We start from the raw sequence: 72,089 nt of genomic DNA, 5'->3' as shown, positions 1-72,089 counted from the left end.
GTGCGTGTGTGTATCTTTGTTATTTACATTAAATTTCTGAAAAGCTGATTGGATACAAGGCCGTAACTAGGCATCTTATTTTAGTGAGGCAAAATAATTGAGCCGAGCGAAGCGAGGCGAAGCGAGGCGAAATTTTTTTTTGGAGGGTATGAAATGAATGGTGTAAAATCCTGCATTCTAGGCATTTTTAAAGAGTTTGATAATGTTTTGAATTTGGACACTTTTTATATAAATTTTTCATATTCTAAAATATTTTAAGACTTTTACTTACACCAAATTTTTAACAACTTTATTTAATTTACATGTAAGACAATCATCCAAATATCACTGATTTGAGTCTGCTGCAAGAACATAGAACAAACATCGATTCAGTCAAGAGTTTGCCAAATTTTTCTATGGCCGGTTCAGTCAAATCGTTTCAGAATCATAATTTGGTCTGCTGATATCCTTATCGCGATGAAGGGAGAATGTCAAGACCGCACAATCTCTCGCCACTCATGCATGCTCTTTTCCAAGTTTTCAATCGTTTCAGGGCAGTCTGTGTTTCTAAAGGTAACACATTATCATCACCATCATCAACACAATGATCAATGTCTTCTTCCAATTCCTTCTCCATCAGCAATTCGGTAGCAGCATCGGTAGTAACAGTTTTGTTTGCAAAAGGGAATTAAGCTTTCCTGTAAGCACCACCATACACTCGCAGTTACAAAATATTAAACTCGCTTTTACGCTGACAAAGAGTAGACAAACTAGGGATATAATGAGATAAGATATATGTATATGATTCTATCTAGAGTAAGTATATATGATATGGGTACAGGGGAATTGGAATGGAGTTTTTGACGTTAACATGTAGGTCCGTAATTTCAAATTATTTCTGGAAATAGTTGGTGGTATTTTAGTTCCAGAATCTATAAATTTAGGGTTAGGGGTTGGGGTGTTCGATTCCGAAACCCCGAATATAAAGAAACGAAATTCCGTAGTCCCGAATGAGTAAAGACAAAATCATGTGTTAAAGGTTCTACCATTCTTCAATAATATCAAATTGGAATATGGGATATTCTTTCAATTTTTAAGGTTAAAGAAATATGGATAAAAACTAATCCATGTATGTTTCATATTATTTATATTTTATTTATCTGTAAAGAGAAAGATTAAAGTTCATGAAATGAATACGCAGACAGGACTGCCACTTTGCGATGCCCAGTACTTGATTTGTCAAAAGTTGGTGAAACGGAGAAATGAACACGCAGAAAAGACTGCCCCCTTCCGAAGACAAGCTCTTGATTTGTCAGTCTACTTAATAAATCGTTTTAGGATTGTCTAATGAAGTTATATGCAATACTCAGACTCTGTTCACAAAAAAACTAGTTTACTAGAATTATTTCTTCTTTACCTTCAGTGTCACTTTTCCTTTTTCTGCAAGAGCCTGTTTTTAACTAGAGATCCATGATGATTATCGTTACTACAAATGTAGGTTAATGTAATCGAGAAACATCACCCGTTGAGATGCTGAGTTATATCCAGGAAGAATAGTTTAAAAGGAGTGATGACAAGTTATAGAAATTAAGGTTGAGACAAAACAACAAACGATTATTATATTTATATATCATATATGTTTAAAAAAATAATCATTGTCGAAACTTTAGTGAGGCAATTGCCTCACTTGCCTCAAGGGTAGTTACGGCCTTGGGATATCGTGTTCACTGAAAATTTTCAGTTTGAATTGCATTGTAGATCATGGCTGAAAGTTGGCAGATATGATTGCTTGAAAATACGACACACCAAAGCAGTGTTTGACTATATTTAAGAATATAAGTTATGAACACAAACTCAATATGCAGTATTTTGTTTAAGTGGTACAATCTGACATATATATATTTTGTTTTCAAATATTTTCTACTTTCACTATTGATTTTTGTGAAATCAATTTATTAAATTGGGAAATTCTGTATCTATATTTAGAACTGACATACACCGTATAAATATCCATTTAACTGCTATATGTTCAGTATTTCACAACAGCAGTATATATTCAACATCACACAATGGTAAGTTTTATGATTTTATTCAAAGCCTTTAAGCTGTCATTCCCAAGAAAATATATGTACTATGAATATGTGCTATTTGTCAGAATATAACGCAATATATTGGATGCAAACAAACATCGAACGAATAAAATGGTGTCAACATCACGCATATTTCTATATATTATATACTAGAACATTACCGAAATCATCGCAGGACATCGCAAGTCATCGCGGTCCGTAGTTGAATTGAGTTTGTGCCCATTTTTTAGTCTCGTTTATAAGTATTCGTATTTTCATCTGATAAAGTCGGTATTTGAAAACTGTTCTTTTGGCTTAATATGTTGGAACAGATCTAGAACTGTCATTTTCATGAAAAGTTGATGACAAACATCGTACAAGTCCTTTGACCCAAATGTGCAATAAAATGAAGAAACAAATCCATTGTTTTGCTTGCTTTTTGATAAGACAGTCATGACATTTCATTATAAAAAAAATAATTAATCAATATATCAACTTTTTTCAGGAGTTCTGTGGAAAGAGTTGTATACACGGTCATCCATGCAGGGGACTGAATGGTGAAAATGCATGTCTCCCTTGTCTGTCATGTAACAATACAAACCAAAAGCACACAGCTAACGATATGTGTATGATATGTTATACAGAACCACTGCCTTCATCACCTTGTATAAAGGTATGACAAATAAAGTGATGTAAATATTATATATTATCAAGCGTTATACAATTCTACAATGTTAAAATTGGCCCGAGACACTTTGATAAATGATTGCATTAAATGGGAGTAACACTTTATAAATAATGCGTCGGAACCATTTTTTCTGGATCTTTCTTAAACAGGAATCTCAAACTCAAACATTTGAAGAAAAAAAAAGGTACCAGGCTTATAATTTGATACGCCAGACGCGCGTTTCGTTTACATACGACTCATCAGTGACGCTCAGATCAAAATATATAAGGAAGCAAAACAAGTATAAAGTTGAAGAGCATTGAGAACCAAAATTCCAAAAAGTAATCTATGCCTGGGATTAGAAATCCTTATTATTTCGAATAATTTATACTTTTACAAAAAGTAAATTTTTAAAAAATTTCTATATAATTGATAATCATGTCAACACAGAAGTGCTGACTACTGGGCTGGTAAAAGCCAGAGATGTACAAATGTATATACATAAAAGTAGAAAAGTGATGAGCTGTAGGACTATAAAGGACATTACAATTATCAAACTCGTCTGAGCTTTATTTTTGAGTTATGAAATTGCAAAAGGATACTATAGTTTTCAATGCAAATCAAACATTGACTTCTTTTTTGTTTATTATGTTAAGGTTCAGTGTCGTTCAACTTCTAGTTAAGAGATAAAAGTTATGCTAATGTTTTGCATAATAATACGTATTCACATAAAAGATAATTGTAATGTTTTTTTGTTTATTACTTAGTTGGAATGCGAGCATATTTTCCACTACGAGTGTATACAACAGATTATGGAAAAGCGATGGATTGGACCAAGAATAACATTTGGATTCTTACTATGTCCTATTTGCAAGGTGTGTAGTATATCTGACATGGATTTTAATGAAAGGTTAAAAATCTATTCATATCAAAATTAGAACCTTAAAGACCTAAACAAGAATATCTAATAGTACATGTTTTCTGATGTATAGTTGTCTTATTGGCAATCATACTAGATTTTCTTATATTATAATTAAAAATCACTCACAGATTTTGCTTTTAGCAGCACCATATGCCCATATGCTAGTCTTGACAATTGATATCTCGTTAGTGATACTGTAGGCCAATTTATTTTGATACCCAAAGCCTCCTGAAACATCACAGAGCTGATAAAACCACCAGGATCAAAAATGAAACTAAACATGTCAAGGAATCAGGGCTACCTTTTATATGTTTGAAGAGAGAATAAATTGTACAAAGTATACCATAAATAACATTAAAAAAGTGTATATGATCATATAATGTCGCTATCATTGTATCAGAAACTTAACAGATGATACATCTAAAGATTCAGACAGACTCATTATCCTGTTGTAAAAGTTCTATATTTGATAATCTTTGAAAATAATCTGAACTCGATCAGGAATAAAAAAAAATCTCTCAATTTCAGACAAGAATCAGTCATCCCTCATTGGAAGAAGTTATACAACCTATTAACTGTTTGTTCGAAGATGTGAAGATCAAATCTTTAACAAGACTACAATATGATGGTCTATTTAAATGTGATGCTATAAACAAACCAGGTGGAATATTCTATCAGGATCCAGCAGGATATGCTATGGAAAGATATGCATATTATGAATGTTCAAAATGTGGAAAGGTATGAAATAATTAGCTGATACAAAAATTTGTGATCGAGTTTCTTCAATAATGCAGGTATTTTTGATGAGCTGATGTAAACTTAAACTGATATTTTGTGTTTACTTAAAATTGATTTTGGATTCATATATTGTTTTTGTTCTGAAATATTTGGTTTTTATTCTGAACTAAGGTTTCACAGACCTATAAGCGGAGTTTTTACTGATCAACAATTTTTTTCTACCCTACTGATTATTTGAATGAAACCTTTGCATGATGTTTCATATGTTTAGTGCAACTTACACCTTCTATCCTTTTTGTCAGAATGAGTTTTAAGTAAAATATTAACTATCATATCGATTTAAATGGGTTGTTGGTGTGTTAATTTGCTCGTCTGGAGGTTTTTGTAGCATTTTTTTTTTTATTGAAATAATGTTATAAACCAAATGCCTTTGTTGTAAATGTTTAATAGTATAGCCTCTATAAAGTTACTTACTAGCTGTAACTAAACCAACAAGACAACAAGGAAACATATTTCAATTCTTTACACATGTATCATAAGTTACTAACAGTGTCTCATTTATTCTAATACACCATACTATCAGTTCTTACATTTTCTGGTCACTTACCAATAGACATATTATTTCAGGCTTATTTTGGAGGTGAAGGTAGATGTGAACACGAGCATAACGATGATTTTAATCCTGCAGATCTTGTCTGTGGTGGTTGTGTTGATATTTCTAGAGAACAGGTACGAAAGGGTCATGAAATACGTACAACAAACATATCCATTATAAACGCTTTATGAAATATCTTAGCTATAACGAGGTATAATAAGGGATAATGTGCTCGCTTTGCTTGATCCATGGAGTCTTTTAGCAATTTAATTTGTATGTAGATCAGGCAAATGATCCAGTTGATAAAATTAACAACTTATGTATCAATGATGTCAATATGTTAAAAATGAACATATCTTTGTTTTAATCTGTAACCTAACAGAGCAAAATAACGAACATTACTGCCTCTGATATTTAAATAGTGATTCTGTAGGGAATGGCGTTTGTTTCTCTTATTAAAATATCAAATTACTTTGAGGATGAATGTGAGTAAAAGAACTGTGAAGAAAAGACAATTAAGAATGTGCAAAATAAAAAAAGTTACCTAAGGTCGTAGGTGTTACTAAAAAATCATAATGATTTTTATACCTGAATGAACCAAAATCAAAAAAATAGTTGACAAGAAAAACTGCAACATCCCCCGAACAGATGACAAGAACAACATACTTCAATCTCGAAAATACATTGACACAACAAACAAAAATACTCAATTGCAATATGACGCTAGGTGGTCATTAAATGTATTTGTGAAATAAACAGAAGCATAATGTCATATATTTTTCTATTTCAGGAATGTCCAAAACATGGAAAAGATTTCATTGAGTTCAAGTGTCGTTACTGTTGTTCATTAGCAGTTTTCTATTGTTTTGGAACTACACACTTCTGTAACACCTGTCATAACAACCACACTGTTGTCACCAACATGTCAAAACCACAATTACCACAATGCCCAGCAGGTGAGTCAAATTTAGGAGTAATGCTTCTAAAAAATGTGAACTGAACAATCAATCACTTAATGAAATGTTAAAAGCGACATTGATGAACATGGAATACCTCATAAAAATGATGAGTTTAAAAAACAATTGATCAAAGTTACTATTTCAAGGGATCTTTTACAGGGGGTATAAACATCAGTTTTTGTAATACCTAATATTGTGAAAAAATATACAATAGGTCAAGTCATAAAAAAAACATTTTGTAACTAATACAATACTTATCAATAAAGCAATAGCAGTATACCGCTGTTCAATAGTCATAAATCGATTAAAAAAATAATAAATATAAAAATGTATTTTTTTTCAGCTCCCCTTGGGAAAAAGTTAACAGGATCTGAATGCCCTCTTGGACTGCAACACCCTCCAACTGGTGATGAGTTCTCTCTTGGTTGTGCACTCTGCAAGAATCTACAATGTTTTTAATGCTGTTGTATTCCTTCATCTCACATCTAATTGGTGCTTTTATAAAGTTTAATTTCTAAAAATCATTATTTTAATAATATTTCTGTATATTTGGATGTGTAATGTATTAGTCTTAAAGAATATTGTTATTTCATATTCTCTGTTAACACAATTCAAATGATGAAGTGTAACTATGATCAACTATTGGAGAGTGTTGTCACAGTTTTTTTTAATGATAAATAGCATACAATGATGATGAAAATGTAAGATAGTATAAAATGATGATGACAATAGTGTGAAATGATGATAAAATAGCATGAAATGATGATGAGAATAGCATAAAATAATGAAAGTGCAAGTTAGCATGAAATGATGATGAAAATGCAAGTTAGCATGAAATGATGATGAAAATGTCATCGGTGATGAGCTTGAAAGGTGAAATTCCCCCTATCCATTACCAACGACATATCTAAGACTATATTTTTTTACTTTCATTTCAAACTATTGTAACGTTTGTAGTACAATGTTTATACTCTTTGAGCAATTGGTGCCATGTGTCCTTTACTTACATTTAAATTGATATCTTCTTATTTTTACTACAAAAATGTTAAAATTTAAGTAAATTTCCTTCATTTGTTTTTTTCACCATGCCACTCCTCAAGTCAATGTTAAACTACATATATAGAATGTGTGATGTATACAAGTTGATAAAAGAATTAATGTTGATGCTATTATATGAAATATGAAATGAATACGGCACTTTACAAATAATCTTAAATTTCATTTGATAGAAAAGCTGAGCTAATCAGTATTATTGACAGTTGCATATATGTATTCAATATTTATTTGTTTTCATATGCAGTTCGAATGCAGAACTTGCCAATGATTAGATAATATGAAAATTATGATTGTATTATGTTTGAAGGTAGGGTAAACAGTTAATTGTATTAAAGGTTATGTTTGTATATGGTTTATCATTATTCATGTTACAAATTATTTACAGAAAATAAAGTTGTTTTGTTTTTTGGTTTTTTTTCCAGCAAGTAATATATAAAAAACAGTGAAATACACTATAACAACTTGGGGATAATATACTCGAGACAACCCTTTGCCAGATAACACGCATACCAAACTAACAAACATTTAACTGAAATATATATCTCTATGTATTCAGCACAAATGACAAGTTTCTTAATATACTTCACGTTACAATGTGCTTAGTGAAAAACAGCAAACACAAATAATAAAATTACCTTACTTACTTGCATTCAGTGCAAAGAATTTACACAAATTTAGCGATTTGGTTGACTTGCTTTATCATTATATCCCTACCAACTAGAGTACAAGAGAAGATAAATTATGCTGACATAGTAGTTTTCAATAAGAAAAGGATTTATGGAGGAAACAAACATAAAACTAAATACAAGCAGTAAAACCTTACTTAAAAGGTCATAAGGGGCCCAAATATAATTGAATTCTAAAGCAAAATAAAGTTATTTCAAGAAAAAAGTTAAATCACAAAAATACTGAACTCCGAGGAAAATTCAAAACAGAAAGAACCTAGTCAAATTGCAAAATATTAAAATCTCAAACAAATGGATATCAACTGTCATATTCATGACTTGGAACAGGCATTTTCTTATGTACAAAATGGTGGATGGAGCCTGGTTTTATAGCTTGTAAAACCTCTCACTTGCATGACAGCCATTTTATTTCAATCTTTCCCAGTGTTTCGTTTGCATGGTAAATGATCTTATCAAAATAATTATCTAGAAACTGTTGATGACAAAATGTTGCAGCTTTATACTAAAAGGTTCAAAAATTATAAATGGCCTTCTAATTGAATATAAAATGGATCAACCATGATTGACCTAGATACTTTACTAAGCTTATTGACAAAAGATAAACATACCAAAAAGTTTACAACACTTAAATAAATCTTGTTAAAAACTTATAGGTTGTACAATTATTTAGTAAGTAAATGTTAATCAGTTTCTCTGTACACTATTAAAAAGAAAAATAACAAAACACCGAACCCCTTAATTAAATGGTAAAATCAAACGCATCAATTGTCATTTTCCTGACTTAGTACATGCATTTCCTTCTGTAGAAAATGGTGAATTAAACATGATTATTTAGCTTATTAAACCTCTCACTTGTATGATAGTGGAATAAAATTCTATTATACTCACAATGTATGTGTTAACAAAACAAAAAGACATAATAGGTAAAAATGTCAAAAATGGGGGAACAGCAGTCAAGATTATGTTATAATCTTAATCACTATTAAAACAAAATAAAGGGCTGCGCTTTAGCGTATGATACGTTCGTTGCTCTTTTAACTTGTCTTTTATGCTTTAAATGAATTTATATGATCAACTAGAAATATATATACAAATCAAAAGGGATGTTACATTAATATATTCACCAAAGTTTCATAAAATCCCCCTTTTTTTAAGTATAAAAATTCATTACTTAAGAAAACGTAAAATCTAAAATTTATAAAAATGGAAAAAGAGCTTATGTCAATAAATATAAACAATTTATCAAAGTTGCATAAAATTTTGTGAAAGTGTTAGTTATTGTCCCAAAATTGGAAAATCCTCCCTTTTTTAAGCATAAAAATTCATAACACAGAAATGTAAAATCTGAAATTTATAAAAATTGAAAGGGAGCTTACATCAATAGATATAAACAATTCACCAAAGTTTCATGGACATTGGTGAAAGCCTTTTTGAGTTATTGTCCGAAGTGTTGAAAATCTCCCTTTTTTTTATGAATAAAGCCCCATAAATCCAAAACTTAAAATCTGAAATTTATAAAAATTGAAAGGGAGCTTACATCAATAGATATAAACAATTCACCAAAGTTTCATGGACATTGGTGAAAGCCTTTTTGAGTTATTGTCCGAAGTGTTAAAAATCCCCTTTTTTTTATAAATAAAGCCCCATAAATCCAAAACTTAAAATCTGAAATTTATAAAAAAAATTGAAAGGGAGCTTACATCAATAGATATAAACAATTCACCAAAGTTTCATGGACATTGGTGAAAGCCTTTTTGAGTTATTGTCCGAAGTGTTGAAAATCCCCCCTTTTTTATGAATAAAGCCCCATAAATCCAAAACTTAAAATCTGAAATTAAAAAAAAAACGAAAGGGAGCTTACGTCAATAGATATAAACAATTCACTTAAGTTTCATGGAAATTGGTGAAAGTATTTTTGAGTTATTGTCCGAAGTGTGGACGACGGACGGACGGTATACCATAATACGTCCCGTCTAAAAGACGACGGGCGTATAAAAATACAAAATTGCATATAGACAAAGCACTTAAACAATATGAAAGACAAGAATGCAAAAAAGACCACAGCAGAACAAAACATTGGCATGATGCATATTGACCAACCACACCTAAAGGATATTAACAAAAACGGGACTTCATAATAAAGATGAATTATTTACAAAAACAAATAAAAGAACACACAGCACATTATTAAGATGATAAACAATGGCAGTAAGTAAAATGTATACTTCAAGACCATCATAAAATTGATAATGGAAATGGGGAATGTGCCAAAGAGACAACAACCCAACTATAGAGCAGACAACAGCAGAAGGTCACCAACAGGTCTTCAATACAACGAGAAATTCCCGCACCCGGAGGCGTCCTTCAGCTGGCCCCTAAACAAATATGTATACTAGTTCAGTGATAATGAACGCCATACTAAACTCTAAATTGTACACAAGAAACTAAAAGTTAAAATAATACAAGACTAACAAAGGCCAGAGGCTCCTGACTTGGGACAGGCTCAAAAATGCGGCGGGGTTAAACATGTTTGTGAGATCTCAACCCTCCCCCTATACCTCTAGCCAATGCAGAAAAGTAAACGCATAACAATACGCACATCAAAATTGAGTTAAAGAGAAGTCCGAGTCTGATGTCAGAAGATGTAAACAAAGAAAATAAACAAAATGACAATAATACATAAATAACATCAGACTACTAGCAGTTAACTGACATGCCAGCTCCAGACTTCAATTAAACTGATTGAAAAATTATGTCTTCATCATATGAATATCAGGCACAATCCTCCCCATGAGGGGTTTAGTATCATACCATCATAACATAAATGAGAAGAACATAACCCGTTTCATGCCAACAACTGGTTTTTAAATAAATGTGTTTAGTTCCGATGCAAAGACCCTATAAGTGAATCAATATTAACGCCAAAATATGCAATCTTTAATGACATGGCAACAGTATCGTAACTATATCCCTTCTTAATAAGTCTATTTAATGGTTTTGTTAGCTTCTGAGGTGAATACTGACATTTTTGTGCTTTATAAAGAATATTTCCATAAAATATTGGTTGTGAAATACCTGAACGTATAAGAAGTCTGCATGTTGAGCTATATTTACAAATGATGTCCTTATACCGATGATAAAATTTGGTAAATGTTTTGACTAGTTTGTGATATCGAAAACCCTGGTGTAATAATTTTTCAGTAGTACATAAATTTCTCTCGTTAAAATCTAAAACATTGTTACATACACGAGCAAATCGTAAAAGTTGAGATATATAAACACCGTAAGATGGTGACAAGAGAACGTCACCATCTAAAAATGGATAATTAACGATAGGAAATGAGAAATCATCTCTTTTATCATAAAGGAGTAGGTCCAGTAAGACCCCTTTTTGGCCCCAAAATATAGCAGTTTTACAAAATTGTTCAAATGTTATCTTTTAGTTATTTATTGGATAGTAGAATGATTCTGCTACATAAATATGGGCTGTTTTTGACAATACAATGCACATATATCGGTTACTAGCACCGTTAAGTCATGCTAAATTACTGAAATCTTCATAATTCTAGCATTTTTGTTAAATTTTAGACAGTTTCCGTGTAAAACGAAAGTGGCCGCATTCGTGTTCATCCAAAATATTGAAATGTAAGTTGTATTTGATGATAATACGTAACATATATAAAGGTTGAGGATGAACACGGATGCGGCCACTTTCATTTTTGACAAAAACCATCTGAAAAGTGACATTTTTTGGCAAATTTGGTAGATTTTTCATATTTGAGCTTGAATCGGATAGCGTTTTTAATGACTAAATTAGTAAGAATCTCTCACATAAATTAATTGAATCAAATGAAATAGACACTTAAGTGTTTAAAAAATGGTCAAAATCTTTCGTCAGATGAAACTGAAATTTGAGGCCAAAATCGGTCCTTACCGGACCTACTCCTTTTAGTATTAAGCTTTTCGTTAATGATATAGACATCAAGATCGAGGAAAGGGCACTGGTCATTGTTAGTATTAGCTTTATTTAAAGTAAGTTAAACAGGATAAATTTCTTTAGTATACATACTGAAGTCATAATTATTGAGAGCCAAAATATCATCCAAATATCTAAAAGTATTATTAAATTTGTGTATCAGATGTTGTTTCCATGGGTCTTTGCTGATTTTTGTCATAAATTGTAACTCATAGCAATACAAAAACAGGTCCGCAATAAGTGGTGCACAGTAAGTCCTCCCCATTTGAATTCCGATAACCTGACGATATACTGAATCTCCAAAGCGAACAAAAATGTTATCTAGTAAAAATTCAAGGGCCAATGTAGGTTGCATTTCTGTAAATATTGACAATGCAATTTCCCATAGGAACTTCTTTTACGGCTAAAACTGTACCACTTTTACTATGAAGTTTTGAAAAAAATCTTATCCTAGAATTGAAAGTTCATATGCACCACAATTTTTTTCAAAGGTCAAAATATAGGGCTGTGCGGCATATTTTCAACGTTTATATGCCCTGAACTTCTCAGAGTTTAAACTTACACTAATTTTCTTAACTACCCCTACCTCGAATGAAAGGTTACCACAGATTTCAATGTAAACAATATGCACGTGTTTATTTACTGGTAACATTCCCAAGTTCTGTCTCTGCGATATGGAACACAGAGAGCATAACTGGGAACCAGTATGTAAACAAAATGAATTTTCTATGAATATTCAATTACTCCCCAAAAGAGGCGTGTTTTGAGAAACAGCTGTACATTGTATTTACAAAGTGCAACCTATAGTATCAAAGCATGTCCAATTGACATAGTTTTTTTGTTTATTGCTACTAAAAAACGACCTAAAAGAGTTTGAACATATACATTCACATTCTGACTTTTTAAATGCCCATTTAATTAGGTGTGTGATTTTTCTTTTATTGAGAATGTGAGGCAATGTGGTATATAGGATAGAAAAATCAAAACTTTGAACAGATTCAAAATCACCAATATATGCATGCAATTTATCAAGTACTTCCAACGAGTTTTTGACACTCCAAAAGTAATTAATTCCACTATTTTGGAAGGCCTTATTTGAACAATTTATTATCAGGTTTTTGATTGTACCAAGTGTACTGGTAAGAAGAATAGATAATTTAGTAGTGGAACAATGGCTTGAAGACGAAATAAATCTATATTTGTAAGGTGTTTTGTGTAGCTTCAGAAGCCAATACATAGTTGGGACTTTCATTGTTTTTGGTTCTGCTTGTAAAGCAGTAGCTAAAAGTTTATGTTTGTTACTGATGTCTACATGTATTATTTGTGAAGTTGATAACGAATATTTATCAACAAGGTTTTGGTATCTTCAGATGAACTTTAAAAAAAAAAGAATGAGACGTTCTTAAAAATAACCCTTGGTTCATCAACCTTCTGCTCAGACCCTGCTAATGTTTTATAATCTGGGTACCAGCCCCAAGCTCTTGAATACCGAATGAGCTAAGAAACGTATATCCCATATGCAGGTGAAGTTGGTATATTGCTACTTAGGTGGACAAAATTAATAATGTCAAAATAAAAATCCTCTCATTTGTCATAGATTCTGTCTAAATTTGAGGTATAAGTAAAAAAATGACGTGGATGAAAGCGTATCTATTGTTTCTTGAAAAAATTATCATTGATCTTCTTGTTTTTGACAAGTTTCTAAAAGCAATCCAACTCATGAAAATAAGAAGAGGTCAGCAAGGAGAAGTGTAGTTTGTTTCCATAGCAATACCAACAATTGGTTGAAAAAAGTCAACTTCCAAAGAAACTCCAGCTTACTGACAACTTGTTCCTCTGTGTAGGATGTTTTACCTTTTTGATTAATAACAAAATATGATGTATGGTATTTCAAATTAATAAATTCATAGCCTATGCTACCATCTTTATATTAAAAAGTATTGGATATTTCTGTTAGATGATTTTTCAATTTCACATGGGGGATACTGGAATACAGGATTGAAAAATCAGAAGTTCTTCAGAGCTGTTTAGAATCCACATATTGTTAATACATGTACCACTATGCCAGTAAACATTTTCACAGTATTAAATAAGATCATTAAACCTGTGCCTTGGCTGATTTGCCTTCTATGCAGCCATTACATTGACCATTTAGACATTTACATTACAAGCATTACTTAGTTTGTAACTGGTCCCATAATAATATAAATTAATCTAAAATAAGGTATGACAACAAGCATTTGAATTATTTCATATCAATCCTAAGTTTGTTTGATGTTCAAAATTGTCAGTGTCCAGTAGTAGGACAGGCCAAAGATTTTCTGTGGCATAAATCAATCATATTCATTGACATATTTAAATTAAAACACCTTTGTATTAATACCATACTTTAATAACAAATTTCATGTTCTTTAAAATCAAAATTGTCTTTTTTCTTTTAATGTCGTGCCTTAGCTCTTTTCAGTAGTGAATCCCGTAAAGCAATCTGAAAAAAAACAAGTATTAAAAATCTTAAAATATATGTAATTTTTCTTTCTGGATGTATATCTTTAATTCTGACCACTGTGGATTCATTATTATTCGTGGGATACCAATTTCCATAAATTATTGGGAAAAATTAAACCATAAATTTAAATGTTCAACAACGTATAATTTTTTTATAGTCATGTCATGTTTGCAGACTTTTACAAAACCAAGAAATCAAATATCTACGAGAATACATATTTCCCCAAATCCACAAAAAATTCTTACCCACATAAAATAAAAGAATAAACAGTATCTGTATATTGAATTATAAATATTACTTCATTTGTTATCAATAGATTTATATCTCAAAAGTTCTATGTGAAAAATCCAGATTGTTTCAATCAATTGCTGAAGATTCTCTACAAAATCCACAAAAAATGAAAAAGATTTGTTTTTCTTTCATTTTTTGTACATAAATAAAGCCATTAGTTTTCTCGTTTGGATTGTTTTACATTTGTCATTTTCACCGTGTATCATCGTACAGCGGATATAGGTACTAACCAAACGGGCGTGAGCGATTTTGATCTTACACGGTAACGAAAATCTTTGTTTTGTTCACATAATATCAATGCGTACTTCAATCTAAACATAATTGCTATTTTAAGAAATGATTTGGTCGTAGGTTGATGGTTAGAGATGTCTCATTATTTTCCCGAATTAACAGGGATTACTAAAACATTGTAAGAGCATGTGCAAATACTTGTCAAAGAAGTTGGCCCTCGTCTCATCCGATATAATTCTATATTCATTGCAACTCTTTTTCTGATAGAAGGTCAATGTGTGTGTGTAATAAGTATAGCTGTTTCAATAATTGGCATTGAAATCTTTCATACATATGTTATTTTTCGATATTTTATCCCTAAAAAAGTGTTGTGTACGGTGTTTAGCTGACCACATAAATCCTTATGTACGGTGCATAGTTATGTTGTTGTACACCGTACACAAAAACATTATTTTTATACTCTTTTATTACCCAAAATGTTTCAAGGAATGAGTAATCACAGGTAGGTTTATGATTGGTGACTATTACTTTTGCCCTGTATTAGGTTTCTTTCAGATAAAACATGTAAATGCCTCAACAACTGTATCGAAATTGAAAGTTGGTGTTGACATTCACAACTATTTGCGCTTGTACAAGTTAATTGTTCTTATTAGAATATCAAATTTGTTTTATGAATAGGAAAAAATTGATGCAAAAATTATTTGGGAGCAGGAATTTCAAATGTTGAGAAATGTACATTGAATATTGATCAAGCAAAACAAAGATTTTCCTTACCGTGTAAGGTCAAAATCGATCATGCCTGCTTGCTTAGTACCTATATCCGGTGTACTGATGATACATGGTGATTTTGGGGGCTTTTAAAGCTGACTATGCAGTTTGAGCTTTGCTCATTGTTGAAGACTGTACAGTGACCTATAGTTCTTAATTTCTGTGTCATTTGGTCTCTTGTGGAGAGTTGTCTCATTGGCAATCATACCCCATCTTTTTTTATATGAAGACAATTGCTTTCAAAATTACTCTTGTACAGTAATAAGGGTTAGTTGGGAATCGATAATAAATTAGTTGCACACAGAATTATTCCTATAAATTTTGTATACCGGTAAACAATAACATACAATAGTTTTTGTGTCATTTGGTCTCTTGTGGAGAGTTGTCTCATTGGTAATCATACCACGTTTTATTTTTTATAATAACAATAATAGTTGATTTTACATCATGATCAAGATACCCCTTATGAAATATACTGATACCCTTGGAACCCATAAATGATATAAAGTTATACCTGTTTGTCTTTGAATGATCTTTTTCCTTTTTTCCTCTGTACTTTGTGTTTAACCATCAAAAAGGGCTTGTTTTTCCTCTTCTCTTTATTTGATGTACTGGCATTTGGATTCATTCTCTGTGGACCTCCAGTAAATGTCCCTCTATCTTTCCTTCCAGCCTAAAACATTTTCATATCTATCTTTAATCATATTTGAAGCATTAAAATATATTTCTTCCTGAAATAAGGTGTCATATTTTTCATTTACAACCCAAAAATATTGCTTTGCTACAATTATATACTATAGATTTAGTTTTAAACTCTGTCCAATTCATCCTAGAACTTCAATGCCATCAATTCTGATCCATTTACCAAGTGGAAGAAATCAATTTTGGCACAACATTATTTTTTATATTTTTCTGTTTGATCTAATCAGGGAAACATGTCAACAATAAAAGATGTAAGTGTTGTTGTCAATGTTGCGGAACATTGGTTTTTATAATTACTAATAGACTGTATTGTAAAAATTACACCAGATGTTTATAGAGACTAAACTGTAATAAAACAGAATCTTTGCAATTCAAAACAGCATTTGGTATGTAGATTTGTTTGTGGAAGTATCATTATCTGCTTTTTGCCTGGGTTTGAATTGTTGTACGAGGTCTATTATCCCTTTAACCTAAAAATTCTACAACTTATAAAGTAATTGTTCAAAACTGTGGAAATGCCGTCTAAAACTTGCATTACATCTATTTCTTGGCCTTTTTCAAATACAGTAATAGTATCTCTGTATTGTCAAGGTCAATTGAATCTAGGAACTGACAGTTTTTATCATCTTAATTACTTGGTCTTGTCCATTTTTGTTAATATCCTTTTTTTTATGTGTCTATATGCAAATTTGTTTATCTTTATTGACATAATGGTTTATAAATATAACTATTAAGATCACAACACTAAAGTTAGCTGCTGTACACCAATATTTGTAATTTTTACCTCTTATGTTCATGTAATCTAACGAGGGATAAAAACGAGGGATAAAAAATATCCTCAATTCAATGATTGTCCAGTTGAATCATACATTCAGGAGATGAAAAGTAATTAAAATGGCTGGTAATGAATATAAACTAGGATACTGTGAGCGGATAAATATTAGGTCATCCAATAAAAGTTCATTAGAACTATATCTTACCATAACTGTCTCCAGACGTGATGCTTTATCATGAGCTTTCTTCTTATGAACCATCTCTATAGCTGATAAGTTAACCAATTCTCCACTGCAATAAAAAGAAACCAGGTTTATAACTTAACATATGCTTTTAATAATAAAAATAATTTAAACACATAATATTTTCTGTAATTTTTCTGTTTTCCCTACCTAACCATTTTGTAATTATTCATTTGCGAAATATCTTATGCAAATTAATCTTAATCACCAGTACTAAGTTCTCAAACTGCAGCTATTAATCTTTGTATCATCTGGTTCAATTATATGGATAAAGACAGCTTTCATGTCATATTTGTAATGAGTTTTAATACTACAATATGATTGAGATTGATCATTTCAATAAATGTTTGAAATGAAAAATTACTTAAATTCATATAATTGCAAGTAATTCTAATTTTAAAGAATTAAATATTAATGAAAATAGCAGAATTATGATATGAATTTATTAAAGATTTGCTTGAAAATTATTTAATTTGACAAATTGAAAACATTAAGTTATACTTCAGTATTTAATTTTATTTAAAAATTTAGTACCAGTAAGTTAAAAATAAGATAAACTGGTAACATTTAAATATCTTTATGTCATTATGGTAAATAAAGAAATAACAATAGTTTCCAATAGCAATAAAATATAAATAAGACAAATGTAAACAAATCAACATGGATTTAGAATACATATGATACAATGATAAAGGCAAACCATATCAATCAATTTAAAAAATTTGGCTTACTTCCCTTTACATTTGTTTACTTCAATATGCAAATATCATGAAACTTGATCGTGTAAGTTGCACACAATGTTAGGTATTTATAGTGTTCAAACCTTTAACATAGTATGCCAGGTCCGGAAGAGTTGGGTTATCCAATATTGATTACTGCTATACCTACTTCCAGCTCAAAATTTGACCTAGCCCATTTTTGTTTTTTTCAGTAAATTTTGTTTTATTCTTATTAAACTTATCAAAATAGATTAATGACAACTCTTTATTATTAATGGTAGTCACATAATAACAAGAAAACTAAATTCAGTTTAAAAATATCACCAACCTCTATTTATAACGGCCAAAGAAATGGCATACTTGGAGAGTTCTTACGTTGTGTTTGTTAATTTTGATAATTAACTCATATAACTAAGTACAATGTATAAGAAAACAGAATTATGAACATATACAATTTTTCCAATAACTATATAATCATAACTATACTGATAATGAACATATACTTTTGTAACTTCATAAATAATGTAAGAGATATTCTAATAGTTTGAATTTAATCTTGTAATTTTTTTCATTTATAACTAAATTAAATTTTAGGACACGGTACATGATTGTAGCTGATATTGTTGGGTCTTTAGAGACAATGGGAAAAGTCATTCAAGAGAGAGCATTCAAAAGATGTGAATAAAAAACTGTAACAGTTCAAATGAAAGCCATTCTATTGTTGTTAATTAAAGATTTGTTATCAAGGAAAATGGAAACATTCTCAATTCCAGAGAAAAATCAAACATTGGACATATGAAGACTAATTAATCTTTAATAATAGGTTTATCAATTACCAAAAACACAATCTGATGATCTGATGTATATATATATATATATATATATATATATATCATACATGCAAAAATGAATTGCGTAACATAAGATAAACATATTGATTTTCTGATACATGCTTGCTCAAGGCAAATAGCTTATCATAGGTTAAGTATGTGTATGTTACTAAAAATAGCTTAACTTAGATAATGGTTTAACTACAAGTTACGACAACTCTTGTATACAAATATCAATAATTCTTTACAAAAATGTAAACAATCAATTAATTAAATGTAAGATTATATTGGGAATGATACCACAACATTGAAAATGTTATCTTAATTTTGATTTTTATTTAAAAATTTTAAAAGGCTTTATTGACTTTATTTAATTGCAAGTCAAATTTTTAAAATTGAAAGCAATGTACACCTTATCCAATGAAACAATCACAAAATGAGACTACAGAAGAATGACAGTTGGTTGGTATCGCTTCTCGGCCTTTTGGCTAAGATCAAAGTGTAGTATCTGTTCTTATCAGCTTAATATCTGATACGTACCCCATGTGGGTACTTCGATATTAAACTGATTTTTGGTACTCGATGAGATGTCAGGGGCTTGCTCCGCTCTCGTCACGGGTTGGCCTGGTATTGCAGTACCTCCAGGATCGGCCCACTCCCCTTAGGGGGAGAATAAATAATTCAAAGTAGTTTCCCAATTTCCTTTTGACTAAACAATACATTTAGGTTTAGACTCGTGAAGACACATTGATGTGTAATTTATTTTTCCCTACATACACTATTTATATTTTAGAAGTGTTTCTATAGATTTTAACAGAATTTGGTATGCTATGATTTATTTATCTTTTTATCAATCAATTGTCTCAGACACATGTTTTTTTATTATAAAAATTTGGACATATAATTATGTTATATGCTGTGAGAAGTAAGAAATATGACTTTTTATTGTTTTGTTTTTTTAATACATAAATGAGAGTTAAAAAAACATTTAACAGAAGCTTAGCCATGTTAGCCGTAAAAACAAAAAGTTTGATTTCAAAAAACGAATTTAATAACTGTTATTGTAAAGTATTGGGTTGGATTTCCAACATAATATAAATTGAAGATTACATAAACAAAAAAGAATTTATGAACTTTAATGCATATAAATAACAAAAAAGGTGCAAAATATAAATGAAATAAATACATTTGACTCTACATGGAACAATCAACTTTAGTCACCTTTTTCCTAGTTATATATAGTGAACAAAATATGACAGAACAACTTTTTGTTCGAAAAACCCTCTATGAAAAGTTAATTTCATTTATAAATTTGATTATAAGCATACAAAGTTGCTAAAATGAAAAGTTATTGTTGTTTTGGCTTAAATCCACTTGCTATAGATACAATTCACTTGATAAGAAATATCATTTCATAAACATTGCTGTGAATACTGTGGAAAAAAGGTCAAATGTATAATGTAAGTGAGTAGGGACACATACTAAAATATAATTGAAAAAGACCAGAAAATGAAATCATAATGTAAAAATCTTTTTCAATGGATCCCTTTATGGTCAGGATCCAGCTTGAATAAGGAAAATGAAATTGCACATTGGAATACTATTAGTCCATAATTTTCTGCTATGTTTTTATTACATCGTACTTTGAAAATGTGGCTTAATAGGTTTTTGGAAACATAAGAAACAGCTGTGCCATGAGCGCATGATATGCCCATTGTTTTTTCGAAGAAAAAGTTTAATAATAATTTCTCAATGTCATATCGGAAACTCATGAAAAACTAAAAGGAGGTTATCTTAATAGATATGAACCAGTCACCAAAGTTCTATGATAACTGCTCAGAGCGTTTACAGAAAACTGGAAAATCCATCCTTTTTTATGATCAGAATCACATAACTAAGAAACGTTAAATCTAAAATTTATATAAGTTGAAAGGGAGCTTACGTCAAAGTTTCATGCAAATAACACAGAAACGTAAAATTAATTTTTTTTAAAAACTTGAAAGGGAGCTCATGTCAATATAGATGTAAACAATTCACCAAAGTTTTCTGCAAACTGATGAAAATGTTTTTGAATTATTGTCCAAAAATTGAAAAAATCCCCCCTTTTTTTTATGAATAAAACCCGGTAACTCATAAACATAAAATCTAAAATCTATAAAAATTGAAAGGGAGCTCTTGTCAATAGATATAAACTGTTTTATCAATTCATGCAAATTAATGAAAGTGTTTTTGAGTTATTGTTCGAAAACTGGAAAAAAAAAAAAATAGATATTAACCAAATTCACCAATGTTTAATGCCAATTAGCCTAAGCTTTTTGATTTATTGTCGGACATCTTGACAAGGGATCATAATACTTTTGTAAACAGTCGTATAACCAGGTGCTCCGCAGGGCGCAGCTTTATACGACCGCAGAGGTCGAACCCTGAACAGTTGTGGCAAGTATGGACAAAACATTCAAGCGTGATACAGCTCTGAATTTGGATTGTGATCAAATTTTTGACATTACATGTTTTTTTTTTACACAAAACAAATGTCAAGATTTTACAAATCAATTAAAGATTTCTTCTTCAAACTTATTTAAATCTAAAATTAAATAGTTGACACAGCAAAGGTTTCTGACACAGAATGAATGTGGTCTAATGAACTTAAAAAATTGTTTTTGCCTTTGAACAATTCACTATGCTGTTGAATATTAATCCTCTAAAAAAAATGTTTGAAGAAATTTTCTTTTTATTTATGAAATCTGAAATGAGAAAAATTTACCCCCCACCCCCATTTTTTTTTTCACATCCCCGTTTCCCTTTTTCCAAAACTGATATCAATTCAAATTTCTAATGGAGTTTGCAACAATAACTACTCTTTTAAATACATCATAAAATATTAAAATGTAAAATAAAGTGCTTGTTATCACTGAATGGTAAAGATTGGTTGGTAGTAAAAGTGAATATACATTGTTTATTGTATAAAACAATAAAAAACAACTTCATCAGCAACATTTAATAGTGGTAAATTTCCAATGAAGTTATTTACATAAGTTATTGGCAAATAAAAATAGAAAATGACATCATAGTCATGTCTGGCAAATGTCCAACATACATTATCTAAAAACATTTTAGATAAGATAAGGAAAAAAAGCTTCATCAGCAACATTTTATATTGGCAAATTTCCAATGAAGTTATTTACATAAAGTTATTGGCAAATAAAAATAGAAAATGACATCATAGTCATGTCTGGCAAATTTCCAACATATATTATCAACTACTATTCTATACAAAGAAAGATAACTCCAATTGAAAATTAATTGCTATTGCACAATATTGTGCAATTAGATATTTCTTGCTATTGTGCAATACTGTGCAATTGAAAATTTCTTGCTATTGCACAATACTTGATATGGAATCCTGATTTGGACCAACTTGAAAACTGGGCCCATAATCAAAAATCAAAGTACATGTTTAGATAAAGCATATCAAATAAGGCCAACTAAAATTAATTAGTAGATTTTCATCCAAATTTTTGAAAAAAATGGGGCGGGTGGGAGGATTTTATTTTTTATTTTTTATTTCTTATGAAATCCTCTTGTGACGTGTTCTTCATATACCTAAGTGTAATAATAAGCTTATACCATATATATACATGTATTTATAAGGAATCGTACATAATTTTTCAAATCTTAAATAAAAATCTAGTGTTGACAACCACTCACGGTTCTACATGTAATTGCTGCTTTAGCAACCTATTTTTAGTAAACGGCATAAACATACGAGAAATGCTCTCTTCAGTTGGACTTCCTTCGCCAAATTTATGTTTTTTTGTCTCCATAAAATGGAACAAATATGCATTGGTATGCAACACAAGAATTATGAGTACAGAATAAAATGAAAACTCAAACAGTTTTGAAAATAATAGGGTTGGTGCTTTTATGATTCTTCTTATAGATGCAAATATAATTAATATGTAAAACATGAACTAAACAAAAAAGAAGTTGTTTAATGACTCTATTGAGGGTATTGGGACAGAAGGTGTTTGCTTTTTGTCAACAAAAAAACAAAAGCCATGGGTAAATCTAAGTGTATGTTTGCCGACTTTTTGAACTCAATATACTGTCGTAAATCTAACAAGTTCGTGCTTGTGTCAATTGGTTTAATCCAGTTATATTTGTACCAATGTGTTCCACGATTCTTGCTCTTTGGATATAATTCATAGTCAAAAATTCCTGACACAAAGTCATTTTATCAATAAAATAATCAACGGTTCTAATCACAGGGACTCGGTTAGCAGATTAACATTTTGTACATCAATGTTTTTTATTTTTTTTATTATTTCCTGTCTATTTGCATTACTATATAAACGTATTTAACGTTGCCTTCACTATTTCTTTGTTTTCTGGCAATGTGCAGTTTACTATCCATATACTGAAAAAACCTAGTTCACTATTTCTTTGTTTTCTGGCAATGTGCAGTTTACTATCCATATCCATATACTGAAAAAACCTAGGTCTATTTCTTTGTTTTCTGGCAATGTGCAGTTTACTATCCATATCCATATACTGAAAAAACCAGGTTTTTTCAGTATATGGATAGTAAACTGCACATTGCCAGAAAACAAAGAAATAGTGAAGGCAACGTTAAATACGTTAATATAGTAATGCAAATAGACAGGAAATAATAAAAAATAAATTAAAAACATTGATTTACAAAATGTTAATCTGCTAACCGAGTCCCTGTGGTTCTAATCACAGAAATGTGTGTCATGCCGCAATTTGCGTTCTTGGACACAGCGTATTACTTGAATCCCGAGTATTTCATGCCCTTCTCGTAATCAATCTCTATTCTCGGTAGATGATTTGTCACCATAGAGCTGCAAAATCATTTTAAATTACTCGGAAGAAATACGAAAACCGAAATTTGAAACAGGAAGTTTTGAATGAAACGAAATGTTTGACGTTTACCGGAAACGAAATGAACAAAATCCGGAAATCGTAAATTTTTAAAAATAAAAAAAATCGGGGCGGGGCGATTTCAGAGGGGCGGGCGGGGATGAAAATCTATCAATTAATTTTAATTGGCCTAAGCCCAAGAATTTAATTTTTGTTAAAATCAAACTTAGTTTAATTTTGGACCCTTTGGACCTTAATGTAGACCAATTTGAAAACTGGACCAAAAATTAAGAATCTACATACACAGTTAGATTTGGCATATCAAAGAACCCATTTATTCAATTTTTGATGAAATCAAACAAAGTTTAATCTTGGACCCCCATTTGGACCAACTTGAAAACTAGGCCAATAATTAAAAATCTAATTCAGCATATCAAAGAACCCCAAAGATTCAATTTTTGTTAAAATCAAACTAAGTTTAATTTTGGACCCTTTGGACCTTAATGTAGACCAATTTGAAAACGGGACCAAAAATTAAGAATATACATACATAGTTAGATTCGGCATATCAAAGAACCCCAATTATTCAATTTTTGATGAAATCACACAAAGTTCAATTTTGGACCCTTTGGGCCCCTTATTCCTAAACTGTTGGGACCAAAACTCCCAAAATCAAACCCAACCTTCCTTTTATGGTCATAAACCTTGTGTTTAAATTTCATAGATTTATATTTACTTATACTAAAGTTATGGTGCAAAAACCAAAAATAATGCTTATTTGGGCCCCTTTTTGGCCCCTAATTCATAAACTGTTGTGACCTAAACTCCAAAAATCAATCCCAACCTTCCTTTTGTGGTCATAAACCTTGTGTTTAAATTTCATTGATTTCTATTTACTTATACTAAAGTTATTGTGCGAAAACCAAGAATAATGCTTATTTGGGCCCTTTTTTGGCCCTTAATTCCTAAACTGTTGGAACCAAAACTCCCAAAATCAATCCCAACCTTCCTTTTGTGGTCATAAACCTTGTGTCAAAATTTCATAGATTTCTATTTACTTAAACTAAAGTTATAGTGCGAAAACCAAGAAAATGCTTATTTGGGCCCTTTTTGGCCCCTAATTCCTAAAATATTGGGACAAAAACTCCCAAAATCAATCCCAACCTTCCTTTTGTGGTCATAAACCTTTTGTTAAAATTTCATTGATTTCTATTCACTTTTACTAAAGTTAGAGTGCGAAAACTAAAAGTATTCGGACGACGCAGACGACGCCAACGTGATAGCAATATACGACCAAAAAATTAAAATTTTTGCGGTCGTATAAAAACAAGCATTATAAATTTGAAAGCATTATCATTACAATTGTTAGCAGCATTTTGTGAAATAGCAATATCTATTTTCACCTACTCTTTCACAGACTGTGTTCCAGCTAGGACGTTTTCAGAGGGCGCAACGCCCGCCCTTTCCCAAGTACCAATTGCAATAACAAGTGAACACATTTTTTTTAATTTACAGTATTTTGGAACTGCGCAAGGTATCTATATAACTTTTTTTGTTTAATTATTAAAGAAAGTGAAATAATGAAATAATAATAATAGCAGCCAGTTTGGTTCAATTTAGTCAATATAAGCTAAGAACAATAGCTGATAAATTGTTCACTTTCCAAAGGGAATAATTCAACATCATGTATATATTCATGTGACCTTCAATTTAACCCCTGAACTAGAGATGGTTAATGCATAAACTAGGCTAGTTAAGCTATTAAAAGAAAAAGAATGTCAACATTAATAAAATGCTCTGCTAGATGCAGCTTGATATGACCCCAGAGGTTGAACCCAGGGCAGTTGGGGCAAGTGTGGACACAATATTTCATCTTAACAGCTCTGAATTGGGATTGAGATTAAATATTTGACACAGTAAATACTGGAAGTTCAAGGACCTTCCACACTCCATACTGAAAGGATCACAACCTAAATACCAGGTCATAGTTTTACATTAAATATTTCATAAATCATTTTAGTTTTCGATACAAAATTAGTTCTTTTGGCATAAGGTTAACTTGTTTTATCCTATTTGAACTGTATGTAATGGTTTTTTTTTCCAAGTTTACAAATATATTGCCAGGCAATCATATAGAATTAAACTGTTAGTGTCACTGTGGTTTAGAATGTATAATAATAAACATGAATGTCTTGTATATTTATGAGTCCAATATTTTATTTTTTTTTGGTATTTGGGAGGGCGTAGCTGTTGGTGTGTGTGTTGTCTCAATTATACCATAATCACTGTTATGTCTTTTAATCAAAGATACACAATTTCCTGCTCAATCACAGCCTTATCAGTATTGCCATCTGACAAGAAACTTAAAAAGCATGCTCTCAAGATGTCAGATATCATCTTGTTTCTCATATAATGAGCTATCAAGAGAATAAACAGTTTACAATCCAGGGAATAAACAGTTTACAACCATCAATATTCAAGTACTGCCTAATACCAATCTCATCACCACTTTTGATTGGATTTTAAGAATAAATTCATTGGCACTCACAGGTTTCCCTTTTTTGCAACACTGTATGTAGCACTGACATAGATGACAACCCCCTTCAATCTTTCAGTAATTTTGAAAACTTTTCAGTAATCATTAAAAAACATGCATTTACCAAAAAAATGTTCCGTCAAACATGTTATCTGTAGTATGCATTCCATTCATTGATTGTTCAGACAGCCTCGACTCAAACATTTTTGTTTTGTCAAGGAGTAGTGGAGAAAGCTACTTCATAAAATGCAAGTTTGCCTCCTCGCCTTTGGAAGTAGATGATAGGTCCATAACTCCTAAGAAACTTGAAGCATAACATTGGCGTTTTCTAAATACCGGACCGGGCCAGAAAAGCAATGATAAAAATCCGAGTTTTACAAAATTAAACGGCGGCGACTGGGAATCTGTAACTATTCGATTTTGATCGTAATAGCTTAGTTTTGATCACAAAATCGTAAAAATTACAGAAAAATCGTAATGGTTGGCATCTATGCAATGAAAAGAAATTTAAATCTATTAAACTGATGCTGCTTGAGAATATATTGTCTAAGTTTATTGTCTGACAATAAATCTTTAGACTAAATATTTGGATCCCTTTCATGGATTCACTGCTTGAAACAAGATAAATGCTGGAGTGTGCCTTAGTGTACAATTGTTGGGTCCATTTAATATTTGTGTTCCCCTTACAAATGCACTTTCTTTTTCTGAATGAGTGGGGAACTTCTGGCACTATGTACACGACATTAGACCAGTTGATTCATCAAAATACAGCCACTGTCAATTGATCTTGTAGTGGGGCCTACATTTCCGTTCCTGTTTTTTACAATTGTTTTTTTTTTGTCTTAAGTGAGATCTTCATTTAATTTCTTAAATGTTGTTTCCAATTACAAGGAAGACGTGATACCAAAGCCACACAGACTCATTTTGTTCTGCAATGTCTAAATGATTTGTCATGTGACTTATCCCAACTATTTATAACCTTGTATTTCCAAGAAATACATTGGAAATACAAGGCTAAAAACAAGAATGTGTCCCCAGTACACGAATGCCCCACTCGCACTATCATTTTCTATGTTCAGTGGACCGTGAAATTGGGATAAATACTATAATTCGACATCAAAAACTACCTTGACCAAAAACTTTAACCTGAAGCGGGACAGAAGGACGGACAGACGAACGAAGGGATGGACGAACAGATGCACAGACCAGAAAACATAATGCCCCTCTACTTTCGTAGGTGGGGCATAACAAACGTTTATCACTCATCATGAAGGTCAAGGATGAAAGCTCAGGAGGATTTGTTGACTACAAAAATGAGATAATGACTGAACATGCAATATAACAGAATGTGATATCCATATCTAACATCAAATATGCAAAGGGCGGAGGGAGAGGGGCACAATAAGACCCTTTCAGAATGCCATATCATTAGAACACTAAAGTTAGTGATTCCTTTACCTTTGTTGCTCATCGTCCTCATCTGGTACATTTTTTCGCTTCTTTCCTCTGGCTCTAGAAGCTGCTTGTACTTCTTTCGTTGCTTGTCTTTTCTGTATCTGCTGGAATTCTTCCTGAGAAAGAATACGACTTGAGGATACAGCTTGAGCTTTCTTCTTTTCTTCTTCAGGATCCATGTTCAAACTAGTTTCCTGTGTAAATGTAAGCAATAGGAAACAAAATGAGATTATGAGATAAAATTCTTTAAATGTACCTATGCTGCTTTACTCAAGAAATAATAATTTATTATGGGACATCAATTCTTACAGTTTATAACTGGCAGGTTCAAAATGCATATCATGTCCACCTATTTGATAATAAGTTGAAATATTATTTTAACATTTAGAAAATCTGAATCAATAAAAATTGCAAAGCTGAAAATTGAACCTAATTTTTAATGGTTGCTTTTTTATACATGAAGTTACATGTGATGTCGTGCAAAGTATATTCCTAATTATTATAAAACATGAAAGAATAAACAGAATTCAAATCGAAAGGGAGCTTTGAAGACCATACTTTGACCTTTAATGGTTTTCTTTTATAAATTGTGATTTGGATGGAGAGTTGTCTCATTGGCACTCATACCACATGTTCTTATATCTATTTACATCAATAGATATAAATAATTCACCAAAGTTTCATGAGAAATTTTTGTCTGAAAACTGGAAAATCTCCCCTTTTTTGATGAATAAAACCCCATAACTCGGAAAGGTAAAATCTTAAATTTATGAATATGAGAGGGAGCTCAAGTCAATAGATATAAACAATTCACCAAAGTTTTATGTAAATATGTATAAGCATTTTTGAGTTAATGTCCGGCATGTTGATGACGGATGGACAGACAGAGGTATACCACAATATGTGACGTCCCTTAAACAGACGTATAAATATTCAGTAATCAATGGAAAAAAAAAAACAATATCTAGAGAGAAACCTAGCTTTTAACAGTAGAAAAGTGGTGAATGAATCAAACAGAAACAATCAAAAGTCTGTCATTAACAAAAATTCTCCACATAACAAAGAAAAGAATGGGTTTGGTAAGGTCCTAAAATGGACCCCTTTAGTAGCGTAAATTTCAAATTAGGATTTATTGACCAATATCACAATAAATTACAGCTAATACAGTGACTAGATAGGAAATACACCTTTTTGTTGAAAATTTGTTCCTGTGATTTATTATGGCGTCATAAGTTGTACTCATGTTGATTTTCTACAAAATCATTGAAAATGGGTAAATTTCCATAGATTATTGGACAGGAAACATAGAGCGCATATGTCGACAACAAAGGTTTTTTAAAATAATGTTTGTGAAGACATTTCACATGTCACATTTGAATATTTAGTTTGTCGACGTCTGTGCTCTATGTTTCCTGGTTCTAAATTTGGTTGAAATCCAACCGATTTTGTGAAATTTCATCTAATTCTTAACTTGACCTTTTTGGGATCTAAAAATCAACGTGTTAGAATCAAACTTTGACAAAAATAGTTCTATTTAACTTTCTCACATGTCTTTAAGTCAACTTAAAACATCACTTTTTGTCTTGAAACATTGAACTTTTCAATCGGGCAAAACGTGGGCCTTACCGAACTTACTCCTTTAGATATGATATTAGAATAAACTGATGGGGTTCCTTACTTGAGACAGCCACAGAGAACCGTTAATGAGTCACTTTTAATTTTAAAGGAATAATATTTGAATGCTTCCACCAATATTTAATAAAAAGACAACTATGCAGTACAGTTAACAACATGAGACAATATTAATGAAAAACAAAAACTTACCATATCTTCTTCATCTGAAGAATGATGAATATCTATCCATTCATCGTCATCATCACCATCGCTAGCCTCCTCTTCACTACCGGAATCCCAATCATCTAAAAAATAAAGTTACACCATAAAAAAAACTTTAATGTTCATCATTTAACTAAAGGCAACTAATATCATACACCCTACAATTATACATCTTACTGCTATTTGTCCTCCATTAATGGACATTACTAAGGTTCCCATAAACTACCCTTCTTTCAGAGTAGTCTAGTCCTACAAACAGATAGATTGGTTATCTGTTGGACAAGTCTACTCTGAAAGGAGTGAAGTTAACCTAACCTAATATTGACTTGGAAGTTTTATTTTCATATTATAGTTTTCTGCAACAGAATAAATGCAGTCAAAAAACTTGAAACTGGTTATATGATATGAATTTATATTCTATTAAAGATTTCTGGCTTTTGTGCAATTCACTGTGCTGTTGCACAATACTTAGGAAATCCATTGTAAGATTATAGATTAGACAGAGAATAAGATTTAAAATAAATTGTGACCCCTAATTTTTCTTTGAAATTTCTTAAATCTGGAGGGAAATAATATAACCTGCCCAAAAAATATTTTTTGTTATTTAACAAGATAATAACAGGTGTGCATTTATAGCAGATCAGTCAGTTATAATTGCACAATAAACAAATTATATACTGACCCTCTTTTTTCTCTTCCCCTAATACTTCAGCCCCTGGTATATAATCCTTTGTGTCAGGCTCTGCATATTTTAGTGTTCTGTGTTCTTTCATAGACTCTGTGGGTTTACCCTGTAAATTCATTTTTACTTGATAAAAACAATACACAACAGACTAAAGGTTTAAATCTTTGCCCTTTAATGACTTGAATCTGGAACATTGTAAGTTTGTAGAAAGTACTTTTGGTGGGTCTAACAACAGACTCTTAGGAACATTTGACGCTCACCTGCATCTTCAATAATGGCCACTGTTTAGTACAAAATTGTCATTATTACAAGGCAATAAATAGTAGACTGAAGAATTTTACTATTTTGGCTTATTTGTAAATCATGTCTTGCTGATCATTTTTGCTTATTGAAGTTAATTTTTACCTGTATAGCCTTTTTTTTAGATTACAGTCAAAAGGTAAAAATTGAGAAAATCATCATTTAAGGGCAACAACTTCATTCAGCAGTCAACTAATGATTTCAATAATGTTGACACATATATTATAGATCTTGTCCCTTGTCTTATAAAATTGAGAATGGAAATAGGGAATGTGTCAAAGAGATAACAACCCGAACATAGAAAAAACAACAGAAGGTCACCAACAGGTCTTCAATAATGCGAGAAATTCCCGCACCCAGAGGCATCCTTCAGCTGGCCCCTAAACAATTATATACTAGTTCAGTGATAATGAATGCCATACTAAACTCCAAATTGTACACAAGAAACTAAAATTAAAATAATACAAGACTAACAAAGGCCAGAGGCTCCTGACTTGGGACAGGCGCAAAAATGTGGCGGGGTTAAACATGTTTATGAGATCTTAACCCTCCCCCTTTACCTCTAGCCAATGTAGAAAAGTAAACGCATAACAATACGCACATTAAAATTCAGTTCAAGAGAAGCCCAAGTCTGATGTCAGAAGATGTAACCAAAGAAAATAAACAAAATGACAATAATACATAAATAACAACAGACTACTAGCAGTTAACTGACATGCCAGCTCCAGACTTCAATTAAACTGATTGAAAGATTATGATTTCAAAAATTTTTAATCATATGAATATCAGACACAATCCTTCCCGTAAGGGGTTTAGTATCATACCATCATAACATTGTTTTTTAATAAATGTGTTTAGTTCCAATGCAAAGACCCTATAAGTGAATCAATATTAACGCCTAAATATGCAATCTTTAATGACTTGACAACAGTATCGTAAATATATATCCCTTCTTAATAAGTCTATTTAAAGGTTTTGTTAGTTTCTGAGGTGAATACTGACATTTTTGTGCTTAATATAGAATTTCCATAAAAAATTGGATGTGAAATACCTGAACGTATAAGAAGTCTGCATGTTGAGCTATATTTACGAATGATGTCCTTATACCAATGATAAAATTTAGTAAATGTTTTGACTAGTTTATGATATGGAAAACCCTGGTGTAATAATTATACAGTAATACATAAATTTCTCTCGTTAAAATCTATAACATTGTTACATACACGAGCAAATCATACAAGTTGAGATCAGGGCTTCCAAAAAGTATTTGAGCCAGCCGGACATTTCATATCTGATCCCGATTTTAATTCCTTATAAGACTTAGTCACTAAAGGCAATTATGGTAATCAGATGTCAGGTCATTCCAATGATTGACATAACATTAAAAGAAACGATTTTAAACTTTACTTTGATATGATATGAATTTGATGTTCGGATGTAACTGTTAAATTGGCAGTGCATCATTCAAAGTGTGCACATCAGAGTGCTCATATCTGACTTTTTATTTGTGCAAAATGACATTGTCAAAAACTTTACTTTCGTTTTCAACCGGATGTTGACTTGACAATGGTAAAACATGGACCATAAACGGATACGTAAATTCCGTGTACGTTTTCAAAGCAGGACTGAGTGAAGAAGCTCTTTCCACGTTATTTCTTCAACAAAATACTTGAAATGAACGTTAGATACAGGTATCAATGATAATTTTAGCATTTTTGAAGAAATGTAGGATGCATAATTAAATTTCCCACCTGTGCACATGCGCACACGTGTTCTAGTTCATACGACGTAGTTCTGACGATTTTTCATTTAAAACCTTTTTAAATTTATCATCAAATCATGTTTATAAACTAATTTCTAATAATTTTAATCTTTTGGACTAAATCAATTAGAACAAACCGCTGAAAAGTAAGAAAAAAAACCGATCAATTTATACGATGTCCGGTACTGAACATAGTTCACCTGTCACCTAAACAGGTAGATTTCAGCTGTCCAACTACTAATTAGCCTTGATTAAAATTAGAAAGTATTGAAGTAGGTGTTGTTTTGATAGTAATTAATCATCATGTCACATTTATGACCGGAAATGTGTTGATTTTAAAGGCAAAAGGTTGGGTCAAAAAGATCGTGAATTATGTAAAAAGACCGAAAAAGCCTTGAAAACTAAAAAGTATATGACCGTTTCATGCTTTGCCCAGCCGGACTTTTACCGGACATTATACAAATGACCGGAATATATGACCATTTTGGAAGCCCTGGTTGAGATATATAAACACCGTAAGATGGTGACAAGGGAACGTCACCATCAAAAAATGGATAATTAACGATAGGAAATGAAAAATCATCTCTTTTATCATAAATTTTAGTATTAAGCTTTCCATTAGTGATATAAATATCAAGATCGAGGAAAGGGCAGTGGTCATTGTTAGTATTAGCTTTATTTAAAGTAAGCTTGCTGATCATTTTGACTTTTAAAAGTTTATATCTATCTACTGTGGAATTATTAATATTCGTTGGATACCAATTTTCATGGATTTCGTGGGTACAGGGAGATCCACAAATTTAAATGTTCGACAAATCACTATTTTTTTGAAACGAATGTATGCAGACTTTGCCAAAACCACGAAATTTAATTTCCACGAATATGCAAGTTTTCCTCAATCCACGAAAATTGGTACCCAAGAAAATAAATGAATCCACAGTATTTAAATAAAAATATTAAAATATTAAACAATATGTATTGGTACAACTTGATAGCCTATCTGCAGCAAATAAGATGCGAAAAAAAATATCTATTTTTTTTTACCTTATCCTTTTTACGCAGCAACTCTGGATTAGCTTTTCTATACAATGTAATTAATGATCTGGCTGCAACCATAACAGCTGAAATATAAACAAGTTTGCTATAAATAGTTAGTTTTGTTGTACAATTGAAAATTACTGCGTACATAAAAGTTGAACAAAAGCCTGAAATTTCCAATTTATTAGTAATTACTATGTTTTTGAAGATTAGGAATGTACTTTGCAAGAAGAGGAAATAACTTATTCTCAATGTATTTTCTTAAAAAATAAATGTCTGTCAACACATGCAATTTTTGTGGGAATATCTCTTCTGAAAATTCACATGGAAACAATTTGCAATTTCTTAATCTAATTCATTCTGAGTAATATTTTTAAAAGCCTACAAAAAATTATTGTGATTGGCTAGAATGCCCTAAGCAATGAAAATTGGACCAAAGAGACAATTCGTTTGTTATTATGGACAAGGAACAATGAAATTACCATTATTATATATTTTAATGTATCTTACTTACTTTTTATTGTATTTTCATTTCCTTTACTCTTTTTATTTTTAGTCATTTCTCATACTTAGGCTTAAATCAAAATATTGTTTGTTTGCCCTTTACCGACCGACCCTATAAATTCGTTCCGCCTGAAAATCTTTTATTTGTATTTACCAGCAAGATTTTTTTCTATTTTATTTTTTCGTTCCTACCGAAAATCTTATATTTGTATTTCCCGCTCAAAACTTTTTTACCGGAATCCTCAGGTTTTATCTTTATCGTATAAGGTCTAGTCCGTTTGGTATCAAGTGAGCGTTTGACATGAACACTTGCATTTAGAGTTTCAAAGCATTTGTTTGAAATCGATGTTGAATGCTTTGAAATCATGATATGAAGTACGTTAACTCTGTATCTTTATACTTGAAGAGCAGGGTTCATTAACAAAAAAGTTTGTTTAATACAAAATTATCAACGTGTGTACAAACTATTTTGTGTAAACGGACGTTGTATTCTATGTACGGATGGCCTTTTGTGATCCGTAGATCAGGATGATTATGTTAACGATGCCTTCGACCAGCATTGCTATATTATTTATATCTGACATGACCCAAAGGTGAAAAAGGCTGTAAAGTGGAGAATATTTGGCAGTAAAATCGCCCATGTTTTCCATACAGATTATTTATAAATGCGATGTAAAATACGTGACAATTGAGTTTAAGTCTTGTAGCATTTTTATTGGAAACATAGGCACACAAGGAAATTAAAACACTCTAGGGACTTTTTCTACTAGTAATGTATGTCTGCCCGGACATATTTTACAAGGACAAAGTTATTTCTTACAGAAAACCTTTAGGTAGAGGTAAGCGTACAAGGTACGTAGTACAGAATATTAGTGCAAGTTAAAACTCTTCAAAGTTCCAGGCATATATAAATGTTGAAACTATATGTGGCACAGCTCTATATTTTGATATTTGAAAACAAAATAGTAGTGCATATGAATTAACTTCACATTCTACATGATATTTTTTTTCAAAACGTAGTCCCAGAAACTTATTAGCAAAAGCAAAACAGACAAAAATGACATTATGCAGATATTGTATCTATAAAATAAAATATTATACCTACCTGCCTACTCATGAAAAAAAATATACCGAGCCAAGTTATTTTTTTGGGGAAAAAAATAAAAAATTTTACCTACCTACCTACCCTGTTTCAAAACATAGGGTCGGAAAAGGGCAAACAAACAATATTTTAATTTAGGCCTTACTTATTTTGATTGCTTTTTTATTTCCTTGAAATTGAAGAACTTCTGTTGATTTTCTTTTGAAATTTGTGAAAATTTATCTATATTTTAAAATTGGTTTTGATGAATAATTTTTAATTTTCATAAATTGAGTTGTATTTTTACGGTCTCTATTTTGATTCTATTGAACCATTGACACATATATAAATATTTTTTTAAATTGTGTTTATTTATATATATGTACTTGTATCATTGTTTTTTTTTATGCACTGTAAAGCACTTAGAGTAAATTTTTATTTAGATTAGCGGTATATAAGCACTGTAAATAATAATAATAGTATAAAGATACTGAAATGGTGAAATATCAATTGTATAGAAGTTCCATCTTGGCATATAGTTGTGAACTGATTTAGTTAACAAATCACCCATTTTCAAAGAATATATCAGTTTCCCAGTATCATTTCCATTAAGCTGGTTTTTAGTCTTCATCAAATAGTAATTGATTTCTAACATCTTATTAATTTCACTTTAATAATGTGTTTTTTCTGTCATTTGTTCCACTGATCATGGTGATTGGGGGGATAATTGTGCAGTCATAAAACTTTATATAACATACTTACAGATTAACTATTTGGATTTGAGTGATTCAACAGTATATAAAGACAATCTGATTAAAATATAGATGCTGTGTCAACCCTTCACCTTCAAGGATCTGAAAACTCCCCTTTCTACTTTCTGTTTTAAAGACCTTTCAGCATCCTTAGGTTTGTTGTAATGATACACACTTTAAAAATTTGAAGGACAAATTCTATAGGTTATTTGAAGGACAAATTTTATAGGTTATTTGAAGGACAAATTTTGTATGTTGATGTTAATCTATATGAACAGAAAGTGAGGACAGAGTGTTGTCAGATTCTTATAAGTGAAGCCTGGATACAGGAACTGTATTTCACATTGAGTGTAAGATACTGTGGATTCATTAATTTTCGTTGGATACCAATTTTTGTGGATTTTGTGGGTACAAGTTAACCACGAATTTAAATGTTCAACGAAATGCAAATTTTCTATTGGCTTGTATACGCACTTTTGGCAAAACCACGAAATTAAATATCAACGAACGTGTAAGTTTTCCTAAATCCACGAAAATTGTACCAACGAAAATAAATGTATCCACAGTAAAGCATTTAAAGGAACTTACTTTTATTTTTATGTGTCTTGTATTCTGTTAAATCTTTAAGTAAAGTTTCTGACAGCGATAATGGACATCTATTACTTATTTCCCTCACAGCATTTAATCTAAAATTAAAACAAATAATTATTAAGAATACATGTTTTCTGGCAAATGAAAATGTTACTTTAGATTTTAAATAGGTTTAATCTAATTTTCTTGTTAGTTTATATTAAATGAGTTAATTATATAACTGTGAAAATTTCATCCATTTCAACAATAGTTATTATTTTGATGATAATCATAATTCTATAAAACTTATAAAGTTATATGAATACAGGTGTTGGGGTTTTAAATAATTCGCATGGAATCATTTTAGATAATTTTCATCCTTGTGTGTTTAAAACAAATTATCAACCATTGCTTTAAGAGTATACAATGTGTGTGCTGTAACCTAATTTATAATAAATTTTACATGTCTAATATATCAATCCTTACCCTACTCCCATGACATCACTAGAATTTCTGTCACTTATAAAGTTGTTTGCTATTGTTAATAATACACTTTCCAATACCTAAAATTTGAAAATCAAGATTTTTACAATCAGTAAATAATTGTTTTCATTGCTTTATATTCAAAGTACTAATACGCTTCTGTTGTATGTCATATATACTTTGTGTTTTTGATTGACTAATAGTATGCCATTCATTACTTCTACCAGTTTTTATATTGGAAGAAAAGGGTAACATTTTCATGGATACATAAGAAACAAACATAGACATGAGAAGTACTTTGAACAACATTTTAGTGCATAGATTTAGTGGTTAAATTAACAATAGTTCCATCTATCCAAAAAGAATGTATATGTCAAATAAAACTAAATTACACTAAAAACTAAATTCCCAATTGCATTTTCTGCCATTCTTTCTTTAAATTTTTAGTCTATGGTTGATATTATTTCTTCCATACTAAAACTGGTATTATTTGAATTTTCTATTTGTTTTTATTGTCCTTAATATGAAGTGGTATTATTTTTATTGTTTGTATGATTTTGTGATGTTAATTTATATTATTTACTAATATCTTTAATTTTATATTGCAGGTAAGGGACTCTTTTCAGTGAGTAGTGTTCACACTGTTGGATGCTGTTTCATTTCATATGAGATATTGTTTCTTGTATGGAGAAATGTTTATGTTCAGGGTTGATATTGTTTCTTGTATGGATTTAAGTTTATGTTCAGGAGTGATATTATTTCTTGTATGGAGAAAAGTTTATGTTCAGGGTTGATACTGTTTCTTGTATGGATTTAAGTTTATGTTCAGGATTGATATTATTTCTTGTATGGAGAAATGTTTATGTTCAGGGTTGATACTGTTTCTTGTATGGAGATAAGTTTATGTTCAGGGTTGACATTGTTTCTTGTATGGAGAAAAGTTTATGTTCAGGGTTGATATTGTTTCTTGCTTGCTTGTTTTATTTATTTAATTTTTCCTTGATGTTATTTCTTGCATGCTAGATTTACGAGCCAATATTGTTTAAATTTTTTTTTTTTTATTAATTTGTTGAAAAAAGCTTTGTTCAGTACAGTTGTTAGTTTTTTTGGCAGTGGTTGGCTTGGCAGTTAGCTAAAATGTATATTCGATCGGTTTGGCTTATAATATTTAATTATTTTTGATGTCTTGTCACTAATTTGCTTATAAACAATATTTGTGACTGTAAGGTTATAGTCTATTCTTTATACTGGGCTGTGCAATATATTTGTCTGTCTTGTTTATATATTGTGACGTAATAAACTTTGATTTCTTTTGTGTCAGACCTGGTAATTTTCTTGGATGTATATTTTGTGAATATTTAGTTTCAACAAGTTCTTCAATATATTATTAAGCTCTTTGAAATTTTCATTAAATTTTTTGTATTCTATTTTCATATTTCTAGTTCACCCATACACAGGAAATCCACAAAAACAACTATCCCAGGAATAATCATAAATATACAGTATCTACTATCAAAATCCAACTTTAATGCCCTTTATAAGAGTTTTCAAGTTGAAAGGATGTTAGGTTTTAAACAGATTAATGGACACATTCGAAGCAAGAAATATGTAAGCAGATTTTGCTAAAAGATTTTGTTTCTCAAGAGGAACTGGCATAGTATTTAACAATCAATAAATCATAGAACTTGTAATAAGCAAATGCAGTTATTTATTTTCTTCCTAAATATTGACTTATCCTAAACTTACATCCGGAGGTACTAATTCATGACTAGATTGTGCTGCAAACAACAGTAACTTTGTTACCTCTGAAAAAGTTAAACAATCACTATGTTTATAAATTCAAACAGATACTAATGCTAGGACTCAAGACTTTTCTATGTTAAAGGGTAATTAATGATAATTGAAACTTCGAAAAGTTATACAAAATATAATGTCATTCTGTAACTTTTATATCAAAGATCAATGTAATTATCTGAAAGTATGGAAAACATGGTAGAAATAGGCAAAAGAAATTGTTTTATTTTATGATGAAAATTTCTAGACAACTGGATATTAACTTTTTTAATTTGGCAAACAGACAGACATGCAAACAAAATACTAAAAGACAACTAGTCAAGTCAACATTTGTATGAAAAGCAAATCAAATATGGCAGTCTGATTTCAAATATTGTTTAAGTTCTGAAGGTGTTAACAAGGTCAATCTTCACAAATAAAAATTTGACAAAAGGCAACTTTCACATTCCTACACTTTCCACTATATTTCCGATGCCACACTAAGAGCTGATTGTTAAATAACATCGTTTAAACCTTTTGACATCTTGCATGTCTTGTTTAACCAGCTTATGCACACAGCAGTAATGGTTTTGAAGAGTTATACCTACCTCTTTGATGAGGTTGTAAAAACCTCTGAATATAAGGATAAAAGTTTAACAGGAATAACTGGTGAACACCAATCAGTCTAGATATTAGATCCATCATCATTATCTTTACTTCAAATCTCTCTGTCGTACTTTCTAGTTGTCGGAATAACTTCTCAGAAAAATCTGAAATCACATGTAATATATTTCTTTTAGACTGCAAAGTAGCACTGGTACTTATTTATATATTCAAGACTAATAGCATGTTCATTTGAAAACACATTTAATGACATAAATAATAAATGTTTGTTAATTTGTTTCACACCACTTTTCGCCACCATGGTTTTATCATTACAGGCCAGTTAATATTGGTTGAGATGGTACGAGTATCTGTTGTCCACTTCATTACACCAGGGGAACTGACAATCCTTGTCAATTATAAAGATCTAAGACAAAATCCTTAGAGTTGACAGGCTAGTGATCTCTGTTTTTTTCTATCAGACCATCAAAGCTCCCCTCAATGTTGATCAGAAAACCCAGGTAAAAATATTACAAATATTGAAATTCAAAATGTCTCTCCAACCATATGAAAATATCTTTTAATAATCAAGTTTCAGTACCGGTATCTAAAAGTCTGAAATAATTTTAAAACTTTTCAGTTAAGTTTTTCAATGAATCTTAGTGAGCAAAACAAGATTAAATTGATATTTTTTATATAACAAAACAACGTACAGTTATTCTTGGCAACCAATAAAAGAGGTGATTTTATAAGTAATACCGTAAATTGGGAAATCTTGGCGTCTGGATATTTTGGCGGTTTTCACTCAAAAGGCATGTGTTTTATTTTGGTGTGTGTAATTTTGGTGTTTCGCCCAATTGATGTGTTTAATTTTGGAACAATAGAAGCCCTTATTTACCCGTTTATGTTTATTGACAAAATATCAATGACCTACACAAACTAGAAACACGAAAAAGTTAACTAATTGAAGGAATATTATACAAATGCAATGCCAAATAATTCCGTATCTCGGTGTTGAACGCTAAAAGAAAGTGATTTTTTATAAATAGATTATTTATTTTTTACAAAAATCATATGAAATAAATTTTAATCATTATCTCTATTGCATCTACATGTTAATGATTAAATATTAGGGTTTCAAATTTTAATCCTTAGCCTCTGGCAGTACATGGTAATTAATAGAAAATAAAGGATTACAATGATTTTTTATATTCTAATTCCCCATTAACAGTGTATAATCAGCAATAGCCTGGCATATATTTATGACATATGAGAATACAAATTTAATATTGTGTTTTCTTAACGATTTCAGAAAATTGAAAATTAAATAAAAATTATATAGTGTTGTTGTCAAATTATACTTCGTATTTATTTGCAGATTTGGCTATGTATAGAATAAAAAGAAATATACAGAAGACATAATAACTTAAGCTATTCCCCCAATAATTAACATTACAATATCGTCGTCCCTGTCCTCGATATTGGCGGCACCAAATATACCAAAATAAAACAAAAACAAAAATAACCCAATTAACGGTATTCTTGAAAATAAACATACCTTGGGGATCATGTATAAGATGTAATGCTGAGAAATTGAACACTTCCCCTGTCTTCTTTTTCTTCTTGTTTTTCTGCAAAAAAAACCCAATGTTAGCTATTTACAACAGGAACGTAGTATGTCAGTATCAGAAAATAAATCTGACATTTTTATGATTAAGCTTTACAGGAACTAACACTTAATATTTGAACTAAGCTTTGTAGGTTCTCATTACTTGACATAAAAAGAATATAATACTAAAAAAAATAGGAATGAAATTAAAGTCAGTGATGAGTAAAAATTAAATACCAGATGCTCCGCAGGGCGTAGCTTTATACGACCGCAGAGGTTGAACCCTGAACGGTTGGGGCAAGTATGGACACAACATTCAAGCTGGATTCAGCTCTAAATTTGGATTGTGATTAAATAGTTGACACAGCATAGGTTTCTGACACAGAATGAATGTGTTCTAATGAATTTAAAATTTTTGTTTTCTCTTAGAGCAATTCACTATGCTGTTGAATATTAATCCTCTCAAAAAAATGTTTGAAGAAATTTTCTTTTTTATTCATGAAATTTCAAATGAGAAAAATTGAACCCAATTTTTTTAATCACATCCCCCTTTCCCTTATTCCAAAACTAATCTCAATTAAAATTTCTAATGGAGTTTGAAACAATAACTACTCATTTAAATACATCATAAAATATTAAGATGTAAAAAAACTGCTTGTTATCACTGAATGGTAAAGATTATTTTAATTTATCAGTTGGTAGTAAAAAGTGAATATACATTGTATATTGTATGTAACAAAGATTTAAGTTGATTCTGGACAAAGAAAGATAACTCCAATTAAAAAAAAATCTTGCTATTGCACAATATTTTGCAATTAGATATTTCTTGCTTACTATTCTGGACAAAGAAAGATAACTCTAATTAAAAAATTTTTTGCTATTTCACAATATTGTGCAATTAGATATTTCTTGCCATTGCGCAATACTGTGCAATTGAAAAGACTTGCTATTGCACAATACTTAATATAATAATTTTAGATCCTGATTTGGACCAACTTGAAAACTGGGCCCATAATAAACAAGAGGCTGTCACAACGACAGCAAACCGGATTTATTAACATTTATTTGTGTCCTGGCAATATCACAAGAACCATTACTGATGAATGGTGAAAGTGAAAATCGTCAATATCAAATTTGACCTCCATTTTGTCATTAGTATCAACATATTAAAATTTGAAAAGCTTAAGATTGAATGGTTCATGAGTAAATGCAACAACCTGAATGGAAACGCCATTTTACGATCTTTCAAGAACCATAACTCCTGAACGGTATAAGTAAAAATCGTCATTATTGAACTTGACCTCTATTTTGTCATCCGTAACAACATATTAAAATTTCAAAAGCTTTGGTTGAATGGTTTATGAGAAAATGCATGGACACGACGGGAAACACCATTTTTCAATCTTTCAAGAACCATAACTCCTGAACGGTAAAAGTCAAAATCATCATTATTGAACTTGACCTCCATTTTGTCATCAGTAACAGCATATTAAAATTTCGGAAGCTTTGGTAGAACAGTTCATGCATAAATGCACGGACACGACTGGAAACTCCATTTTTCAATCTTTCAAGAACCATAACTCCTGAACGGTAAAAGTCAAATTCGTCATTATTGAACTTGACCTCCATTCTTTCATAAGTAACAACATATTAAAATTTGGGAAGCTTTGGTAGAACAGTTCATGCGTAAATGCACGGACAACTCCATTTTTCAATCTTTCAAGAACCATAACTCCTGAACGGTAAAAGTCAAAATCGCCATTATTGAACTTGACCTTCGAATAGTTGTCAGTAATAACATATTAAAATTTTAAAAGCTTTGGTTGAACGGTTCATGAGTTAATGCACGGACAACATTTGATTGCCGCCCGCCCGACTGCCCGACCGCCCGCCCGACGTACATCCCCAAATCAATAACCGACATTTTTGTCACAAAAATCCGGTTAAAAATCTAAGTACATTTTTGGATTCAGCATATCAAAGAACCCCAAGATTTCAATTTTTGTTAAAATCAGACTAAGTTTAATTTTGGACCCTTTGGACTTTAGTGTAGACCAATTTGAAAACAGGACCAAAAATGAAGAATCTACATACACAGTTAGATTTGGTATATCAAAGAACCCCATTTGTTCAATTTTTGATGAAATATTCAAATTTTAAAGTAAATTTGGATTTTATTAGATAAATACTTACCATCATAAATTCTGAGTGTAACCCCAATTGCGTCATAGGTCAGATGGAAAATCCCTACTAAAAATAAACGTACTCTCACTGGTCCGGACATATACCCCTGTTTGCCCATATTCTTCCATTCAATTTCCTCAAGACAGAAACATAAGGAAAGGGGATGAAGGGGAGGTGGGTGGGACCTATAATTTATGATGGTAAGTATTTATCTAATAAAATCCAAATTTACTTTAAAATTTGAATATTTTATAGCTATAAATACGTTACCATCATAAATTCTGAGTAACAGAATCTAACGTAAAGCTGAATCCCCTGTAACAGAAGAAACAGGAGGAAAGTTCAATCTTTGTGCTGAAACTATAGGTCCAAGAGAGTATAAACTCTCGGCAAAAGTAGCCATAGATTGGAGGTAGTGAGATATAAAAGAGTTCTCATTTCTCCAGAAACCTGCAGACAGTACCTCTTCTAAAGATGCACTGTTAAACAGAGCCCAGGATGTAGAGATACCCCTAACATCATGGGCTTTAACATTAAAACTATTTAAAAGTTCTGCCTTAGAAGAACCATAAGCTAAAGATATGCATTTGCATATCCAAGTAGAAATAGTTTTAACAGAAAGATCTGAGATTCCTTTTTTAATAGGAATAAAGAGTCTTGAGTTAGAAACAGAACGTAAACTACACGTTCTTTCCAGATAAATAGAAAGGATTCTTACTGGACATAAAAGTACAGAAATAGAATCGCTAGGGAGTGCAGGAATCACAACTGGTTCTGCACCCTTATCTGGAATCTGATTCTTTGCCAAAAAAGCAGGATCCGTTAAAAGAGTAACAGAAGATTTATCCCTGTTAAATCGAAGGCAAGCATCAGAAATAGAGAAGGCATGGATTTCACTCCTTCTCCGTCCAGAAGCCAAAGCTAAAAGAAAACAGCATTTATAGGAAAGAAACCTTAAATCTATTGTTTCTGCTGGTTCAAAAGGAGGAAGTTTTAAAAAGGATAAAACTAGTCCAAGGTCCCACTTAGGAACTAAAGTTTTTTGTCTTGGTCTTTCAAGACTAAAACTACGAACCAAAAGAGAAATATGCTCATTGATTCCAAAATCTGGGCCACCAGAAATATGAATAGTTCTTGAGATAGCTGATCTATATCCCTTAATAGTAGAGGGACATAATCCTTTGGATTCAAAAAGAAAAACTAGAAAGTCTGCTAATTGTTGTACAGTGACTTGGAAAGGATCAATTTCCCGCTCACTACACCAATCTGAGAAGATTGACCATTTTGCATCATAGACAATGCTAGTGGAGTCTCTGACAGACTTTGTGAGATGCTTGGTTGCTCCTTCAGAAAAACCTCTCTTTCTGAGGCTAACCCTGAGAGAAGCCAGGCGTGTAGATGAAGTTTTTCTGGATTTTGATAAAGAACCTTGCCCTTGATTTGAGACAGAAGGTCTGGTCTCAGAGGTAGAACTAGAGGACAAGCACATGAAAGGCGCAGAAGGTCTGGAAACCAAGACTGTTTTGGCCATGCTGGAGCAATAACTATGATCTTGCAATTTTCCCCTGCTATTTTCTGAAGTACTGGGGAGAGAAACCTGAAAGGAGGGAAGGCGTACCCGAACATTCCTTTCCAAGATAGGCTCATTGCGTCTACCGCAAAAGATTTTGGATCCGGAACCGGAGACACAAATGTTAGAAGTTTGTGATTGAGACTGGTCGCAAACAGATCTATCTGAGGTGACCCCCAATGAAGAGTCACAGCTTTGAAAACTACTTGAAGTAGTTCCCACTCCGTGTTTACTGGAGCAAGGGATCTGGATAGAGTGTCGGCTAGAATATTGAGGTGTCCCGCAATATGTCTCACCACTAGATGAACCTGGAGTTGAAAACACAGAAGGAGAATGTCTCTGGCTATCTGATAAAGAGAAGGTGAATGAGTTCCTCCCTGATTCTTGAGATAAGCTACAACTGTTGTGTTGTCCGTGGCCAGAATGACAGACTGATTCTTTAGAGACATTTGGAAATGATTCAGTGCAAACAGAACTGCTTTCATTTCCAATACATTGATGTGCTCTTCCAAAAGATCTGGACTCCAGACTCCCGAGATTGTAAGCCCCTCCAGATATGCTCCCCAACCGAGGGTGGAGGCATCTGTGAATAATGTTAGACTGGGAACTTGAGGGAACAGACATAGGCCCCTCATTACATTTTCCCGTACTAACCACCATTGAAGGTGTGGAAATAAAGGCTGAGTGATTGGAATCAATGCTTCCCATTCTTGTGAAGCTGCAATCCATAACTTGTGCAGATAAAACTGAAGAGGAAGAATGTGAAGTCGTCCCAATGGAATTACATCTGCCAGAGAGTTCAATAGACCCAGAAGTTGCAAGAATTGACGTGCTGTGACTGATTGAACCGTCAGGAATAAATGTATTTTCTGACATAGTTTTGTAAATTTCTCCTCTGGTGGGAGGACTAGGCCTACACTGGTTAGGAAATGTTCTCCCAGGAAAACAAAGTCTTGAGACGGAATTATCTCTGACTTTTTCCAAGAGATAAGGAAACCTCGGGACAGAAAACAATTGATGACCAAATCTGTCTGAACCCTCAATTTGATTGGGCAAAATTCCTTGAGAAGGGAATCGTCCAGGTAGGAATGAATCTGAATAGACAGGGAATGTAGGTGAGCTATAGCTGCCTGCATGATTTTTGTAAAAGCCAAAGGGGCTGTAGACAGGCCAAAAGGGAGAGCCTTGAACTGGAAAACTTTGTTGTTCCAAACGAAGCGAAGGTATTTCCTGTAAGTTTGGGAAATGGGAATGTGGAAATACGCGTCTGAAAGATCCAGAGAAGTAGTCCACATTCCTGGAAGGATTGAAGCCCTGATGGATCTGTTTGTTTCCATTTTGAAGTGGGGAACAATAAGAAATTTGTTCAGAATAGATAGGTCTATGACCGGCCTCATTCCTCCAGTCTTCTTTGGAACCAGAAAAAGACGGGAATAAAATCCCGGAGACAGAGTTAAGATCGACACCTCCTCTATTGCAGCTTTTTGTAACATTGTGTCCACTTCTACTGATAGAAGTTGACACTTTACTGGGTCTTGAGTATGAGACAAACTTATTGGAACTGCAGACAGAGGAGGTGGGTTCTTGAACTGAAGTGTTAATCCCCCTCGAATTATTGACAGCACATAACAGTCTGAGGTAATTTTCTTCCACTGATTTAGGAAAAAACTTAACCTCCCCCCTACTGGTATTGATTTTTGAGGAACTTGTTGTAAATTTTCCCCTGGGGAAGCTGTCAATAACGTACGAGGGGGCAAGAACCTAGGTACTAGACCCAGGTTTCTTGGAACCCTTAAAACCACCAGAAGGCTTACCTGAGCTTTTTCCTGAGTTATTGGGTTTGTTCTGCGGTTTGCCGTAGTTATTCTTCCTTTTCTTAGCAGAAGAAGGAGGACCACCTGAAGCAGAAGTACTAGTAGAACTAGATGTAGCATTAACCGACCTCTTGCCATTAGTAACTTGTTCACTAACTTTGACTGGAGGAGGGTTTTTGCTGAGTTCCTCTTGAACCCGCTGTAAGGGTAAACCAAACATCTTGTCAGAGAGTGGAGATTTCAGTAAAGAATCTTTCAAAGGCTCAGCGATAGAAATGTTTTCAAGAAACTCTGCTCTTTTAGATAGGGTGCAATTAGCAATAGAACCCATTAAAAGCAACTGAGATGAACCTAAAGCTTTATCCAGTTGAAGTAAGAAAGATCGTACTTCTGCTGGAACAACCGAATCTTCGCTGTTAAGCAAATGTCCGGTTGCAGCTAGAAAATGTTCGGCTGTGCCAAGAACTTGAGAAGCACTACGAAGGAGATTCTCAGTCTTTGACCAAACAGGTTGAGTGAGACGAAGACCATCTACTGGCTTTTTTCCCAATAAAGATGACATAGATTTGTCACAATTGGGAACAAGTCTACCCAGTGAAGAATCAAAGATATCAAAATCCTTGTACTTAACCTGATCAGAAAAGGATGACATTCCAAATCCTGAGATATTGTTATTAGCAACCTTTTCACTAGCAGAATTAGCGATACCTTCATTAATAAATTGTAAAGCAAAAGCCATATGGCCAGATTCAGGAAAAGAATTGTGAGAAGTTACAGTATCCTGAGAAATACCACAGGAAGCTTCAAAAGTTGAAGAAGGTTTCTTCGGCTTGGAAGGAGAGGCAAAAGGGATATGTGCTTCATCCCTCATCAAGGTATACACCTTATCCCTAAGATCCTTCAAGGAAGGAGGATCCTCAGTCTCCTTGGTGGGAGGTTGTTGAGCTGACTTAGAAGAAGGCTCAGGGGCCGTCTTCGATACCTTGGGAGAAGAAGAACTTTCAACATCCTCATCAGTGAGGAAAGCCCTTTCATGACTCCCAGGGGAAACAGAAAGCTCGTCATCCTCCCTCTCATCACATTCTACAGACTTAGCTGGAGAAGGTTGATGAGAAGAAACTCTATTCTCCAGTAGAGTCATACGACTGGATAGAGTGTTAAATTCAGCCTTGAAAGACTCACCAAAGTCCAAAAGTAACTTCTGTAACCCATCCAAAGGTGATGCATGATCAGAAACCTGAGTACCATGAGAAGAACTAGAAGCTTGAGAGTCAGGTACGGTGGTAGAAGGAGCTACTGCAGAAGTCAAAGATACTGCTACGGGTAGAGCAGGAGCTAAAGGTGGTGCAGTAGCTACCCCAGAAGGGGGACCATAGAAATTGTCCCTATAAGGCCAAAAACCAGGTTGGTTTGGCATAAACCCACCATAAGGGTAAGACTGTGGCCAAGGTGGCTGAGACCATGAGGGTAAAGGTTGTGTGCCCGTGTTGGGAAGCATATACCCACAATAGGATAATGGGGGTCTAGAACCTGGCAAGTTCAAGCCCATAGCTGTACCTGGGACAGAACTAATAGTACCCGCTGAATTAACAGGCCTAGATAAAGTATGAGTCACCGAAGTTGACGTAGGTACCCCCCAAAATGCATGGCCGAACCTTGTGAAAGGGTCGGATAGGTAGCATTACCAGACACCGTTGTCGAAACTCCGGTCAATGTACTGGTAGTTTGGGGGGGACTTAAAGGTAGTGACCCATCTAAGAGATAGTCCGAACCAGGAATACTTACATACGGACTATTCAAATTAAAGTCCATAATAAATTTTACTTTAGTAAAAAAAACACAAATAATTTGTTTAGAAATTTAAACAAAACAAGGGAATATATTTCCAATAAAATACACAATATATATGAAAAGCAATTAAGCTATTCAAAACAAACTAAACACTTCTCTGTTGAATCTGTAAAACTTGATGTGCACGTGTGACCGATGTCGCAGATGGAAATTGAATGGAAGAATATGGGCAAACAGGGGTATATGTCCGGACCAGTGAGAGTACGTTTATTTTTAGTAGGGATTTTCCATCTGACCTATGACGCAATTGGGGTTACACTCAGAATTTATGATGGTAACGTATTTATAGCTATAAAATCAAACAAAGTTTAATTTTGGACCCCGATTTGGACCAACTTGAAAACTGGGCCAATAATCAAGAATCTAAGTACATTTTTAAATTCAGCATATCAAAGAACCTAACTGATTCATTTTTTGTCAAAATCAAATTAAGTTTAATTTTGGACCCTTTGGACCTTAATGTAGACCAATTTGAAAACGGGACCAAAAGTTAAGAATCTACATACACAGTCATGACAGTTAGATTCGGCATATCAAAGAACCCCAATTATTCAATTTTGATGAAATCAAACAAAGTTTAATTTTGGACCCTTTGGGCCCCTTATTCTGTTGGGACCAAAACTCCCAAAATCAATACCAACCTTCCTTTTATGGTCATAAACCTTGTGTTTAAATTTCATAGATTTCTATTTACTTATACTAACGTTATGGTGCGAAAACCAAGAAAAATGCTTATTTGGGTCCCTTTTTGGCCCCTAATTCCTAAACTGTTGGGACCTAAACTCCCAAAATCAATACCAACCTTCCTTTTGTAGTCATTAACATTGTGTTTAAATTTCATTGATTTCTATTTACTTAAACTAAAGTTATTGTGCGAAAACCAAGAATAATGCTTATTTGGGCCCTTTTTTGGCCCCTAATTCCTAAACTGTTGAAACCAAAACTCCCAAAATCAATCCCAACCGTTCTTTTGTGGTCATAAACCTTGTGTCAAAATTTCATAGATTTCTATTAACTTAAACTAAAGTTATAGTGCGAAAACCAAGAAAATGCTTATTTGGGCCCTTTTTGGCCCCTTATTCCTAAAATGTTGGGACCAAAACTCCCAAAATCAATACCAACCTTCCTTTTGTGGTCATAAACCTTGTGTTAAAATTTCATAGATTTCCATTCACTTTTACTAAAGTTAGAGTGCGAAAACTAAAAGTATTCGGACGACGACGACGACGCAGACGACGACGCCAACGTGATAGCAATATACGACGAAAAATTTTTCAAATTTTGCGGTCGTATAATAATATAATAAATAAAGCTATTCTGTTTAAAGAGAGTATGTTGTAGACACTATCTACAGAATCGACAATAATTCACAGCCTACTGCTCAACATTCCATGGACTTTACTTTTATAAATCTTCCTAATGATTATAATAAAAAATCAAAGGATATGGGGTATCCATCCAGTCATAAAAACAGTATATGCACAGCAACAGCAACAGCACTTTTAAAGTGGTTTTTTTTCTCGTTTGAAAGAACATTTTATATATTACTAGTGACCTTTAAGACACCAAGAGCTCTGTCCAGTTTCTTCTGTCTTTTCTTGGTCTTTTTAGCAACTCGATGACCCAACAGTAAGTTCTGTGTATCTTTTTTCTTGATATACTGTTATAAAATAAAAATTATGATTTTATATGTACAAAAAGAAATAATTAGATATCTTTGTTATATATTGATGTTCTTCAACGATGAGCTTGAGCATGTTGAGTGTTTAAAAATCAATATCTGTAAAATTTGTTCAGGTACGGTTTTGTGTTGAGATAACTTTACTTATATTATCACACTTCAAATCTTAATGTTTCATCAAAGTTTTGACTACCATCAGTTATATCATATGCTTACACAAAAATAATAGTATCTCTCACTGATATGTATACATTTGTTCATAACATTTCAATGAGAAAGGGGTTTTAAATGCTGTCCTCTATTTAGTCTGATGCTAAAGATGGTTTTTAATGATGAACTAAATCCTTACATCTTACATCAAAATCAAATTCTAATGAAAAAACGTTTGTAACGTTCATTTTGATTGGATAACGTCACTTACCGTATATTCCCGAATTTAAAGCGCATCGTTTTATAAGCCGCACGGCCGTTTTTAGGGGGGAAGATTGTTTTTGTCCTTACATAAAACGCACCTGAATATTAAGCGCACCCTGAAGAAAACGTACATTTATTCTACTGACCTTATAGTGTCATGAATATTTCCTCCTTTTGCAACTCACACCGTAATTTGTTTCATTTCTATTTTCAGATTGGTGAGAAAGTTGAGAGTATTTTTGAATATATTTATTTGTGTCATATTAAAATATAAAATCTTAATAAAATAATTATACTTTTCTCATTGTTTTAATTATGCCAGTTTCGTTTGTTGTTTTTTGTCAACAATGGCCATGTGTTGACAGCTTGGGTGTCCATTGAACCTTGTTGTTTTGATTAAAATTAGTATGGTATTGATTGCTTCTTTATTGTTTGAATTGGCATTATGGATTTTAATTAATCTTAAAAATGTATGCATGAAAGGTCACCAAAGCCATAAAACTGCCATTGTTTACCTTGATTATGACCTACTTACCTGTACCCACGTGTGAAAACTGTTCACCGATAAGTCAGAAAAAAATTAATTAAATCAATCTTAAGAATTTTATTGTTGTCTATAAAATAAAAGTTGAAGTTCTGAAAGTAACAAACATATTTCAATTTTAATTTGGATAAATACCACATACAAAACCATTTACTTTTTGCAAGTCATTGTCTATTTTTAAATGAAAGTGATATGAGCCATGAAAAGGGGAATTCAAAAAAGATGGCAATAAATAAATGTCTTAACAGATTAAATTATAAAAATTAGTATTCTTTTTTTTTTATTTAAACATCCAATAATATTTCGTAAAGATATTTCATTTTGAAACACAATAAAACGACAAACAGTTACTCCTCAATATTATATCCTGTATGGTACCTCTTTTCAAACACGATTATCTCTCTTTGTTTATGAAACACTTTAAAGTGTCGATTTAAGCACATGCATCGTCATTAAAAGAAACTTGGAATATTGTCAAGACACACAATCACTTTCTTTATTATTTCATTAGAAAATTTTATATTAAAACACATTAAATCAACTAACAACTACGTATTTATGATAAATACACAATTAATATCCTGTATGGACACAGTTATCTTTCTTTGTTTATGAAATGAACACTAACACATGGTTATCAACTTCCTGTAAACCAACAATGATTGAATGAAATAAAAAACAAACGATAAAGTAAATATATTTATTTATTCATAACAAAATATGCCACATTAACAATTTATCAAGTCACTGCAAGCACTTGACAATCTGACTGTCTCCAGAAAACAAATCCAGATATTTTTTTTTTCACGGTCGTCCTGAAAACAGAAAATAATACATACATAACACGCACCCGAGTATAACACGCAGGGACAAAGACAGAGAAAAAAACCTGCGGCTTATTTAACGATTTTTACGGTATTTACATAGCATCAATTGACAATTGATGCTATGGGACGTACGCGCAAGCGCAGACGGCATATGACATATTTTGAATACAGGTTTTAACGTTGTTTTCTGTCAGTTTCATTAGAATGGAGATAACAATATTGTATTTTAAGCTCCGATGGCATGAATTGGGGATTTGATGGTCGCAAATACCCGTTTACTGTCTTCGCTAACGCGTCGCCAGTAAACTTTATTTGCGACCATCAAATCCCCAATTGATGCCATCGGAGCTTAAAATACAATACAGTTATATCCTAAATGGCCTTAAGTAAATCTTAAGTAGTACTCTTTAACTATGACTGATAAACCCAACATGTATTTAAGAAACATACACAGGTGTCACAAACCATAAAGACTTCATCAATATAAGATGTCATATTGTTTTGGTTTTCCACTTTCATTCTTCCTTTCTAATCACATTCAGAAACAATGTGTAGCATATTAATCTATTGCAATAAAAAATCATAATATCTAATAAAATTTGTAGATTTAGCTAACAAAGTCCTTATATTTGTATAAAGTAACATTCGTTTATAGTGGAAAATTGTTTTAACGTTGAATAAGCTACAATTAAAAATTGCTTGCTGGTCCCTCTCTGTGATTACCATTATATTACGCTGGTTCATTACCCAATCAATCTGTCACCAAGGGAAGATAAATAAGTCGATTTTCGTTCATAGTCTTTTTCAAAAATGATGAACGGTTCTTTATATTGGTATGTAATCATTTTAAACGTTTCAAATTTATGAAATTATATTCGTACATCAATGTTTTTGATACACCAATAACAAACACTGAAATATATTGAATTGATACATTTTGTAATTATTCAAAATTATATCAGAAACCTAAACTTAATTATAAAATAATGAACCTGTTAAGGGGAGAGAATACTCGCATAACTTTTTCGAATTGGCACATAATACAACGAAATGTCACTCTTGCATACAAATGGCACATCAATATAATTAATTATCTGCGAAATCGTCCCCCACCTTCAATGATGATTCTAAATTATAAATCTAACCAAAAGTTGTTAATCTATAGATAGTTAAGACTAATGAAAGCTAACCCAATGTAAAAATATTTCTTTGCAATTTTTTAAAACTTCCTCAGAAAAATACTCGAGCCACTTGACTTTCATAGCTCAAAATTAACGTTTTTACACAATATTTGAATAAAGTAGTTGAAGATTATTCGCTTCTCAAAGTGTAAGACGCAATAAAAATTGTATGCTTGCACCATCCTACCGAAATACGGATTTAATTAAGTCCTGAACATTTTGACATTTCTTCGTATATTTTGAACAAAACCGGTTTTAACCAAATCACAAGTACGTGTTAAGATCCGACTAAATACCTATTTTCCTATATGGTCAGGTAAAGTTGCTACAATGTGTATACAATTACCGGTTTAAATGGTTAATCAGACCATGTTCTAAACCCTGTTATATACAATACAATATACTAACCTCATCTTCACTTTCACTTTCCTCATCATCAGGTTTTTCATTATCATGTCCTATGAAAAACTTCAGGGCAGCTACCAGCATCTATGAATATTTAAAACAAAAAATTGATATAAATAAGATTTTAAAGTATTTCACCTTTCTGTAATAACTATATAGTCAACACCTTGTGCGTAAATTCTATACATTTATAGATCTATTTCATTCATCTTTATTTGAATGTATCACTGGTACAATAAATGCTATTTAATTATTTTTTTCTTATTTTTAGATGCAGTTCAACGAGTTGTAAACGCATATAAAATTTTAAGTACATTTATTTAATATTAAACATATTTAATATTTGATGGAAAATCATTGAGACAATAAAGGGCTTTTAAGACATTAAGGCTTTTTTTTTGTTGATTTATTGCTGTATTTCATTTTTTTCCCTTTATTATTTCATAATAAGGTTGCTAGTTTTCTTGTTTAAATTGTTTTACATTTTGTAATTTCTGGGACTTTATAGCTAACCTTGGGGTATGGGTTTTGCTCATTGTTGAAGGCTGTACAGTGACCTATAGTTGTAAACTTCTACATCATTACGTCTCTCAGGGAGATCTGCCTCATTGTCAATCATACCACATCTTCTTATTTGTTTAGTGCCAAACTTTACACTTCAATTAACTTAGAAAAATTGGTTAAACTAGTTATCATAACTGTAATATACACAAACGTGTATTTACCTTTGTAACTTTGGAGAAACAAGCTGTGGTTATAACATTAACAGTTTTGGCATCTCGCCAAATATTCCTTCTGTACAGTTCTATCATTACATCCTGTAGAAAAAAATATCAAAGACCTGAAAATGGATTTTTTTTATTTCTTTTATTCTTCCGGTTAAAGAATCCATTAAAAATTAATATGTATTTGGTTCCAGGTAATAACTTTATTCCTTTGATAAAATACAGAAAGTTTGCTCTCTACTTTTAAAACATTTTGCAATACCAATTTGCAATTAAAGCTATCTTGAATTGATACTTTTAAAACATTTCACAATAATAGTTTACAATCAAAGCTATGTAAGCTTAATATTTGATACTAATGTCAGCTTCTTGATCTAAAACAATCATTATACTTAATAACACAAAAAAAATAGTGTGACCTATTTAAAATAGGGCATAATGCATCTCCGCTATACATTATTTATTACACAAAAAAAGTCACAGACAGGCTTAATGGAAATTTCATTTAAGTCTATATCTGCTTTAATTTTTTTTTTATCAAAATGTAAATGTTTTAGAACTGTTTCTCACCAATGACATCTTAGCTGCTATAGGGTTACTGTCTTTTAACATGGTATACATAAAATTCTGTAATGTCTGAAATTAAAAATACTCATCAAATGTATGCAAGATTTTAATTGATTACAGTAGCTTAAAATGCATTGTTTACAGTGGTATATACTTTAAGTTAATTCTAAATGTTTATGAAAATAAAGGTAAACATGAAGCGAAACTTCACATTTCAAGTAAAATTAACACATCTTGTTCATATTGTTCAATCTTTATGCAGTGTCTCATCTTTTCTTTTAGCCATAGTGTTGTCTGATTTTTCTGTCTTTCTTATAAGTATGATATGTATAATTAACTACTACATCACTTGTTTTGTGGATTGTTTGCTTTTTGGTGGGTTTTTTTTTTTGCCTTTGTGGTATTTGTCCTCCTCAACATATGACTTTTACTGACCCTTTGACATCTTCTTATTTTTCTTATAAATTTATTCAACAATTGGTAACTCACTATTTAGTCATGTAAGTGTATGCATATATGCTTATTCATATGGGGATCTGTGACTGTTCATTATTGGTTGTAATACATTGTCAGGTTGCTGTCTTTTACCCAATTACCAATTAATCAATAATACTTACCGAGTTTAATTTCATATTCTTATGTTTAGAGTTGACGTTTTTAATATCAGTGACAATATATGAGTATAATGTCTTCCTTAGAACTTTATCTTGACAACGAAATAGTCCAAAAAACAGTTCCAGAAGCTTAGTTGCTTGGATTGTACCTTTATTTCTCAGTAGAATAAGAGCTCTGCAAAATGACTGAAAGAAGATAAAAATCAATAAAATTCACATTAATATTTTCCTTTTCTAGATTATAATTATATCTTCTGTGAAAGAATTTTTACTTAATTCCAAGGTACCACTTTACCTAGCTTTCATATGAGTTATTTAGTTCTTCGGGGTCCTGGGTTATCTAAAAGTACTTTATGCTCAATATAATTCAACATCAATTTAAATTTGTACTCTAGAAATTATTCAAGACGGCTACCAAAAATGTCATGTTTTAATTAGCCCAGGTGGTCGTGTGGTCTAGCGGGACGGCTGCAGTGCAGGCAATTTGGTGTCACGATATCACAGTAGCATGGGTTCGAATCCCGGCGAGGGAAGAACCAAAAATTTGCGAAAGCAAATTTACAGATCTAACATTGTTGGGTTGATGTTTAGACGAGTTGTATATATATATATATATACACAACTCGTCTAAACATCATATATATATATATGTTCCAGACCGTATGAGTATTTGGACCGTACGCGGTCTGGACCCTATGCATACTTTTTCAAAATACTCATACGGTCGCACTGGTCTGACTAATATTTAGAAGTTGGCAAAGTTAATTAGATGCATATAATAGATCAATATATCTTAACTCTCAAATTGATATAAAAAAGTTTAATTGTAATTGAAAACAAGAATGTGTCCTCAGTACACGAATGCCCCACTCGCACTATCATTTTCTATGTTCAGTGGACCGTGAAATTGGGGTAAAATCTCTAATTTGGCATTAAAATTAGAAAGATCATATCATAGGGAACATGTGTATCAAGTTTGAAGTCGATTGGACTTCAACTTCATAAAAACTACCTCGACCAAAAACTTTAACCTGAAGCGGGACAGACGGACGAACGAACGGACGAACGAACGAATGGACGGACGAACGGACAGACGCACAGACCAGAAAACATAATGCCCCTCTACTATCGTAGGTGGGGCATAAAAACACTTTATACTTTAATAATTTAAAAAATTCACACTAATTGAATCTGTTAATCTCTTGTATTTAGCATGTCGATCACTCAGTAAAATAATTGAATTATGATCACTAAAATTGAAAATATCGGAAGTAAATAAATGTGGGAGGACAATTGTTTTAGAATATTTAGCAACTTTACAAAAAATGCAAATGCCAAGGAACATACACGAACTGCAAAAATGTAAATGTAAAAAATTTTAGTACGTTACTTGTGGTAGCAAGTGTAACATTGGTTGAGAGTACCAAAATTAGGATCAAGATATACAATTCAACAAATATTTGATTTCAATTGTTCATTTTATCCGTGTAATTATAATAATATTAATTAGTAAAACTAAAATAAAGATTGTGAATAATGTTAATTTGTTAAAATTTACATGATTTAACCCATATGATCTAAAATATGTATGGTCAGCTCGTACTGGACCATACGGGTATACTCATACGGTCCGACCGTATGCGTATGGTTTTGACTGTACAAGTATACGTATACGGTCCGGACCATATGTGTACGGTCCAAATACTCATATGGTCTGGAACATCATTGTCTTATATCAGTCTATCAAAGGTAGATATATATTTTATAGCATATTGTAAGCTGTAAGTCTAAATTGAAAACTACGTTCAAACCTATGATTGCGTTGGATAAAAACCTCAATTTTTATACGTGTGCATGTAAAACAAATTTCGTTGTAGAATATATATATATACAAAACATCAATAATTTGAGTGTTTATTATGGAATTACTTTACAAAAATGTATTTTCTAATAACTTTTTTCTGAATTTGGCTGAAGTATATGCTTTACCAATCATTCTTCACTTACCATTCTCATATTCCTGTCCAGAACTGTTGAATGTACTTTCAGGACATCCCATAACTGTTGTGGAAAATCTGATGAGTCTTCTGGAAATAATCCTGAAACCTACAAAATATATATCTCAAATGTAATTTTTTCAATCTTTGCAAGCAATATTCTGGAAGTAAGAAAATTTATATATCAATAAATAATTCAATTTGACAGAGGACTTTTGAAGTTCTTGTATGTCTTACATTTGGTATATCATTACAATACAGACCATTTGTTTTTCTATAACAAGTTTGCAACATGTCTTAAATATATCATAAATTACTTACTTATGATCATGATGATACTAATTATTAACGTGTAATATTAGTTATCTTGGTGTAATCAGGGGTGTACAGAATTCATACACCCTGAGGGGCAGCCCAATGGGTGTATGAATTTTCAACAAACGGTGTAAAATTCCGTACACCCCTGATTACACCAAGATAACGAATTTATTTCTTAGGAAAAATTCCTTTACTCATTTTTAAATCACGATGTAAAATTGAAAATTGGTAATGAAAAATTTCCAGTGTAACATTTTTTTTAACTTCGATGTTGCTGTCCATTGTCAAATTTATACTTTTTTTCTTTATTCTGGGGAAAATTCAGAAATTTTTTGTGTTCTTTTGAATTTTCTGGTTAAAAATTAAAAAAAAATTTTTTTTAGCAAAATTTTATTTATCCCATGGGGGTGAACAAGGGTGGGGTGTTATTTACACCGGGGTAATTAACCAATCAGATTGCAGGATGTTTGCTGCATAAGAAATAATTATACTTTATTACTGTTTACATGAAACTTGTATTCTAAAAGGACATAATTATACAAAATAGTTTTCTTTTCACATAATCTTTCGCATCAAACAACATAATGACAACATTTCTGAAATTCAGCAACTTTGAAGTCAAAAGCTATATAGATATAATGATATGACAATACAGTCGATTCCACTTAATTGCATACCGCTTAATAGCATAATTCGGTTAATTGCATACTTTTCTCCTGCACAAAACCATTTCCCATTCATCTAATGTTAAATTGTACGGTTATATGCATAGCCCCACAAGTGGCATTTCGGTTAATTGCATAGAAAATAATCGCCAGCTAGATATGCTTAAAAGTTAAAACTGACGAGATATTTGACCGGAAACAGCAATTTGGTAAGTATATTTTTCTTGAATGCATCATAATTTTTTATATTATTTCAGATTTACTTCTGTGTTATTTAAATAAAGTTTTAACACAGTTTCTTTCCTGTTTATATCATTATAAAAAAGGCCTCGATGTGTACACAGGTAAACTTTCCCATATTCTATTTTAAGCCTCGAGGTCATAAAAATGTCAATCAGCTGATTGTTGTAAAAACATAACCATTTTATGATCTTCTATCTCAAAAGGTGTTTTAATTATTGATTGCATTTCAAACATTGTTCATAGATGACCTTTTGGGTGTCTTTTTAAAACAATAACGCCTGCTAATTATCGATCATTATTCAATGTGCAATCTCGTAATTTGGCTTTGGGTGATCTACATTTATGTTAAATATTACAGGGCATCTATATATGGTTGAAGAATTTCATACATCAATCTTTTATTTTTAATATTTTTTGAAAAGAACATTAACTTAAAATTATTATATTTTCTCACTTTCAACACTTGTGTCCAGCAAATAACCCTTGCAGGGCCCCATTACCTGTTTTAAAACTGCTTTGCATATAAGAAACTAACGAGGTTAAAGTAACAGTGTTACATCACTGTGCAATCCGTAAATACTGCATATTAAAGGCAGTTCATTACACATTTATTGTATCAAATGATTATAAACTGTGTAGCATTGTTTAACAGTTTGTTTTAATCAAAGAGTAACAATATAATTTGTACATCCGGGTCATCGGGTCATAGAAACAAATCTATTTTTAGAACAATTTCATTTTCGTATCTCAGGTAAAGGAAAAGTCAGTACATAAATAAACTAAAACTAAATGTGTTTATAAACTTTATTGAAATAATAAACAATGAAATAAAATGCATGACACTAGACAAATAACTTTTATTAGAATAAATAATCATTCAATATGTTGTAAGTGGATTATGGACGTTCATCTTTCTTTAGGATTTCCTTTACTGATGTTATTTGACTCCGTATTTTGGCATTTCAGATATAAGCATACTCCGGTTTATTGCATAATTTCGTCTGACAAATAGGCTATGCAAATAACCGGAATGTACTGTAATAACAAGTAAATTCGTCCCATAAAAAATTTATGTGAAGTACATGTATAAACCATTTTTCATACACATGTTCATATTGTACATATAACATACCTAAATTAATAAATTAAATTTATAATATGAATTAACTAATGTATAACTTACTTGAGACAAAAACAAAACTAGTTCTTCTAAAGTTTTGGAATATTCTGATGGTTTCAACTGGAAGATTTGTAAATTTGACTGAAAGTGACGATATTGTTGCAGAAACTAAAAAAGAAGAGAAAATCATTATTCACATGTTATTCATGTTATTTATTATCTTATAAATACACTTTTAAGAAATCTAAAACATTCAAGACAATTTAGTTATAAACTAACTACAGGTTGATGCACTCTTCCATTTTAATGTAATACAATTCTATAAATTATCCCAATAAAATATCACAAATTAAACTTTACCCATGCTGAAAACAAGAATGTGTCCTCAGTACACGAATGCCCCACTCGCACTTTCATTTTCTATGTTCAGTGGACCGTGACATTGGGATAAAAACTCTAATTTGGCATTAAAATTAGAAAGATCATATCATAGGGAACATGTGTACTAAGTTTGAAGTTGATTGGACTTCAACTTCATCAAAAACTACCTTGACCAAAAACTTTAACCTGAAGCGGGACAGACAAATGAATGGAAAAACATCGTAGGTTTTTAATTTTAATGCCAAATTAAATTTTTGACCCTAAATTAACGGTCCACTGAACATAGAAAATGATAGTGGGAGTTTCAGGTTAAAATTTTGGGTTGAAGTTTTTGGTCAAGGTAGTTTTTCCATTCTCAATTTTATTTGAAGTTGAAGTCAAATCAACTTGAACTAAGTACAACTTTAGATTCCCTATGATACTATCTTTTTAATTTAAATGCCAAATTAGATTTTTTTACCCCAATTTCACAGTCCACTGAACATAGGAAATGATAGTGTGAGTGGAGCATTCCTGTACTATGGACACATTCTTGTTTTAGTTTATTTTCTTAATATTTTAACACCTCATTTATCTCAATTTATTAATCTCATTATCACCTATTACATTGATTATGTGTTTTCTTTGATCTTCAAATGCTAATTTCATTGATTTACCAAATTTTCATAAACTTTTCTATAATTTTCCTACATAAATCAATTATCCCTTTTCTTTGTATATTAATTTCACCAGTGCACTTGGGAAGTAAGTTAGTGCTCTAAGGCTTTTAAAAGTACCCTTGAGAATTTTTCTGTAATCAAATATTCATTAACTACTCTTACTATCAGACAAACATGAAAAAGGTCAAGCAATATTAGGTAACCAGATTGGTTTTCTTTAGAGTTAGAATGATCTACTTCAAGGTTATGACCTGATCTACAAATTATTCCAGTTTTTGCATATTTTAACTAAACTGTAAAAATGAAAAGCTTATCAATCAAGCAAAAGACAATTTCTGCAAGTACATAGTTGTTTTTTGAATGGATTTTTTTTTGTCTTTTTACCAATAAAAAAGCTTGCGACTAGCATATTATATATTTCTGCCCCAAAACATCTATGCTACAGGTCCCTGTGAGTTTATCATGTGATGACACTGATGTACACACAGACACTTGTTTCTATCCATTGGAAGTTCAACTATTTTTGTATATTTAGTGGACTTTGTCCCCTACAACATGTGAAAAATCAATAAAAAAAATGTATATATATATCATCGTGTAATGTGTTTTCGTACTAATAACAATTTTCACTGCTTACGGTTTTCACTGTTGAGTTTTTATTCAGGTGTTTACTCAAATTTAAAAAGCATGTCCTGTAGATTGATTTTATGTATCTAGTTTTTTTTGTCAAGGCTAACTACGATTTTTTTACTGTTTCCGATTACTTTGCGATTTTGTATGTAAAAAAACAGTGTCACATGTTTTCGTATGGTATATAAATTGGATCAGTACACAGACTGGAAATGACTTTAAAATCCGGAAATTAATATTTTCTAAAGTCATCAGGTCATGGTTCTGGTGATCGCTTGAATCATAAAAAAAGTTATTTTATTCTTTTCAGTACTAAAAATTACTAGTGAATAGTTTTAGGTTGGTGTTTCATGTGCTGAAATTGTTAGATTTTGATTAATTTCAGATTGGCACCTGGTTTGTACAAAATACATTATTTTTTTCTAAAATAAAACGCAGTTTTCAAAATTTAGGATTAAATATAAAAAGTTAAGACTATTTTCATCTTCATGTACAGTACCCTTCAAGAGTACCAACTCTCCCACACCCTACACCGAGGAAAATGTCGGAGCCACTCCGAAAAACTCCGATATTCCTCCCAAAATGTTGGGAGGAATTTGGGAGTAATCTCTCCCAAAATCAGGTAAATGTTTATTGTGATAACGAGCTCACTCTCTACACCGAGGAATTAATTGCCCTTATCCTACTTTGATCTATACCGGCACAAGACTGAATGGGTAATTGGATTACCTGACAGGTAAAGGTTGAAGTAATAAAGAATTATATTTCCGGTCTACTGTACCAGTTTAAGTGTCAAACAGGTGTATAATTTTAAATGTCTTTAATACTAATTAAATTTCATTTGTGGTAATAAAAACTAAAGTTAAAATATTTTCGTATTTTTTGTTAGCCCATCTAAAAATATCTTAACCTTAATGTACTTGTTTTAAAAAAAAAAACGATTATAAAATATAGCGGAATATGTGAAAAACAAAATATTCTACTTCAAAGTTAAAGTCTTTATTTAAAAATTATAAGTCTAAAAGTTTTATATATGCAAGTAAAAAGGAAAATTTATTCACCATTCATTAGACAAAATAATTGCCCCGTAATAATTGTGTAAATCTACGGCATTTTCTTTTTACGATTATCTAATTGCTGGAATGAATAAAAGATTTAAAAGCAAAATGTTGTTGTTAATTCTTTCAATTGTATTCAAGTTTTATAAAAAATGAAAACTACTTAATTTTGACCTCGATGTCTTCACCAGTAATTTAATATTTTATTGACGAAATGAGCATACTTGAGTAAAAATAACCGGAAACTTTCGCTAAAATAATTCGAGCAGTTAAATAAAATTACGTGTTTGAAAGTTTTGTATATTCAAGTAAAAAGGAAAATATTATTCACCATTCGTTATGCTTAAAAATTACGGCATTTTCGTTTAACGATTTGTTGGCAGTACAGCAGAATAATAATACATTTCCGTTACAACAGGAATACTTCCAGCTGCATTAATTCAACTTTGTTTAATATTAACTTTCGCACAATGAATGTAAATTTGTGTATTTTCAACAAAAGATTTTAAAAACAATTATTTGCCGTGCGAAGACAATTCCACGATACACATCTCAGTTATCAACAGGTTGGGTTGAACTTGAACTTGACTTACTTAACAATGTTAAATGCTAAAAATAGTTAACATCAATGTTATCCACAGCACGAGTTTTTTAAAGGGCGGGAAAAAATATCGCGTACTAGTAAACTCAGGTGACCTTTCTGGCCGACCGTGGGAAAGTCCATTCAAGGTTTCTAAAGTTGCAGAACGACATTTTTGTGCAATCGTATTGAGGCTCCAGAAGGTCCTTTTACAATTGATTTATCGGGAAAATATAATTCTTATCCGAATAAACGTGAACACATTTTAACTATTTGAATTTTAATGTTTTATCTTTCAAAAAAGAAAGTACATTTATAGTTATATGTCCATGGTCAATAATATAGATTTACAGTTGGTGATGTATTAATTGAAATTATGATGGAAATTGTCCGGGGTGATTGATTGTATTCAAATGACAATAATCATGATAATACGATAAAGAAATGCCAATTGTAGGCGGTTGGGAAATTTTGAAAATAAAATGATGACTGATTTAACTGGAATAGAATATTATGATGGGCAATTATGAGGTTTGATAAATTTTATTAATAATTAAAGGATTAGTGACCTATCGGATAGCGATAAGCGGATTACTTATCATCACAACTTTTAACATCTTTTGTAAACGTAAAATGATTGAGCGTCATAAACTTGTCAAACACCGGTAGAATTATAGTACATTTATTATATAATTAATGTGAAAATATTTTTCACTTTCCAAATTCAAATGACGAAATTGATATAAATACTTTCGTCAATTTGAAAACCGTTCCGTAAAATGCAAAATGACGAGCACTATCAATATCACTTGAAATTATTTTCTTTGTCAACAGAGTTGTCATTTAACAGTTTCTGTTCGTAATTTGAATTATTCAAGTCTGTATAAATGTACCGAGGTGGTGAAACATCATATTTTACATTGCTCAATAAATTAAGTTTACTTGATGATCCGATGAATCGGGTTACCGAAAAAACAACATGATTTCATTAGCCAGTTGATTTTTTAATAATGAACAATTAATGCGCTGATATTGCTTATTGAATAAGTTATAAAAGAAACTAATTGTGGCAAAATCGTCCTTGCTGAAAGAACACAGTTACACAATGTATGACCTGACCGGACTGTAATAGAAACACAAAATAACAATTTTCTTCATACTTTTTCGTATGTACGTTCTATTTTAAAGATAACGGCATAAGACACAAATATAAAGGATAATAATTATCTTATTCTAAATGATATTGTCACATCTTTATCTGTCAAAGAAAGGAAAACATTTGTTCAATTTATAATACCGTGATTTTAAAGCACACCTGTGCAACCAAGATCGATTAAATGTTCAAAGGTAAATTATCTGGGTAATCCAATTATGTTGTCACGCGTCGTTAATTTAAAGTACATCCGATGGGCAATAAACCAATTTACAGTCACGCGGTGTTGGGAGAGATTCTTTGGAGGATTTTAGGAGTGAAATCCGCGGTACTCGGTGTGATTCCGAGAAACACGGAAATCGGAGAAAAAAGTTATCGAATCGATATTTTTGAAGAGTACTGTATCAAGGATGTGTAAGAAGAATTGTCAATAAAATATTGAATATTAGATTTTGAACAACCATTTTATATAAGAACCCTGTTCATTTTAGCTCGCTGGGTTGTAATTAAAACGGCCAAAAAAAAACATGACAGTCACATGCCTTGAAGATCCGGTGTCTGACAGGCAATAAACATATCTGGACTTTATTTTAAACCTTCTGATTTTTTTTCTACAACTATTCTAGTGATACATATTTTTGACATTAAATAAAAAAGGCTAAATAGGTCAGTTTTATTAAATTTGTTCTAACGTCTTTAAAAAGCGACGTTGAATATGTTTTAAATTTGTCAAGTTGTAGTGGTGTTGTTGTTATAAATGTAGAAACCGAAAATCACACCACAATGTGCGCGTATGAAGTTGAAACCGACGAAATGTGGTTGATACGAAAACATATGACACAACGATATATAATTTCCAATATACTAAATGAACTTAAAATCATTAACTTTGTTTCTTCCGGTTTCGTTTGTTTGTCGGAAATCGGAAACATTACGCTTTTTTCCGTTTCTTTTTAATATTAAAAAAATTGATGATATGGACTTCGTTCCCTTTCACAGGAAGGCGTCAAAGCAAAAATTTAAAAAAGCCTTCCAAGATGTCATAATTAATTGGACTAAGGTAAATGCCTGCCTAATGTTAGAAGCTATGAATAGTCGACCTTCCCATATGGATAGAAACACGTGCCTATGGCTGTGGATGCACTTTTACACTTTAATGATGTCAAAAATGTAGCTGACAGGTTGAAATAGTCAATACAAAGGTAGATGATAAAATGTTGTAAATAGATTTAACAATGTAAAATAACCTCTTCTCTGTATGAATTTGGATCACGTTTTATCAAGTTTTGTAGCTGAGGGAGATTGTTTGGCAGTTTGTTGTGATTTCTGTCAGACATTCTGTTCTGTTTACATCAACCACGTGTGTCTCTTTAAACCGGAAGTATCAAAGACTGCACCAACTAAGAACCATTAATGAAGTTTTAAGAACACTACACAGGAATGAAATATTCATATTCTCCATTTCCATTCTCAATTTTAAATTTTCGTCATAACGTATTTGTATAGATTTTGTGATTGAGACAAAAACATAGTATTGATTTTATTTATACAATGTGATTTACAATTCCCAAAAAATGATATTGAAATTTTTTTTTAAGACCGTTTTGCTTTATATTTTTGTGGATTTCAGATTTTAAAAGTCTGGATCACAAAAGTGCTTCAGATAACGAACAATTTGTTTTAAATTACAAGTTTTTTTTCTACCCTGAATTAAATGTTTACAAATTGAATTTGTAAATTATTTATACAAAACTGTGCTAGTACTCAGATACTGGTAGTATGTCATCGTTTTTCCCTTCACTTGTACCAAGTGCTTCAGATCCTTTGTGGTTTACCGTTGATAAACCATGCGATGACGAAGAAGAAATTTCAAAACTGGAAGAAGAACACACTTCATGGGTAAATTTGCATTTATATTTTTTTTTGCTAACCAAAAAATGCAACAGTTAATTGTTTTCAATTTGTATTGGATTTATTGTAAAAGTAAGTAAGATGTTTAAGATACCTAACAGCCAAATAATGACAGACAAACTGGGAAAACATCAATCTATGAAACACAATATAAAAAAAATAGATGTCACTAAGCAACACAAACCCCTATAGAAAAAAACAGGGGTGTGCTTAGCAGGGCTGTTATCTACATCTACATCGTACAACGATTCATCAGCACATTGATGACTATACGTCGGCGCATTGCAAACAGATACTTAATAAAATATAATAACTAATGAGTGCAATAATTCAGAAATAGTTTTGTGCAAAAACAAAACAAAAATTAACACATTTGTACAAACAGGTTGGATATCTAAATATACTGACTCTGGATCAGTATTTTAAACTGATCCAGGGAGTTGAGTTAACACTGATGATGCTTTGTGAAAGTGAGTTCCACAGTACGTAACAACTATGAATGGAAAAAAGCTGTACTTGAAGTAATCTGTTCTGGTGCTAAATGTTTGGTATTGTAATAATTAGTGAATCTGGTGTTTTTGACTGGCTGTGGTAAAAGGTAAAGGTTAGGGTCTGCTGCAATGAGATGGTGTGAGATTTTGTACAGCATAGTAACTCGATTGATGTTTCTGTGAGTTTCAATTGACTTCCATTGAAGATGGTCAATCATGGAAGTGACACTACTGGTGTTGTGGTACCTGTTGGTGACGTAGCGTGCTGCCCTTCTTTGTATTTTTTCAATGTTGTTTTTTTATTTTTGGTGTGAGGTGACCAAACTGAAGAGTAGTATTCTAAATTCGAACGTACCATGGATTTGTATGCCAATTTTTTGTTTCTTCCTGGTTTATTTTTAAGTTTCTTTTAAGAATGCCTAAGATCTTATTTGCTTTTGCAGTAATGTTGTTGATATGTGTATCCCAAGACATGTTGTGAGAAAGGGTGATACCGAGATATTTTGCAGCATGTGCAGTGCTGACAGATTCTAAAATGTGGCCTTTTAATACATACATTTGTACATGTAGTCATGTTTGAATGGTGACTGTGATCTTGTCACAGTGAGAGATTTGCAAGTTTGTTCCCATTTGGCAAGGTAGTTTGGGTCATTTTGTAGTATGGTACAATCTTGGTGATTTGTTATGTTTCTGTATACATGGTATAAGATACAATCATCTGCAAACAAGCGTGTTTTTGATGTTACTGCTGCAGGTAGGTCATTAATGAAGATGAGAAAAAGTAGTGGACCCAAGACTGAGCCTTGGGCACCCAACTTACCACAGGCATTTGACTAGATACCTCTCCGTCAAGGGCAACCTGTTGCATTCTGTTATTAAGGAAGGCTGATACCCAATTCCAGGTATTTCCCCTTATGCCATAGTAATCCATCTTCCTTAATAATTTTTTGTGAGGTACCTTGTCAAATGCCTTGGAAAAGTCTAAAATAATAAGATCAGTTTGTACGCCATTATGGAGGTAACTAAGTAGTTCGTGACTTAAAGTAAATAGCTGTGTTTCACAGATGTGTTTAGATCTGAAGCCATGCTGATTATCCACAAGGATGTTATGTGTGTCCAGATGTTTCAGTATGTTACTTACAACAATGTGTTCAAGTAGTCAAGTTTTCATGAAGCAAATGTGTGAGATTTGGCAAAAATTGTAAAGATCAAAAAGAAAAAAAATAGATCAAAGGAAAATGCCGCCAAATACGCATGAAAAAGCATGAGTCTCATGTGAAATGCGTGAGACTTGGTTGTACTGACTTTCATTGTAAGCTTAGTCCAAATAATTATGACATTTTGGGATGCTATTTTTATGTTTTGCTTTGATCCCTTCCTGCGTTGATGTAAGGCGTCAAAGAAATAAATTTATAATAGCCTTTCAAGACTTCATAATTATTTGGACTAGGGTGAACTCAGATGCACCACATGTGACTCATGTAAGAACAAGTTATGGAATAATTCTACAACTCAGCGATGACAGTGATTAAACATTCCAGGAAAAGTGGTCGAGTTTGTGACAATAACAATATTTGAACACATTAACTGTTGTTATCTCTGAAACTGATATTTCATAACGGTCAACTAACACATGATGGCACCAATAAAACCTAGAACCTGTGGTCAAATAGATCCTTATAAGCATAAACCCTCTATCAAGAAATCAACTGAGTTAAATGTACATGTGTAATCTTAATGCAGGCACAGCTAGCATGTTCCTAGCCAGATAGAGATGAAAAGTTCACTAATTGAAAGCTGAAATCATCTCTTCTGTTGTACATTTTGTTCTCAACAGATCCTCTGTGTCAATTCTAGATGTAAGTCCAGGGATTGAAGTTAAGATTTTGGCAATGGTAGCCCACAGCTTAAAATTTGTAGCCAATATTTGTTCCGTATGCACTTATTCTTAATCACAACAGTCAGGGGACTTACTGAAATAAGTGATTTTTAAATCACTTATTTGAGTAGCAAATTCGAGGTTTTGTCACAAATTGGGATTTTGTAGTTTTTTCAAAATTTTAAACACATAGGTTTAAATAACATCTTTTAATTAGTAAAATTAAAAAATATGAACTTTTTGCTTCTTTTAAGTAGCAAGTTTTATACCTTTGATGCTATCATTTACCTGAAAATTCTATTTTAGTTGAAAAAATGCTATAATAAAGGCTTTACATAATGAACTGATACTTTCTTAAAAGATTTTTCACAGCAGTGGGAGTATTTTTCCTGTGAAGTTCAAGGTTTCATCTTTCAGATTATGTAATAAAATCCTACTGTTCGTGATAAAAATTTTACTGTTCAGGGGTGTTGAAATTAGTGGGGGTTATTAAAAGAATAATACTTGAAGAAGTGATTATTGGGAAGGAAATTGAGGTCTGATACTTAAACAAGTGATTTTTATGTCATTATCCTAGATTCAGTACAAGGTCATCACCTGAAATGACCTGGTCATCCAAGACAACACAGATGTTGGTTCTGATAAGTTTAGAAACATAATTAGTCCCTGGATCATTAGTATTCTATATTTAAAGCTACACTAATATTAAATCACTTCTTCTAGTGATTAATTTGTACTACTTAAATAGGTGATTATTAAAGAAAGACAACTCTAACTTCCAACCTTTATGGAAATAATGTTACTTGAATCAGTGATTTAGAAAATCACTTGTTTAAGTAAGTCCCCTGACTGCACAAGTTCGTCATGATGGCAGTGCTGAAATCCATGATAAAGAGTTTAATTTGCAGAAAAATTCATGCAATAATTTTGACTTTGCTATAAATATTTTTTTTAGATGGAAAGCATTGCAAAGAAAGACAGTAATATTGTTCCTATTGGAAAAACAGCATCAGAGGTATGTTTGCTTTTCTTAAGTCATTGATATAGATTACAATATTAATGTAAAAAATTATGAAATTGATCATATTAATCTTTTAAATCACCAGTCAAGGGTAAAGGGAAGTGCTGTTTTCATTTTAGTGATAATAATTAAATACAGCTCTAGGCTAACAGGTACATTATAATTGTGTTTGACTTGTCTAAGGTTATATCTCTTACACATCTTTGACTGATTGAGAACTGTGTTGAATTAGGTAATTTATTGTAAAAATGAAAAAAATCAAATAGAAATGTGACTTTTATCACAAATGTTATTTTTTTTCTGTGACATGTTTAACTCTTACACTATATATTAATCTTTTTCCTTCATCATGTACATGTTACAAATTTGAGACTTTTTTCTGCAATTTTTTTGCATTTATTGCAAATATTGGTTTACAAAGTTGTTTTTACATTGGGTAAATGCAATGAATCTTCTTCCTAATGAAAACAATTAAATTGCTCAAGTTACCATAATAAATAGCAGTGAAAGCACACTCTCCTACCTGTCCTCACAGTACCAAATGTATTTCTGACATCTGATTCATAGTTTAGTTAAGACCTGCTTTGATACACAAATAAATTGGTACACAAAATGTAGGCAAGCATCATTAAACTATTTGTAACACAGTTTTCTACTAACATACAGGGTAATACGATGAATAACAGGCATTGCTTTCAAAAATAATAAACAACCACGAACCATGTCAACACAATACTGACTACATTTATAATTTAAGTGAGTACCAATTTTGGAAAACTTGAATTTTATGGATATATGATTTCATAAAATTTGTATCCCAACTTATATTGAAGGATATAGGAGCAGTCACAATATTCATGATATTGATAAATTTATATGTTAAGTATATGAAAAAAGAAGCTTATGTAAACAAACATTGTTAAAAGAATCACTTATGAAATATGTTCTGAAAGTTAATTTAATTTTTTCAGCACATGGAGGATGAAGAAGAAGACGAGGAAGATGATGATGGAGATGATGATGATGAAAGTGACACAAACGATGATGAATTAGATACAGACATGTTAGATGACAGGGAATCAGGGGATGAAGCAGGTGATTATCTCCCTTGTAAATCAGTTTTAATCCATGAGTTTTTTTGTTTGTTTTTTTGAAGTGTTGTTTGCTTGGAAGTTGCTATCCCATTGATACATGACAAAAAAAAAGAAATTCTGTGATGTAAAAATTTGAATTCCCTTATTAGTGAGACCCTCATCTTCAGGTGAACTATATCATACCTGTCAACCTGTGAAAATGAAAATGCAGGTCATAACCTGCATTGAAGAATGAAATCTTAGGTCATAACAGGTACAAACTTTTTCAAGCTGAATTGAGTATTTAGGGGACAATACCAATACTCTGTCACTGCCGTATTCCTATAATATTGGAAGACAGTTCTTGAACATCTGGATCATTATGGACATTTCGGGGCCTTTTATAGCTGACTATGCGATATGGGCTTTGCTCATTGTTGAAAGCCATTCGGAGACCTATAGCTAGTAATGTTTGTGTCATTTTGTCTCTTGTGGAGAGTTGTCTCATTGGCAATTAACCAAATCTCTTATTGTATATGCAGTTCATTCATAGTCATATATATATTCTAAGTATAATTTTGCATATATAAGTGTGTGAACATTAGCTTTTTTGAAGATTTTTTTTTCCAATATGGCATAAATTTTCAAAAGACTTGAAATTATATGATTTTACAATTCAACAAATATGCTTTTGGCTTTATAATAAAAAAAATGTAATCTTCAGTAAACTTATTATTGTCAAGAATTATATGTACATTTATTTTGATAGGTTTGATTGCCATTTATACACATATTGGTATACATGTATATTGTTTTCCTGTTATTATATATAGTGCATGTTTACACTATACAATATATAGAAATGATGTAAGTCTGAATTTTTTTTATTCTTTTACTTAGGTTGAAAAATGATGAGCTTAGATAGAACTTTTATTTTAACTGATGGAAGATGCTTGTTGAGAAATGCTGTTCCTTCCAGATCAAGTGACCATTGACATTTTACTACTTGTTTGCAATTGTTGTTGTACTGATAAATGAATGGTTCCATGAGACTATACATATTATAATAAAGAGTATATTAAATGTTTTTTTAAATGATTGCACACTTTTGAACTTGTCAAACAGATAAAGCCTCAGTGTCCTTCATAGGCTTTTGTGTATCAGGTAGGACCTTAGTGACTGAGTGGTCAAAATAGTCCATCTAGTCACTCCTATCTAAATTGACTTATCCTGATCCTGATCCTAAGGTCAATATCATTTGACACAACTGGTCTCTTTGTGCTGTATTTTTTCATCCTGGTACTTAAAAACACTAACAATTAATTAATTGATTTTAACATCAGGTAGCTCCGATACTCTTATTTTATTTTATGATCATATATTTCGGGTTTGAGTATAGTATTTTACTTTCCCTTATGCATGTTATGCAATAAACATAGTAACAAGATTCAATTTGAAAAAATTCTTATGCCAGTAATAAAACACATGATGTCATTGGTCGGCATTTAATGCAAAGAAGTGAATCAGAACGCTATTTTCAACTGATAAAAGATATAATATCTAGATATTTTTAGAATAGTGCATTTTTGTTTGTCGTGCCTATTTTTGCTTTGACCTTATTTTACACTTTTATGTGGTTTATTGAAAGTAGCATGATATCCATTCTGTCACATAATGCTGGCTTGACATTATTACATTCTCTAGTTAGTGCTTGGTGGAAATTTTAGGGTTATGTCCAAGCATGAGCAACTAAAAATAACAAGTTAACTGTATTTTGACACTATTTGGATTCATTGTAAGTCGCATCCTGTTACTCCATGAAGGATTTTTTAATCTTTTTGTTCCTCCTTTTCTATCAACAAGGGACAATAATATGTTGTGTATGTGTTGTGTAAAAATCCCACGTGTCCCACTATGTATTGGCTTCCTAAATCACACAAGAAACATGAAAAGAC

The 72,089-nt window shown here is 31.6% G+C and overlaps 3 protein-coding genes and 1 non-coding gene across 4 annotated transcripts; 3 read left to right on the top strand and 1 right to left on the bottom strand.

Annotated features, from left to right (window-relative positions):
- The first annotated feature begins 1,921 nt into the window (after nucleotides 1-1,921).
- LOC143041898 (E3 ubiquitin-protein ligase MYCBP2-like) lies at nucleotides 1,922-6,923 on the top strand. Its single transcript, XM_076214031.1, has 7 exons — nucleotides 1,922-2,051; nucleotides 2,554-2,721; nucleotides 3,483-3,590; nucleotides 4,166-4,375; nucleotides 5,003-5,104; nucleotides 5,761-5,926; nucleotides 6,273-6,923. Exons 1-7 carry the CDS (start codon nucleotides 2,049-2,051, stop codon nucleotides 6,386-6,388), a joined length of 873 nt encoding a protein of 290 aa, XP_076070146.1. The 5' UTR covers nucleotides 1,922-2,048; the 3' UTR covers nucleotides 6,389-6,923.
- Nucleotides 6,924-14,017: 7,094 nt separating this feature from the next.
- Nucleotides 14,018-65,165, bottom strand: LOC143041896 (protein SDA1 homolog). The gene is made up of 20 exons (XM_076214029.1): nucleotides 65,007-65,165; nucleotides 59,362-59,466; nucleotides 56,963-57,061; nucleotides 54,959-55,141; nucleotides 54,345-54,410; nucleotides 53,775-53,867; nucleotides 53,053-53,133; nucleotides 49,553-49,657; nucleotides 40,528-40,600; nucleotides 38,975-39,136; nucleotides 38,340-38,398; nucleotides 36,597-36,673; nucleotides 36,129-36,226; nucleotides 33,210-33,286; nucleotides 30,101-30,209; nucleotides 29,407-29,501; nucleotides 27,586-27,776; nucleotides 17,126-17,210; nucleotides 15,958-16,116; nucleotides 14,018-14,132 (listed from the first exon to the last, which is right to left on the bottom strand). Exons 1-20 carry the CDS (start codon nucleotides 65,094-65,096, stop codon nucleotides 14,085-14,087), a joined length of 2,055 nt encoding a protein of 684 aa, XP_076070144.1. The 5' UTR covers nucleotides 65,097-65,165; the 3' UTR covers nucleotides 14,018-14,084.
- Nucleotides 19,179-19,371, top strand: LOC143043888 (U2 spliceosomal RNA). Its single transcript, XR_012968588.1, has one exon. It is a non-coding gene; the product is annotated as a U2 spliceosomal RNA (small nuclear RNA).
- A 328-nt stretch (nucleotides 65,166-65,493) lies between the features above and the next one.
- Nucleotides 65,494-71,232, top strand: LOC143041897 (anaphase-promoting complex subunit 15-like). Its single transcript, XM_076214030.1, has 4 exons — nucleotides 65,494-65,658; nucleotides 68,996-69,055; nucleotides 70,033-70,156; nucleotides 71,035-71,232. Exons 1-4 carry the CDS (start codon nucleotides 65,539-65,541, stop codon nucleotides 71,037-71,039), a joined length of 309 nt encoding a protein of 102 aa, XP_076070145.1. The 5' UTR covers nucleotides 65,494-65,538; the 3' UTR covers nucleotides 71,040-71,232.
- Nucleotides 71,233-72,089: the final 857 nt, after the last annotated feature.

The sequence above is a fragment of the Mytilus galloprovincialis genome, chromosome 8 (assembly GCF_965363235.1).
Source record: "Mytilus galloprovincialis chromosome 8, xbMytGall1.hap1.1, whole genome shotgun sequence".
Lineage (NCBI taxonomy): Eukaryota > Metazoa > Mollusca > Bivalvia > Mytilida > Mytilidae > Mytilus > Mytilus galloprovincialis.
Note: the sequence above shows the minus strand (reverse complement) of the source record. Positions and strands in the feature narration are given on the sequence as shown.

Excerpts from the sequence above, each read along its gene's own strand:
- LOC143041898 (XM_076214031.1), top strand. Across the intron at positions 5,105-5,760 it reads TTGATATTTCTAGAGAACAG|GAATGTCCAAAACATGGAAA; the intron begins GTACGAAAGGGT and ends TTTCTATTTCAG. Across the intron at positions 5,927-6,272 it reads ATTACCACAATGCCCAGCAG|CTCCCCTTGGGAAAAAGTTA; the intron begins GTGAGTCAAATT and ends ATTTTTTTTCAG.
- LOC143041896 (XM_076214029.1), bottom strand. The coding sequence starts at position 65,096 with ATGTCTGACAGAAATCACAACAAACTGCCAAACAATCTCCCTCAGCTA. Across the intron at positions 29,502-30,100 it reads AGGGGAAGAGAAAAAAGAGG|ATGATTGGGATTCCGGTAGT; the intron begins GTCAGTATATAA and ends TTTATTTTTTAG. Across the intron at positions 14,133-15,957 it reads GATCATTCAAAGACAAACAG|ATTGCTTTACGGGATTCACT; the intron begins GTATAACTTTAT and ends GTTTTTTTTCAG.
- LOC143041897 (XM_076214030.1), top strand. The coding sequence starts at position 65,539 with ATGTCATCGTTTTTCCCTTCACTTGTACCAAGTGCTTCAGATCCTTTG. Across the intron at positions 65,659-68,995 it reads AAGAAGAACACACTTCATGG|ATGGAAAGCATTGCAAAGAA; the intron begins GTAAATTTGCAT and ends TATTTTTTTTAG. Across the intron at positions 69,056-70,032 it reads TTGGAAAAACAGCATCAGAG|CACATGGAGGATGAAGAAGA; the intron begins GTATGTTTGCTT and ends TAATTTTTTCAG.